Below are 72,089 nucleotides of genomic sequence, written 5' to 3'. Positions count from 1 at the left end.
GAATCACAAGTATAAAGATTAATTTTAGTTTTTATAAGGTCGCTGTGCAGTTGTCAAAACAGCCTGAGGAGTAAATTACACATTTGTCTGAAAATATTTGTACCTGTTTATTTGGGATCGACTCAAAATAAAACTACAACGCTGCAGTTGTCTGTTTTTAAACAAACACCAGTTAACGTGCACTATTTCAGTCCTTGCAAAAATACACAAAAAGTGCAGTAGTGAGTATTTGCGGCAGCAGGACGGGGGGGTGGTGGTGGGGGGGGGGGGGGGGGGGAATTAGAGATATTTAAGGAACATGTCACAGTGACTAATTTTAGTGTTTTAGTTGTTTTTGTGGAATCGGCTCATAACTGTTTATCTTTAATTTGCTGACAACAGGGAAATTGTAGGATGTTTCCAGCTCGACAATCGCTAGTTGTCGGCACCTCTCTATCCGTCTTCTCTACACAACTCCTGTCTCTATCCTTCTCTCTGTCCGTCTCTCCATCTCGCCGTCCACCGTCCACCCCTCCATCTCTCGGCTCGGTGAAACCCATATGGGAGCGCTGCCGGCTGGGACGCCTGCTCGAGCGCCCAACCACGGTGCCCTCACCCTCCCGCCATCTGTCGGTGCCCCTCCAGTCGGCTGCCGCTTTGCCAACAGGACAATTCAGATGGTCAGCGGTCTCCTGCCACCGCGGCCACCCACCCTGGCTCTACCTCTGAAGGACAACGGGAAAGTCTCTGTGACCTCTGGTTCTCTACTGTACAAACGCATCGCTCCTCCATCTTGGATTTTTTTAAGAGATAACTGGTAATTCACCACCTGATCTGTGAATCCAGCTGCTGGGTTCACTGGTGGATCACAAGCTGGAGAAAAGCGAATCAAAGATAAATGAAAGGAAACAATGAGCTGCTGCAAATAGGATCTAGTTTAATTTGGACAACCTGATTCAGGATCTGTAATCTGGCTCACGCCGGGTTTACAGGGTGTGTGATCTACTTCGGTGCCAGATCCAACCCCGCTCACCCAATTACCGTCTGTGACCTTTAGAAGTTTACAGTCCACGCTGACACTAAGGTGACCTTGTCGTTTTGTTCCAGAGAAGAATCCTTCCTCAACTCTTGTTTCCAGGTTAAAGGGCGGGGGGGCTGGGGGGGCTGGGGGTGGGGGGGGGGCAGAGGGAAGACGCAGGCTGTGGACACACAGATCTGTGTCTTTTCTCACAGTTTCATGGGCGTTTTGGCTCATCAGAAAGACATGTGCTTGCTCCGGGTCCCACTGAGCTCCACTCAATCCATTTCTGTCCCCGTCTTGGCACCGCGTCCTCCAGAAGTGGACGGTGCCAAGTCACCAGCCACCGTGTGCAGCCACCGTGCACGACCAGGTGAAGTGCAGCTAACTGCCTCATCACTGCAAGAGCGAATTTAATCAAAGCTCGAGGAGTGAATTTGATCTTTTAGCAGGAAAAAAATAAGAGAATATGAGAAATAGCTTCTTCTCCTGATGTAAAATCCCCAGTGAAGGTTGGGCCGTGCACGAGGAGGCCAACAAACCTGCAGCTGAAAAGGATAAATGTGGTAATAGCTAATATTACGCTGCCAGATTTAGAAAATCTAACCACACTCGAGGGTTTTGCACAAACAGCACTTTGAGGAGAGGTCGTGCAGGAGTGGTTTTTTTTAAATATTTTATTTTAAAAAATTCAAAACCGCCATCGATTGACAGCAGTTTCTCCAACCTGGAGTTAAAAATATCACTTCAACCCCCCTGAACAACATCAACCACAATATTTTGATGTTTTCTCTATGCAAATAAGTCACAGTGCGATAATCTCTCCGTGGTGTGAAGAGGTGCACGGGCGACAGAAGGGAGGGAGAGACAAACACAACGAGAGAGAGAGAGTGAGAGAGAGAGAGAGAGAGAGAGAGAGAGAGAGAGAGAGAGATAACCCCCTGCCCATGCACCTGTCGGCAAAACCTGCAAGACTGCTGCAGCTCTCCAGAGAGCACTTGTGTAAGCAAAAGGTGAGGGCACGGAAAAACACACAGCTCCACGTGCACTCCCCCCCACACAACACAAACACACCAGTCGAGATGATAAGTGAAAGAAAAGAAAAAAAAATCCACAAACACACACACACACACACACACACACACACAACAGAGAGGAAATCAACGTGGTCTCTTACTCACAGTTTTCAGTCTGGAAGTCTGGAACGAACTGCTCGTCATTGTCGGGAACTTGAGCTGCAAACAGGAGCAGAGAAGAAGAAAGAGTGTGATTGTTTGTGATGTTGATGGACAACGCAGCATTGATCACAGCTCCCCCCCCCCCCCCCCCCGGTCCAACAGCCTCCTCTGACAAACAGGCTCCTGGGACGCGAGCTCGGCCTATCCCAGCACCGCCTGCTGCCGCGGCCGCGGGGAAATAGAGTTCAGAGGAAACCAGGCCGAGGATCCGTTTGGTTTCTCTTTGGTGCCCGCGCTTTTATTTTTATTTCAATGTGCAACAAAATGCAAAATCCTTTAACTGTCTCAATTTTTCTGTATTTTAATATCTACAATTAAGTCATATTTAAAAAACAATGTGAAAAAATATCAGGATTATTTAATAAAAAATAGAAATCTCACAACAGAGTCCATTTAGTTGTAATTCTGGAGCTTTTCAGACATATCACACTAAATTACCTCTTCTCCATGTTGATCTAAAATTTAACTAAATAAAATAAAATCTAAATATTGTTTTCATCCATTCTTTTGCCTTCTTCTCTTTTTTTTACTAGTCATTTTATAGTTAAATTAATTTACCAAGTAAAGAAGATTTAACACTTATTTTAATACAATTTGACCTTTGAGAATAAAATCTGGCTCATGAGCAAACAGCGCTACACTCATCAAACAACCTTGAAAAGCTTTGAGCAATATGTTTTCAATGATTAACTAATTAACGAGGAATTAGGAAGGCCGGGGCAGCGAGGGACATGATGTTTTTTTTTTGCTTTAGGTCTCTGACTTCCTCCTAATTCCACTTCCTGCGGTCGCCTCGTCGAGCTAGAGCGCCGCGGCCCGGCTCTCGCTCCTCGCCAGCAGCCAAGCACCCATTGTTACCAGTGTCTAATTGGCTTCCTCCCTACTGGTGAATCCACCTGTACCTACCGAGTCGGGTCTGTTCCAAACCGCCCAACGCTTCACCTGCACTGCAAACGCCCCTGCACTCGGGCTAATGCTAAAATAATGAAGCCCGCCCGGCTCCGGCTCCAATTAGGACACGTCCGCGTTCATGTGGCACGTATTTTACACTCAGCGACATTTCCCTTCGTGTCCCTCAAGTTTGACACTTTGCCGGCGAAAGGCAAAAGGAGATTTAAATGTGTCATTAGCACGTCTATTTATACACACAATGAGGTGGATCCTCATTATCACAGGAGCAGCAACATGTCTCCACATGTCTGGAGATCTTCAGAGAGAAAAAAGAGAAATTACAGATTTCCCATCTCTGCCGCTCGTGATGTGACCGGGGATGTTTTTTTTTTTTTCTATCTCGGCAGAAGGTGTGAATTGAGGAGAGTAAACAATCAACAGATCAAGAGGAGACAATTGCTCCATGTTCTCAGGCGGGTGAAGAGAGCAGCGAGTGAGTCTCTCTAGAATCTGCTCTAATTAAACCTATTCAAACACTATTGTGGGCAAGTCTTTTACATGCAGTTTGGGTTTTATCCTGGTTGATTTACTGGTGAAGGATCTGGGACTGGTTTGCTGCTTCTCCCCAAAGTGCTGCAGGCTTTTTTTTTTAAAGGGTAACGACATGAGACTTTAAAGAAAAAGTAAAAAAGATATAAAGGACAGTCTTTCATACTCAAACCCTCTAAAACCCTCGTCCCTCTGAGTCTAATCACCCCCCCCCCCACACACACACTTCCCGTTAGTGGTGAAAACCCTCAGCAGCCAGATCTGAGTCCAAACTGAGGGACAGGACGGATGCGTCAGCGGCCTCGCTCTGTGAATGAGACACAGCTGATCCCTGCAACTATAACTCCTGGGGAGAAACCGGCCGAGCTGGAAGTCTGCCGCCATTCACAAAACAAAACAGATCCAGAGAGGAGGAGAAAAGAGGAGTGAGGGTGAAAAGAGAGAGGAGTTGTAAAGGCTGTGAACAAGAGGCCCGAGTCGGTCCGAGGCGTTTACCTTAAAAAACCTGCACCAACGGGTTTTAACCTGATTTCACATTAAACTAAAAGAGCAGGATTTTTTTTAAAGTGAGAATTTGGAGATTGAAACGATTTCCCCGGGATTGAATCAGACACTTAGATGAGTGGAGGAGCCTGAGTGGAGGAGGAGGGTCACTGTGGTGCAGGGTGGGGGTGGGGGGGGGGTCGAGCAGACGCCTGTCAGCTGCCGAGCTCCTCTAACCTCTTTGCAGTCTGGTAATTCAGTCCGTCTCTCATAATTCCTCCTCTTGTTCCAATTACCTGAACTAATAAATCTTACAAATGGGAAGGTATTCCTTTTCATCTTAATGGACAGGAAGTCATTCATTAGATCCACAATCTGCGAGCGTTCATCATCACATTGATCCACGACAGGCAGAACTGTAATCCTTAACAGTAATACCTCTTATCGCCCGCCCGCCCTCTCTCCCCTCACTTTGGATACTGAAATATTAAAATCCTGTCTTATTCTTTTTTTACACGCTGGGGGGGGGGGGGGGGGGGCCGCCACCTCACAGTCCGACTGCTGCTTCAATATCTGATTCCAGATCGGGTACTTTTCTCTTTTTTTTTTAAAAGCTTTGGTTTTCAAACGTGTTAAAGAATAGATGGAGCCCGTAAATGATGGAGAGTCGTTCCCACCTGTGTGAAGAGTGAGAGCTCGACTGTAGTACAACTCAATTCTTTTTTACTTTAAAGTATCTGCACTTGATTCAGTAATATTTATGACAGGAGAGAAGAAAGAAGAATTACAGCTTTTCAACCTGAGCTCTGATATGTTCAAATGTAAATTTGTCTTTTTTTGTATTTGATGCTTTAATTAAAACATAAAAATAAAATTGCCCCAAAAATCTGAAAAACATTGTAATTGACTTAAATAAATAAAACATATATTCGGTAAAAACATATTTAAAAAATGTGGATGTTTGTATTTTATTTAAATCACTCTCGTAGTTTCTGTATTTAACTTTCAGGAAAGGGACTAAACAGAAATTTAACGCTTTCAAATTAAGAAGATTTTTAAATTCTATACTTTTTACTTGAATGTAAAGCTTAACGCGAACGTTTTGTGCTAAATATTTAGTTTTTCTTTTCATATTTTAACACAGCAGTATTACTATTGTACTAATGTGTCTCAGAAACGTAATTTTACTTAAATGATTTAGCAAATTTGCAGAGAAAATACAAAAACTTTGGTTGACGTCAGATATAAATTCAAATCTCCTAACTACTCATCATGAGCTTTACACTTCTGTCTTTTCACAATAACGTCACAATTCTTTTCAGATTTTCACAGCAAATCTTCCAAAAGTCAGATTCAAACACTAAAGTGAAGCCAACAGTGAAACATTCACACGAAACAACAACAGACGAGCAATATTCACCACGAACCAAAACTTCGGTGCTGCAGACACGGGAACAGGACACTCGTACTTAAATCCTGAAGCATCACGTCTCAGTGGGACCACAAGGAGCAAGTCTTTCCATGAGATGAAAAAGATTTATGAATAAAAAAAATTTAAGAAAAGGACGACTATGTTAAAAAAAAAGAATCTCTCTCTAAGAGACCAGGGCTGGTGATTTGAAAGTCTGCGATAAAAAAAGAGATAAATCCATTCTCTCTCTTTTCTGTTTCTTTTTTTAAAGGGGGCGCCAAGAAATGAAATTGAAGAAGACAAGGTGATGGTACAGCTGGAGAAGATAGAGAGGTGTGCTGAGAGGAAGCAGAGGGAGAGAGAGAGAGAGCAGGAGAGAGAGAGAGGGAGGGAGGGAGAGAGAGGCTGGAGTACAGCAGAGCTCTGGTGGAGGTGGAGGTGGCGGCTGCTGGCGTGCGGCGCGTTAGCTCCTGCCAAGAGCAGAAGAGACAGTGAGCGTCGGAGAGCCTTCTCCTGGTAATTTGTGATGACACTCTCTGGGTAGAGCCTCCTCTGTCTCCCTCAAGACCCCTCGCTCACAGTCTCTAATGTATGCATGACACACAAGGTGCCTCTTCCACACAGGCTTTTAATTGGACTGCGACGCGAGGCATGTAACTCCAGGCAGCTTCTTTCTTTTCTTTTCTTTTTTTTTTTCACCCCTCACAACCTCTCAGTTTTTTTTTTACCCATCTCCCCTCGTTCTCTTTTTTTTACTTGGGAGGTTTAAAACACTCACCTTCTGCCAGCCAGGTCTCCTGCAGCTGACTGAGGTCCTGGAAGAGCTCTGCAGGAGGAGGAGAGGGGGGGGAGAGAGAGAGAGAGAGTCAGGAGAAGGAGTCAGATCCCAGGAGAAGAATCAGAAACCACTGAGTCCACTGTGGCGCTGCTGATGTGCCATCAGTGCCACTGGAGCATTGTGGGCAAGTGTGCAGCTAATAACAAGTCAATTTGTGTGTCTGACCTCCGACAGAGGCTCGAGAGAATCATCACAGGCCGCCGTGTTGTAATTGAGATTCTGTAGTTAGCAGTGCAGGTGGACACAGACCAATTGAATTTTGCTAAATGTTTAGGAGCCGTGAAATTAGCTTCTCCCTCTCTGCCCTGCGCCTACCTTCAGTGTCCTGAGCCAGGTCGGACTTAATGAATTTTCTCTTTCTGTCATTCGCTGGCCTCTCGCTGCTCCTCGTCTTCTCCTGCAGCCGCTGGAAAGAAGAAAGAGAGAGAGAGAGAGAGAGAGAGAGAGACACACGAATCAATTGTTTTCTGTTCCTCACTGGAGCAGAGAGTGTGTTTTCTTGGCTGCACGTTCAGCGTTTAAATGAGAGAACGACTGGAGGAGCCTCAGTGAGCCACTCATTGATGCCGCACGCACACACACACACACACACACACACACACACACACACACACACACACACACACACACACACACACACTTCTAAAGTCTGGCACATGCACAGGGACCTGTGCTGCACTCATCAGACATAGCCTAATTAACAAGTGGTAACATGGTGCACAACCAGTACTACTGTGTAAAGTGGTGGGGACCTTGTTTGGCTGCTTATCTCTGATGGTGTGATGGAACTGAAACGGTCCCTGAGGGGGAATGAGTCCTGGCAGCAGGAGGAAGACGAGAGATGAAGAGTCACAGGAGAGAATAGAGTTTAGATGAGGAGGGAGAGGATCTTGTCTTAGATTCAGAGTGAGAGACGATGAAGAGTAGCTGGGGTTTGAACTTTCTTTAGACTCACAGTGGAGTTACAGTGAGGCACTTGCTGGTCGTGAAATCCATCCATGTTGATCCAGTGTGGCTCCAAATGACGATGCGTCTCAGGCGTAACACTCTGTAAGAGAGAGAGAGAGGGAGAGAGGGAGAAAGAGAGAGAGAAGAGGTGGATGAGAGGAAATCATTCAAACACAGATCAGAAAGCCTCCAAGAGCAGAATAACCGACAGTCAGTTGCAAAGTTACGTGGAACCGTCTGTAAAATCCGTGCGTAAAGCTGGAGCGCGTCGAGCCAAAACAGCAACAAAAAGCGCACGGAAATGTGTGCGTGTTATTTTTTTGCGCAAAGAGGAAAGAGTTGATGGAAGGAATGAAAACCTGGAGCTCTTACCGGGCGACCCCGCGCCGCTTTCCCCCGCACGAACAGGCACCGTGAGGCGGCTGCAGGATCTCCACGGTCCCGGTGCTGCCTGCGCTTCTCCCCCCGCTCACTGAGTCGCCTCCGAGCGGCTTGGCACCTTCTCCCGGGGCCTCCCCTCGGAAACAAGCCGCGCTCCGCTTCCTATTGGTCCTCGGTGTCTTTCACTGGATCACTTCGCTGGCAGTCGATCGCGCACGGCTGCGGGCGGCGAGCTGCGAGCGCGGGAGAAGGTCGGACTCGGAGGCAACGTGCGCGTAATGTGGTTTCTTTCTTTTAAATGGTTTTGAATTTGCACCGAGCTTCAGTTTGTTTTATCAAGTTTTTTAGAAGTTGGACTCACACTCATATGCAAAGTGCACTGAGCCTACACCCCTCACACACACACACATGCCTCTATGTACACACACACACACACGCACACACACGCTCGCACTCCTCTCCTGGTGGAGCGTGTGTCCATGGAGACGGTGTTTTGGAAGCTCTGTCCTCTCCGGTGAGGGACACGTTTGTTGAGTCCTGCGCAAACACACCGACCTGGAAGTAGAGCTCAGGTCAACTGAGGTCAAAACCGAGGAGAGCGTCCGAAAGGGCCCGAACACTGCGTCTGAACCCAGGGCTGAAAGGTTGAGAGGGTGGAGGGGTCCAATTCATCCAATTCTGCAGATTCCTGCTCTGAAATAATAAACACATGAAAACCAATGAATTTTTACAATCAGCTCTAAAATAGAATTTGTGAACTTTTTGTGAACCACTTTTTAGCCGATACAGACGCTTTTGTGATTAATACGCTCGTTTTAAAATGATCCGTCAACAATTTGCTCTTTCGTTATCATGTAAATATTGAAAGAGACGAGTCAAGGTGTGAGTCAAAGGCTCCAAACACACAAACACAACACTGTTTGTTTGCAGGGATTTGGTTTCTCTCGACATGTTGAAGCACACAAACACACTGAGGACAGAACAACTTCACAGCTCGGGAGGTGGGATCTTCCAAAGAGTGAACACACAGTCAAGTCTCAGAGGTGTAATTATATTCTCTATTAATCATTAAACGCCAAATTAATATCTGCTCCTGATCAGTCTTGTAAATTTTAAGCATTTTTATCATTTAACAAGAATTTTAACACATCTAACGATTAGATTTAGAGCAAATATTCTCTAAATTGATTAAAAGTAACTTCATAATCAATTTTTTGTGATATTCTGTTTGGTAGTTTTTGTTCAAATCATATCTCAACATCACAACAATCAAAGTTTCCTGCTCTCACACAGAAGATCGAGCCCGAACCCCAGAAACAGAAACTTGTACCAGTGCATTAAACACCTGACTGAGAGACGGACGGATCGGAAGTCAGTGGTGGTCACACTGATGCCATCTTGGATCCAGGCAGGGGTCCATTACCAGGCCGGTGAGGTGGATGTGAAGTGAAGTACCGTGTCACTCCTGCTGAATCGCCCCCCCCCCCCCTCAAGGACGGAGAAAGGCAGGTCAAGTGCAGGCGTCCACCCATTGGACACCGAGACACGCAGTAAGTGTCTCCTCCGGGTTCCAGGAGAGGGACATTCTCTGGTTTTCCAGAAAAGGATCTGAAGATTCCCCAGTTTAATCAGGTGCAAAAGTAAATGTTTCTACCACATTAATGTTCTCTACACACATCTATGTAAAGATAAACAACACTAGTGCCCCCACAAAAGTGAGGCCAAAACATCTTGATCGCCCCCTGGTGGCCGGCTGCAGTATAGGTCATACACCTCATTTCCTCCATGTTAGTATATGGAACAAACTAAACAGTTAGACATTGTTTATTTTATATTATGTTCATTTTCCAGTAAATTTGGTTTTAATTACTTATGTATTATACAAACGGGACAAGATGTCATGATTGACAGCTGAGACTGAGCCGTGATTGGTCGAGGGCTTGTTTTGTTAGAGTCTCGATAACGTGGCTCCGTCCCCGGACACAGACTCTGGCTCCAAAAGGTGTCTTCGGCAAGATGGCCGCCTTGGTAGCCAGGAAATGTTGGCTTCACTTCTGGTTAATGAGAGGAATTGGAGACGTGTCCTCCATCTTTACATCCAGATACTTTAGAAACATTATATTTAGGAGACAGCGTTTAGCACCAATATCTACACCACATATATGGGCTGGTTGAAAAATGTATTGTGAAGTTTATAAGTTGAAGCTTAACCATGTTTTTGCCACAAATATGTCATAAACAGTTTTATTCTCTTTTGCAAACTGGAAAAACTTTTAGTATCTTTGAAAGCATCGTTTCAAAGATACTCAAATATATCAATATACAAACAAAACCAGAACACAATGTCAAACAACAAAATCTTTTTTTTTATTATTACCATGATCACATTTCTCAGTCGACACTGGCAGGCATAATTTTTCTTTTAGGCAGAACAACATGGTGTGAGTTCCAGAGTGAAGCGTTAAGCAGAAAAATAAATAAAACTGTGTACAAAAATACAACCTCACTGTACAAAGCAAACGAGACGAGCGGTCGGTCTCCACAGGTGTTTGGCACTTTTAAAAACTGAAAACAGTCGAGTCTTAAAACATGCAGATGTGTGTGTCTGTCTGTGTGTGTGTGTGTGTGAGAAATCAGCAAAAATCTGAAGTGGTGTGTGACTGAGTGAGATAAACATCCAGTGTACTACGAAATACTTAACAGCTGGTATGTGCACACGTGTGCAGCTGTAAAATACCACTTGAAAACTCGAATCACTGGATGGGATAGATTTTCAGTCGAGTTTTAAATCTTATAAATATGTCAGTGGTGATTTTGCATTGAGACTTTAATCGGTAGATGTAGGCTTGTGTGTGCAGTCGACTATAAACATCCAACAGACATCAGAACAGATCAATGACCAGAGGAGGTCAAACGGCTTCTTGGCAACGTCCAACTATACAGTCAAAGAACCAACTGAGTAAAACACTGGACTCTTTTCTTTTTTTTATGTGTTTTTCTATTTTAAAAGTACCTGAATATCGGCTCAGAAAACACAAACAATCTCAGAACACTGCAGCCTTCTCTTGGATAAAGTATGATATGATTAAAAAACGATCAATTTCCACAAGTGTCAAAACAGATCTCGGTCCCTCATGCAGGAGAAAGTGTGACCACGATCGGTAAAACTGTCCGGAAATCACCCGGTGCCACGTTTAAAAAAAAAAAAACCACAACAAAGAGTGTCATGCATTTTTTATGAGCGATCAATAATAATTTCCTAATCGTCCCACTCACGGAGCAGCAACACGGCAGATCCACACGTGACAGAGACGACTGGCAGGCGCCGGTAAAAAGAAACAAAGCATCAAAAATAAAATAAGAGAAATTCTGAAACGCCGAAGAAATGCCGAGCAAAAGAAAAACTTCACTTCTCACTAAACACTCCAGATATGTCAGATCCAACAAGGGCAGGACGACTCGCTCACTGTCCATCATGCAGCGGGGGGAATGCTAATCCACCCACGGGAAAAAAAACAGTTTAAAAAACATCAATAGCAGCCAAATATGAATAAATAAGATTTCATCATGAAACAAAAAACACATTCAGCTGTGGACTGATCCCACTTGGCACAGATCACAACAGAAAAACAGATAAAAAAACAGGCTTTTTAGAAAAAACTGGTAGAAGTGGACCCACAGAAATAGCCTCGGTATTTTCGGAGCTAAACTACACAACACACGGTAGATCGAAGCGTCCTAAAGACACCTCGTCCCCCGGATGGAACCAGGACGTCTCACCGAGGTCTCCATGCTGCAGGCAACACACACTGAACCGACAGTCTGCTACTGTACGCTGGGAAATCAAACAGGCATCGACGACCCGTTTCACCAACGGGCCGAGTGGAGGTCCACTTGGTGACCGCTGCTCCGCGTGGAGCTCGGGACGACTCAAAGGTCTCGGACCGCGGCCGGTCAGTCTTTGCTCTCGGCGTGCGTCCTCCTGATGACGGAGGAGAAGAAGCTCCGGCCCTGTGGCGCCCCGATCAGCATGGGGGCCTGGTTCTTGTGGACGATCTCAATCTGGTGTGAGGAGGGATCAGAATGGAGAGTTTAGTTTGGTGCTGACGGACACACGGTGAAGAATAAGGCAGAGTCACACCCGCAGAAAGTACATGAAGAAACCAGGAATGTCCACAAACCAGTTGATGCTCCTGTTAACTATGATTCTAAAAGCATCGCCTGGTTCACGGACAAGTCTTTACTTCTTTATTTTTAGGAAACAGAAGAATTTCCTGAATCTGAGCCACCACCGACCGACTGCTTCACTCCATCAGACCGAGGAGTGGAGCTCTCATCTCCTCTCAGCTGAGGCTCTGTCACACTTTTTGTTAAATTGTATTCACTACTGCAGGACTTGTAAACATGTGTGTTTGGACTGTGTTGATGCCGGTGGTTGAGCTACAGGAAGTGAAGACCGGCTGCAGACCTGCTGAGGCCTCGGGCTCAACTGTAGAACCATCGTGATGATCGCAGGTCGTGTCGCTTAAAATCTGATGCTTGTCTATTTGAAGTGTTATGGTACAGGACCCCCTAAAAGGTAATAGCACTCCAGTGCCGCAATGCCACAAATAGACGAGCATTAAATTCAAGCGATGACTGGTTTTCACAAACAGAAGCTCATGGACTCCTACATCCATGACTTGACTGCACCATGTTGTGGTTGTGGTTGTTGTTTTTCCCATGCGGCTTGTGTAGTTGTGTCTTCTGTTATTGTTCTTGTGTGAGACCTTCAAAATGATCCTCACCAACAAACACGTGAGGTAATTACCAACAAGACTTTAACCTTCCAGCTGTTCCCGGTTCTGTTTCAGATCTGTTTATCAAAGAGACAGTTACGTGTCATATGTGACTTCAAAAAATGCAAATGAGTTGATGGTGTTAAATATGCATGTCGAGGAACCAAGACGCATTTGCATAGTTGTTGTTAATAATTAGTAGGATGACATCCCATTTAATCTCTAGTGTTTTTTTATGAGCATTTACCAGGTCAACTGATTCAGCTGGGTCGTACAGTATGAACATCTCACTGTGGAAATCACTGCCGCTCAGAGACGTGTTGTCAGATCCTAACTTTGCTCGGTGCAGATACAAGAGCACTCGGGCGGCTCCTTGTTTTGTCATGCACTCGGTTTCTTTAGCTTCCGTATGTAAATGTGTGCAGCACTTCATCTGCAGCCGTGTTGTAATTAAAGCTACACACGACGGCAATCAACACAAACCGAGTGAGTTTCATTTGGAAAAACTTGGAGAGAGAGAAAACACTTGTGGAGGTTCACGAGTGAGACGTTGACGTTAAGCAAATTAGAAGAAGTGACGCATGCTTCATTAAGTGTTTGTGGATTATCTGTGGAGGAACAGGTAGAAAGAACAGAACTGTCTTATTTTGAAATCATTCCTTCCAGACCAAAATGAACTCCTTCTCCACCAGCGAGGAGGTTATGTTTCCACCCCTGTGCACGTGTCTGGAAGTAGATTTGACAGCTTACTGTGCAGGGAGTCTGCATCCAGGGCTCCCCATCAATCTGCATCGGGAGAGATTTACTGGTTCTGCAAGTGACGAGAGGAAACATCATGTCAGTGGAAACGTATTAAACCACAATCTGTGTAAGAACCTCACATATGTTGGACAGGAAGTGATGCACACACACTCCTGCACCGACCTGATGGTCACGGAGGAGCACTGGGCCAGACGCCGGCCTGCGCTCTTCAGGCCCGTGTAGATCTGACCCATCTCCATGGCTCCTTCCAGACCCACCACCTCCAGCAACTGGTCAGACAGGTCTGAAAAACACACACACACACACGCACACACACACAATGTATGCGTCTGAAATGTATGCACGTTAAAGACATTAATAACTTCAAAGCAGGGTTTTACACAGATGTTGTGATGATTCAGAAAGAAAAGATGAAATCTGCTGTGTTACGGCTGCAAAGGAGATAATGAACCCAGAGATATAATATCAACACAAGGAAATATTAAAAGAAAACGATATGTTCAAAGTAAACAGAATTTCTACAGCGTAACAGTCTTTCACTCACAGTTTATGAATTGAAATTGCAGGGACAGAAAACGATTACAGGACAGTTGAATTTGTTTAAACATCAGTGAGATATATTGTGATGTGGTTTACTGGGAGCAGAGCTGATGATTAAATATCAAATTAAAGCAACATGTATGTTCATGTATGTTAAAAAGAAAGGACGGGGAAGGAAAGAAGAAAGTGAAGGAGGATAAAAGACGACTTCAGAGACATTTAACATTCGCTGGTTAATAAACGGGAGAAATGGCATCAAGAAAAAAACAAGCTACAAAACAGAACAGTTATTAATTAGATTGCAACCGGCAAACGCAGAGCAATCTTCTGATCATATAATTATTAATTTCTCTTGTTTTGCAGTTATGAGCATTGATTTCGCCCCTGCTGGAAGCCCCGTGTCACGCAGGGCCCATCTGCCTCCGACTCTCCATCGACTCGTCCCTCCACAGATTAAGAAGCTGCTGCCTCGCTGTCGGGGGGGGGGGGGGGGGACTCGCTCTAATTGAAACTCAGACCCAGTTCCAGGCGGCGGGTTGCGTGCGGGCGAGTTAGCTCTCTGTCCCCGGTGCTGCTCAGCCGCTGTCAGGTCTCCTGACCGCGTGTCGTAGCTCATGTTGTCGTGTTGCTGTTGTCGTGATTTGTTGTCGTGATGTGTTGTTGTCGCTGCCAAGCTGTGGTGTCCATCTGTCTCCATGGTGATGGACACGCGTCTGTCCCGATCTGAGAGCTGGACTGTGAGTGCGCTGCTTTCCAGGGTCGGAGTGGAGCGGCGTGTGTACACACACACAGCAGACCTCTTGACACTGGGCTTTAAAGCTGCTCCCCCCCCCCCCCCTCCCCTTTCAGGACTTCTCACGTTAACGCAAACAGCTCACACAGACCCACACTGACACAGATGATGGACGGCGTCACTACTGCGTTAGGGCTGCCTCGTTGCCCCGGGGATACAAAGACACAATATTCCCAGTGCTCAGTGTGGGAACCAGCAGAGAGCTTCATGCTGGAGGAGCCACGAGGTTCTACAGCCTGTGAGATAAATCTAAACACAGCTAAATGTTTCTGTCCTGCAGGTTCTGGGTTTAATTATTAACTTTCAGATGAATCTTCACTCACAATATTTGACTATTTGAACAATCTCACTGTCTCAGATAACATCTACTGGTTCCATGAAATCTGTCCTATCGGCCGGAGCGTTCCTCTTATCAGCTTCACACTCTGTGTGTGTGTTGTTAACGGCTCAGGGAACAGCATTAATGGATTAAGTGCAATTTAGACACACAATAAAGGTTCACGTGTAATAAACAGACGAGCAGCACTCGTTTTACTACGTCCTCGGATAAACTAGAGTAGAGACCAGCAACCTGCAGCATCTCATGATCAGATTATTGTTATTTCACAACATTGGACTGACTGAGACATTAAAAGGGAGACACAACAACATTCAGAGAATCACTTCCTCTTTAGCAAATCGTCTTCTAAGTAAAAGCACAACATTTGATCTTTAGAAGCTGAATTACAGAGCTTTATTTTGAAATAAAGTTTTCTGTTTATAAAAATATCTTTGTTGAAAGCCAGGGTCAATGGTGATCAATTAAATACAAATAATGTTAAAATGATCTAGAATTTCCTAAAGTGCAGACAGATGATTTCAAAACAATTCAGATTTCATTAATTTTCTATTTTTATCTTTTATCACCAGCTATTATTTCTCATATAAGTGGATCAAATGAAACACCAGGAACAATAAAAAAAAACAAAAAAAACAGACTCATCCAAATATAGAATCCCAGTGTTTACCGTCCCAACATAAACTGGGATAGAACCCGAGTCACCTGACTGTTTACACCAGGAGGAGGTTGAATTATTAACACACAAGATAAGCAGCTGGCGGCCAAACACACAAAACACCCGACGCTTAACAATCACACTCATCTGCCTCGCCCGAGCGATGACAGCCATAAACACACACACACACACACACACACACACAAGACGCCGTGACGTGTCGTCCATATGGGACTCTAACCCACGAGGCCCTGTGGCTCTCCCGTCACAGGGCGGGACGAGAGCGGAGGAGTAAAAGGAGAGAGAGAGAGAGAGAGAGAGAGAGAGAGAGAGAGAGAGAGAGAGAGAGAGCGAGAGGGAGCAGATCAGCTGAAAGTTAAACTAAAGAGGGATTGCCGGAAGATGAAGGCAGGTGTGTGTGTGTGTGTATGTGTGTGTGTGTGTGTGTGTGGAGGCCTGATCGTCCAATGGCAGCTTCACGAGGGGCTTGTCAGGGGGCATCAGTCCCGAGAATCAACCCCCTCCACCCACGTATCACCCCCCCACCCCACCCCCCCACCCTGAAACCTCAGTCCCATTCTAAATAATTCACTCCTCAGCCAGTCCCTTCCACCTGAGGGGCTTGTCTCCTGGCGTCACCAGCGGGACGATTTAACAGCTCCCGAAAGGTCAGGGCTTTTTCTTTTTTTTTTTCTTCCTTCATGTCCCAGCCACCCACTCACCTCCACACACAGACACGCACACACTCCACACACAGACACACACAATTCCTGCCAGCAGTTTGATCCATGCAACGTGCTGCACGGTTCCCCCTCTGGACTAATGCACTCCCGTGTTTACCTCTAAATACGACGTTCTTTTGCTCTGACAAGTTGGGCCGCTCACCTTGGGGGCACCTTCAACAAAGAACGTCCACACACACACACACAGACACACACACATGCACAGACACACACACATGCACTCAGTCACACGTCAATAAACGCACACAGATGGGTACGTACCCACAAGGAGACACAGTGGCACACAAAGACACTTCCCACTAACACTAAGTGCCTTCCCAGGTTCGGACTGTCGCCTATTTTTTTTTTTTTAAACCGTCAACACCAAACTGATTGATTTTTGTTCAGGCATTAATGGAGCTTTGAATTGATCAGTGTCCCGCAGTGCGTCCTCATCTGTCCCACAATGCACCTGGCTGACGGACACATTATCCCATTAGAGAAGTTATAAGCATCTAAATGTGCAGAGGTGTTTGTCAGGACATGTTTTGTTTTTGGATTCCTCAGTTTTTAAAGAGTTAATGCAACAAACTGAATAATATCAGGAAGCAGAAAAAGGAAAAACCCTCGTGGGCAGCTTCCCAGAGACGTGTTTTTTTCCAACCAGTCATGTTCTGACCAGTGAAGTCTCACCGGGGATCGACCGGCACGTCCGAGCATCACTGACTCGTCATGTTTGAATCCCGACACTGATCGTAACATCCACTTCAGCCCCGAGCACAAACACAGCATCGCAGCAGGAAACCTCCAAACAGACGGAACCGTGGAAAAATAAAAGATAAAACACAGAGAAATCTAAAAAACAATAGAAGCAGTCCATTTGGGAGAAGAGAGAAATATATTAAAACACATTTATTTTACACTCGTTTCTCCTGATTTAGATTTTAAACGTCAGATTTATAGTTGTCATCCCGTGTCGTGTATATTGTGTGAATATTGTGTGTCTTATATGCTGAAATCGAGTGATCTTTGACATTTGGACCGACTCAACATATTGAGGCCCATATGCTTAACCCGAGTTCGACATATGGACATGCTGACATGTGCTAATTAGCACTAAACACAGAGCAGCTGAGGCTGACGGGTGTTTTAATCATTTGGTCGTAAACCAAACAAAGGGAAGAATCAAAGATTTTGACCTGCAGCTGGAGTCAGAGGAAAAATCAACAAAGTCTCTAACGTTCCATCTTTTCAGGCACGTGAGATTTTTCCACTGGTTAAAGGAACATATTGAGTTGATGGTGGAGGAAGATGAAAAGTCAGGAGATCATCACAATGATCAGGATTTTATCTCCTGGGTGTAAATCCACAGTTTTCCTGATCCCCCCTTCACGAGGCTCCCACCATTTCACCAGTGGACTCACCCTGCTCCGTTCATTCATGTATTCCCAGTGACGCTCTTCCTTTTGACCTAAATGGATTCAGGGGTTTGCCCGACACCCCCCCTGAAGTCCTCTCCTATTAGCTTAGCCCGTCCACTGCCGCCCCCCCCCCCCACACACACACACACCACTAACACACAGGTGACGGCTCCAAACACTGACGTGTCTCTTCTTTGCAAACAAAAAGCTGCTTCGCGATGAGTCACCTTGTCGTCGGTGAAATATTCATGTGCTCGAGAAAAAAGTTTCGCCCCAAAGTTCAGTCTGTGATGATGTGTCTCATAGGAGCAAGGACACACACAGGGCTTTAGAGAGAGAGAGAGAGGGACGCCCACTGTCAGACCTGCTTAATCCAATTTATTAATCCAGTCCAACTGCACAAACCACCATCAAACACATCCAGAGCCTGGAAAGTGCTGCTATTTCACAGTGGGTCAGGATTTTAGACTTTTGGAAAAGAGGCTTTTAACAGCTCTAAATACTTCATATTAACATGGGGGGGGGGGGGGGGGGTCCTCTCTGTACAGCCTGTGATTCTTGATTACCTTGAACTGCAAACATGAGCTCTTTGGGGTCGACCAGCGGCGTCCTCTTGTCCTGGCCCTTCTTCGCGCCCCTTCGGTGTCCCCGTCTCTTCTTGCTCTCGCCCCACAGGTTGGACCCGCCGTGCATGCTGGGAATGTTGAGAATGGCGATGCCTTCCAGGGAGATGCTGGTGAGGTCCAGAGTTACACCGTCACACTGTGAGAGAAGAAACAAAGTTCAAAGATAGAAGTTTGGTGGAGAAGATGCAGAATACAACAATTCAGGTCATTTAATGAAGCCTGGATCTAGATCTGAACCTGAGTCTGTCTCTGTAGCTGTTGTCACACACGACTCAGGTGTGCACGTTGCCCTTTCACACCTGCAGCACACACCCACAGATCCGCTTGTTGTTCTCAGCTTCTGAAAATACTCTTGTGTATGCCGGTGGTTTGGAGTCTGCTGAAGGTTTGTTCCGACTGATTTGGACATTTGTGTTTCAGCTCATCCTGGGTCGTGTTTAAAAGTGTGAAGACTTCCTCTGTGCAGGTTTCATCAGGTAATTTAACACCCGTTCATGTTGTCTCAGCTGAAGAGAGTCCAGCAGAACCACCCAGCCTTATGATACAAGGATAATATTTAAACTAGTGGCTTTTAAACCCGCCTGGATCTGTCCTCACCTCGGCTCCGGCTCCAACACTAATTAATAAAGAGCTGTACAGTGTGTGGACGGCTCTGAGAAGGGGGAAGATGAATTGTATAGACACCATCTTCATTATCACTCAATATCACACGCAGCGGGGTCATGTAGGGCTAATTACCTGTGTGTTGAACTGAGGTTCAGTGAGAAGCGGGTGGGGAGAAGCACAGATAGCCTTCACCCATCAACACTTTGTCTGGGTGAATTGGAAACTAGTATAAATTTTGGGCTATTTATGGAACAATGGTTGACCAGAATAATTTCCAGAAGCACCATTATTCCTCTCGGGGCTTTTCACATTCACTCGAATCCTCGTTATAAAACAAAGAATGCTTCTCTGCGTTGGATTCCCGTGATGATAATAATAATAATAATAATAATAATAAAACGATACAAACACAAGCAGGGACTTGTTCTTTGTTCTGTTCCCGTGTCCACAAACATAAAAAACACACAAACGGTTTGATTTACCTCCACCTCCAGAAAGTCGTGGAGCTTCTTACACGTGGCCGAGAAGGTCTCCGAAGTGCCGAACTCAAAGTACCACAGCTTGTTCTTTGTTCTGAAAAAGACAAGACAGCAGGAACTGCAATGGGACCGAGAAGAGAGCAAACACGGGCGTTTCTTTGTTCCCCCCCCCCCCCCCCACATCAAAATCTCAAAGTCTCCTCTTAGTGCTGAGTGAGAGGAAAAATGAAAGAAGCAGCAGCAGACTCTTCTGTACAAGGTGTATTTATGTTTGAGAAGAAAAAACACAGGAAATACACCTCTAACGTCTAATGTCATTAATCTCCACAGAATATAATGTGCTTCATTAATCACATATTGAAGCCTGATGATGAATCTAGCGCCGGTGGAGGAGGGAACTGAGGGTGGTCACCGGGTACCGATGCCCGACATTAGGGCCCTGCGAGGGGGGTAAGAGGGTCGTCTAGCTGCCCCTGCAATTAACAGAGGACTGGGGTGCTGCTCCCCGGGCCTCCTCCAGCACACGCTCCCATTACCGAGGCCGGTGATGGACGACCTTGCAGGGGCGAGTCACCATCTGTCCGAGTCCTGCTCACGTCCTCTCACGGCTGAGAGATTCAAACACACGTTGCTTTTTTCTTGGTCTAATATTGTTTTTATTTGTATTAGTAAGTGCAGCAGTTTGGTGTCTGAGGTCGTGCTAATCATGCAAAACAGACATAATGTGGAATATATAGCATTTCACACATTAAATATATTAATTAATTATTAATTTTACAGTCACGATTGACTTTTGCTCTTTCAAAGTGAAGGAACACGTCCTATAACGTCATCAAGGAGTTTTCTCATTACATTTCCAAATTACTCCTTAAGCAAGTTTTTTTTATTATCTCAAAAAAGCACAGATCTTGGCTACTTTCTATAAAAGACAGTCACCAGTATGGTTCTTCAAGTGGGACGCTGGTTTTTCCTTACACAACCACAACTCTTCAACTCACTAAAGCCAGGTTTCCACTGGATGAACTTTGTGAGATTTGACCACAGGGACCAGGGTCTAAGCTGAGAAATAGTTTTAACTTAAAAACGTCCCTGCTCAGGAGATAGAACTTAACTTCAGGAACCTTTGGGTTCTACAGCAATGAACCTGCCTGATTGGTTGAGTAGTCCAGTGTTTAATTGCAGCGTCACTCTCCAACACAGTTTGTGCATATGTCAGATTTTTTACGATAAGGATTCATTAATTAATTTCAGGGAAATCTGTGAATAAACACCTGATCCTGCAACGTTAAAGAGAAAAACTAAATTCCTGCATCAGCTCCTGGATCAGTTCCTTCACATCCTCCGTCCCATCATTCATAGCTTTTGTATAATCCGGCTGATAAACAACCCAAATAACCAACAACCAAACAAAGGGGACAGGAGGTAAAAAACAATCTTCTTATGCTGACTGTTCTCTCCTTTAAATCTATCACTCATATCTGTTTCTCATAAGAGAGAAGAGTGCAGGTTAATTCTATACAGAAGCACAGGTCCCAGATGGATTTCTATCTTTCCAACAAGCAACAGACGATTTATCTCAAAGCTTCAAGGGCTAGAAAAAAAAAAAAACTGAGAACAGCAACAACAGTGCTGACATGCAGAAGTGAAAAGGGTAAAAAATGTCCCTCTGTTAGCTGGAATCAAAGCACTACAAGGAGGACGTATTAGTATAAGCAGAGTAACAATCACTGAATTATTGATTTCCTCATTAGGACTTTTGTCAGGACCATTTAGCCACTTTATAAATGAGCTTTCATTAGGGTACTTGCAAGGTAGCTCAACTCACAGTTGATTTATAATGTGCAACCTGGTCAATAGCAGAGGGAGGTGGGAAGAGGCAGGAGGGCGACAGGGCCGTGCAGCCGAGGAGGCTTCTTCTTCACAACAACACGTCCTCACGTCTCCGCAGTCGGGACAAACCCAGGAGGACGAGCACAGGAGGACAGGAGGACAGGAGGACAGGAGGACAGGAGGACAGGAGGTCAGGGGCATTTTGCAAACAGGCAAATGAAGGCGGCTACTTTGAAAAGCGCATTCAAAACCCGTGGCTGGGGACTGATGGAGAGAGCGAAGCCGCATATTATGAAAAGTATTTGGATCCTCGCACTCTTTGTTGTTTTAGGTGCATACAAAATAAATGGAAAGACATGAGTACACGGTGAAAAAGGGTTGAGTTGGTTCATGGGGGAAATGAACTGAAGCAAAGTTCTGCACGAATTAAACTGTTAAAATACCGGAGATTTGTGCTTCAGACTTCAGAAACCTCTGATTCTCATAAAGTTTACAAGCTGACCTCTTTCTAGGAGATCTCCGGTTTTACAGTACAGCAAAGGAAACTGCACTCGGGTCAACCGGAGCCAAAAGCAGGAAAAGTGAAGCACCTTAAAAGAACCGATCGAGATGAAGAGACAACATCTGACCGTCCTGTCGATTCCCACCACTTAACCTAACAAGCGCTCCATGGCAACAAATCACCTCCTGTCCCTGTTCATTAGGTAATTAGGAGCATCTCATTGGCTGGATCGGATTCTCGTCTGTTATCTGCCGACTGATGCTGAACTCTGGGCTCATCCCACAGGCCGACCGCGAGCAGGGTCTTCAGCAGCGGCCCGGCCCGCCCCAGGATTGATAGGGAGTCCATTTGAGTAACATGATACTTTAAAGGTGGATCAGGAGGAACCTTACTTTATGGTAAGTGCAATAAAAGTGAACATAAAGTGTCAATTTCCCTAAAATGTTGGCCGACGTCAAGCTTCCTTCCAGGAGCGTCTCAGAACTTTCATTCATTAAATCTCCAGTAAGCGATTTTGAGTTTTCATGAATAAAAGCTGCTTCTCTCACTAAAGTTCCCCAAGTGGCCACACGGCCTCGGTTGTGATTGTAGCTGCAGTGTATCGATGCAAAGTGCACTGCAATAATAACTATAGCGGTGTGCTGTGCATGTGAGATCGGCTGGAGAAGTGGCAGCTGCCGGGGGAAAAGAACAACACTGGCTCGGGTTTCCAGAGCCACTGAGGAGTCATTTACTGGATTTGCACAAACAAATGATGATATGACACCGAGAGAAGAGCGTGGACACAAAGTGTGTGGCTAACAGGCAAAAAACACACAACGAGGTTAATAAAACCATCACAAACCAAAAGACCTCGACTTCGACTTCATATAAAAAGGATGTGAAGCGAATGAGGGAGTGCCTGAAACCTGTATTCTCTCAATTGACCACCAGAGGGCGACTACATTTCTATACCTAATCTTACGTAAAGATGGACAAGACTACTGCCAAGAACTGAAGCTAAAGCCTGTTGATCGCCACCTGGTGGCTGCCTGCTGTATAGGTCATAAATCCCACCTCCTCCATGTTAATGGATGGGAGAAGGACCAAACTAAAGACAAAGAATATATGATATAAAATTGAGGTGAAAGGTTATTATTGAAAGATGAGACTGACTCCCTATTGTTCAAGCATGTGTATCAATGGGACCTCGATACTGTGGCTCCACCCCACTATAGAGCGAATGGGTCGGGGGGGCCTTGCTACCTCCAGCTCCATCCCCCGATCACTGCTGCACAGACTCTGACTGTAATAGATAATGTCTCTATCTGGGATACTTTAGCTTCATTTCTGTTTTTCTTTACTCTCTCAAGCTTTAGTTTCAGGTTTTAGAAGATGAGAGTCAACTAAACCATAAAGCACTGGAGGCATTGGAGCCTGGACGCCGTGTGATTGAAACACCATCCAATGGGTGCAGGTCTCAGGTGGGAGTGCTCTCAGGCAGGCTCCACGGTTACTGCTGGCGTTTGACAAAATGCCGAACTCACGGCTGGAGAACAGCAGCTCACAAGCCACTGGGTGATGTCACAGTTACCACTTGGCTGGACATCAGGAAGACAGATGTGTCTCAAACAGTGAGACACTGAACCATGTTCATCGAGCCTGCGCTGTCCGGTCAGCGTATTAAAAGGACGTCAGAGACAATAAGCTCCAGTGTAGCGTCACTGTCCTGAGGCCACAGCACCTTCAGCTGCTCCGTCCACTGGACAAACCGAGCGCCCGGCACAGCACCATTGATTTTTTTTTTCTTCTCCCCACTGACACTTAATCTAACCCACGATGATCTACGACCTTATTTTCACACTAATTCCTTCTTGATCAGAGGTGATAAATATCACATTGACATAACCAACTCTGTGCATTGCATCAACGCACTGTTTTGTTTAACATGACACCGCCTGGAGCGCGCCGACTCCGCCTGGCAGTTTGAGGAATGAGCCCGGTCGCGTCGTCTTGCCTTCAGAGACGCAGCGAGCAGGTTTGAAAAATGTATTTCTCTTTTTTCCTGTAGTGTTTTTTTTGTAGCTACCGATGCGAGAAATAAAACCTCCAACATCTTTAGGAAGAAATCAAACGACTGAAGAACTGGTTCGATTTCTGCCCGTTACAAAGACACGAGAACAGAACAAACCTGAAGATATGTGAAGTAAACAACAAAACCAGAGCATCATAAAGTCGAAATGATAATTATTTCTCACACTGTACCATATATCGATTCCAACTTTCACTTTAGGGATTTGTTTGACACCTGACATGATGTTATCTAAGCTACGGTGATAATTAACGATTTTGTTATTGTTTACGTGAGCTGAGAGGTGTTTAAGCGACGTGTTTATCTGAGGTCTGACACCTCCAGCAGCTCATCAGCGAGAAGTTTCTTTAGCTTCGACAGTGAGACTCAGTCGGTGGTGGCTCTTCACAGCCTTCTCAAGAGTTCTCAGGCGCTAGCGCTCTTTAGCGGGTCCCACACGTCATCTGTTACAAAAACACTGTTAAATCTTATTGTGAAGGCGCCCCCCAGTGGTCACAGTTTGTATGACGGAAGCAAAGGTGCAAGTCGGAGATGAGGTGGATGTAGAGGACGACAAGAGTCACATTCAGAGGAGTTTGTTGTGCTTACAGTAAAAGTTAAAGATGACAATTGGACAAGGTCATTAATACACAATATCTAAAACATTAATATTGCAGCAAACTAATTGGACATGACAACTTTCTTTGCTTTTCTTTTCGGAGGACACAAAGTTTACTTCTGATGTGTGACTTCTTTTCTTATATTCATGGATTTGCTGCATGGATACAAAATGTGGATGTGCTGTATAATTGAATAAGACTTAAGCTGTAGGCGTCACTTTGTTGAGAACACAAAGGCAGATGATTAAAGATTTAACTCATAATCTTTAATCATGTGTTTGTCATTGTCAGAACTGATTTGAACCAAAACCAAGATCTTTATCTTTACCTAAGCAATTCGATTTTGTCTCTATAAGCAGACATGCAGCTGTTAAAACAACCTTAACAGTGTGTGTAAAGACAAACAACGTATGTGGTTGTTCAGGTTTGACGGCATTTTGTGCTTTTTGCAAACACAATTCTGCTCATTTTCTAAACGTATTCATATTTCTTCCATTAGCTTTTGCTCAGGGCAAATATCATGATCTCTACATACATATTGTAAATTAAATCTAAAAATGTTTATATTATATCATTGACATTGTTTTCTTTTTCCGCTGAGCCCTACTACTGAACGTGCAGAGTCCTGTGTGTAGATGAGATTGTGTGTGTGTGTGTGTGTGTGTGTGTGTGTGTGTGTGTGTTCCCACTGAGCAGGGGACAGGGCCACAGGTGAGATCCCTCTAAATTACACACAAGTGATCATTAATTATAGATGACACTTTGGTCACATAAACGATTTCATCTTTAAATGAGGTCTGAGGGCGGCCGCTGCTGAGGTCCACCATGCCCGTGTGTGTGTGTGTGTGTGTGTGTGTGTGTGTGTGTGTGTGTGTGTGTGTGTGTAAATGAGTGCGAGTGCATGTGTAATTTAGAACCACATCACCTGTGGCCCCGTTGCCAGCTCGGCAGGGAAACACACACACACACACACACACACGTGTACATGCGAGCGCACACATTAGCCCGGTTGTGTTGATGGGTGCGCGTGTGTTGGTGAATCTGGCGGCCCCATCGCAGAGCTTTGATGAACACACTCATTATGCTAAAGAGTTGCTCCATGCCTGGGCTTCCCTGTGCCTTCAGGAAAGGTTAACTCGGGCTGGTTACACAGCACAGCGAGAGGCTGTGGGCGCACGGGGGCAGAGCGGCTCTGAAGGAGCGCGCTCACGGTGTTAGATGTCTCAAGACCCAAAATAGATCTGGGTATGCAGAGCAAATATCATGGGAACATCAAGGTGCCACCACTGATGCGGCAGAATGAAAACATCGCACACGAGGCCACGGCAGCTTCTAATGTCCTAACACAGACGTCTCCCCACAGATGTTATCTAATGTGCGTGGAAACTCTGAATTCAGTTTATCTGGTGAGGAATCATCTTTTATTTCACTGTAACACTTGTTTTGTGTTAAAATATATATATAACTTGATTTCAAAGCTTTCCTCTTCCTCTAATCACGTAATAACACATTTTAATTGTGATTCATCGACCAATTACCAGACAAGAATGACACCGTTAATTAACCACCAGACCTGAATCATGGACGTTTCCAATGTGCCGAAGGGGGCAGGGCTTCCTCCACGAGTGGTGTCACTGCTCCATGACATTAATTAACTGTGTGCTCACTCGCCGGCTCTCAGGGTCGACTGAGCCGCGACTGTACAAGCTGCTCAACCAGTCACTGATGTTCTACAGGCACGGTTCACAACGTAAATGTTAATATTTTAAACAAATGCCTTGATTGAAACATTTTTAATTTCACTTTTGAACTTTGGAGATTGTCCAACATGTTTGTTTACAACAGCGTTAGGAGTTGTTTGTATTTTGCCTCTGCACCAGCGACATCTAGTGGCCGGAGGTATTATGTTTTCAGGTTTTTTCCGTCTGTCACATTCTTGTGAACACGATATCTCAAAAACGCCGGAGGGGAATTTTCTCGAAGTTTGGTACAAATGTTCAGTCAGACGCAAAGATGAACCGATTCCATTTTGGTGGTTGAAGGTCAAAGTTCAAGGACATTGTGAGGTCACTGTGCAAAAGGAATGAAACTAAACTGTAAATGTGTTTTGAAGATTCAATAACAAATTTTCGGTGTTTTACCAATTAGGACCTGAATCGAAAGTGAAACAAGGATCAGAAAACGTCCCTCTCCAGTTTAATTTCCGTATATATAAACAATAGGAATATTTCAGATAACTCATCTGATCTGGAACATAAATCCAGCCTGGTGTCTGAAGTCTTTGTGAGAGGGAGTTTCTTTTCATCCTGGATGATTCTACACCTCACCATTTATGTTCAGTGCCAACATTCACTGCCAATGCAGGAAGTAATGTGTCCTATATCTAGTGAGGTGGAAAGCAAGGTTGTGGAGAGTGGGTGTGCGACACACAGACACACACAAACACACACACAAACTGAAAACTGGTTATCGGGATCACAGAGAAGTCGTGTGTGGCTCATGATTTAACAATCCGAAGGTCAAAGAAACAGAGATAAAGTAATACAAATATAAACGGAATACAACAAAAACAAACTTCTTAATTTTCCCATCCCTCCGTCTTTCTATTCCTCTCCTTCCTCCCCCCCCCCCCAGGTCAGAGATTAGTGTGTAATTACATGAGAGCTCAGCAAAAAACACATAGTGTATTTTAACAAGGCGACCGAGGAGGAGTGGCGACGGGGGAGGAGGTGGCGCTCCCCTCGTCACGGGCCGACTGATTGTCTGCTTTTAATCCTCGACCTCATTATCACCTCCAGGTCCGGCAGTGGCAGTAAATGAATCTATCTGCCGAGTGTCAAATCTTCACACCTTCAGCCTGGTAATCACCCCAAGGTGCAAATACAGAAGACGGATAGAAAGAAGGGAGACGGGAGACAGAGAGCGTGGCCGCTGCATTTCATCAGCAAAATCCTCTGCTCCCATAATTAACAAAAGCTACACGATGTTGTTTGGTTGGTAATTAAAGCTGATTAAATATTCAGTTTCTTTTAAGGTCAAACTGTGACAAAATGTAAAGATTTGGTTCATGTGAGACGTTACTGCTGCCAGATTCAAATCTAATCGTTCAATATTTGACATTTGTCCTTTTGCGATTGTGTCTTTTATGATAATTTGTAGATTTATTCTATTTAACGCATAATGTCTGAATATTTGATACAATATTTGATTATTTACCGACACTGCATTTCCTATTTTTTACGTTTTATATATCTATTGGGGATCAAATGAGATAAAATAAAACTCTATTGATCCCAAACTGAGGAAATTCACTTACTACAGCAGCAGATATTCAAAATAAGGTAAACAAGAGAATAAACAATAAAACAAAAGATTAAGAGATAAGAATGAAATAAAACTACAGATGATATGAACATCATACACGATCATAATCGATTGTACTTGAGTAACGTGCAGCGGAAAAGAATGATTGTAAGTTGTAAAATAGATTTGTGCGTTAGTATTGAAATACACATAGGTATAAATGTATATTAGATTGTAAGGCATGAAAATATATATGTGTGTATAAATCCACCATAGTATACTAAATAACAGTATATTATACATGTGTAACCATCTCAAGATGTAAGTATATATTTATATACACTTTAATTTTCACAATAAGAGGTTAACATTTCGAATAAAACTATTCTATAACTAAGGCCAAGGATGTAGTCAGCTGTGTATCTAAAGATGTTGAGAAGTAAAATACAGAATTATGATTTATAATGACTGAGTCTAAGAATCAGTACATTACTTATCCATTAATTTAAGTATCGAAAACCAAAATATACAGTAATTCCAGTGCATTGCTGTAGTAAATGAGTTTTATGCAGTTTTTTAACTAATCAACAATTTCCAGTTGTCGTTAATCTCCTCATTCATTCCAGTGACAAAGACCTTTCGACCTGTTACTGTTGAAATATAAAATATTCTCCCTGAGACGAGCGGCACTTTGCTTCCAGTGTCACCAGAGTTCCTGAGAGAGAAGCTTCCGGCTGCAGGAAAATGACTCGGTGATAAGTTGCGATAGAGACGACTTCCAATGGACACGAGCCCCTCGGACAAATCCAACAAAATCTGTGCTACCTTGAAAAACTATAATCATGCATTATTGAATTGGCAAGGAGAGTGTGTAATAGAGAGATCCTAAACCCATTCCCCCTCCTGAATTATTAACGGGATTCAAATAACAGACAGAATAATTTTCTTAAAATATCTCAATCATTTTTCACAGAGGCTTAAAAAACGGGGGTAAAACAACAGAGTGTGTGTCCGGAGTGACCGGATCTGAGCCGAGAGGGAAAAGTGTCCATCAGCACCGAGTGGGAAAGTGCCGCCATGTTGGAATAACTCAACTCTCTCTTTGTTGACTGTGTATATATATGTATAAATATATGGTTGAGGATTTAATTGGTTATTTGGTGATATAAAAACGTGATGAAACTTCGAGATTGACCTCAAAGACCAACTGGTGTTTGAAATCCAAACCGTGGCTCCAAACCACGACCACTCCTCCTCTGGTCCCAAATATTGACAAAAGCACAAAATGGCGGCCCCCATGTGAGTTTCTCTGGCTTCATTTTGGCACAGCAGGCGGTAGTGTAGTATATAAACACTACATGGAGGGATTGAGAAACTCATTTTCTGTATCTCGTGCTCTTTGGCGTCTTGTAACCATCATATCACACGTTCGTCCCCGTCTCGTCACTTCGGACCGTCTCTCTGGTGCACACGCGTGTTCAAGCCGTGAGCAGCAGGAGGACAGTTGGCTAAACGCTGCACTGAGGCCGGGGTAAAATATGATAATGAGTACAAATGGGATCATGAGGACGCCGTGTGTGTGTCATCACTCTGACTGATCCACGATGTCAAACTAGCCAAGCAAATTCAATTAGGCTCGCAATTACTCCCCGGCGCTAGTGGAGACATATCGGAGACGTTAAATATTGATGGAAACATAGATGCCACATTTGCTCTTCTCCAAAGGTGAACACATCTCCTCGAGGTAATCACCGATGCTAAATGTGACGCTCGTCAATTGGTCCTGCTGAGCTGCAGCTAGCTGTCCACAGCAGCGTGTCCTGAGGACGCTGAGGTCCAGCACATGCAGGGAAGGTTTGTTCAGAATGATTTCAATTTCTTTAAATCTTTATTTGTTATTATTCTCCATTTATTCCCACCATTGGTTTAAAAACAAGTTTGAAATTACAGCAAAAAATTGGGGGATCAAATTCCTAGATTTTCGATTCTGAAGAAGTTTTTCAGGGATAAATTAAAAATATCTAGATTTGTGCAAATACTTGGTTCATATATTATCATTTGTATATTAATGAAAAAGAAGCCGACACACAAACGTACCTGCTGTTGAACTTCTCGGGATGTTTCTCCCTCATGACGTGGAAGCGATGTGCAATGGAGGCATCCTGAAAGACAAAAGCTGATATTTATTAAAAAGGGACAATAACAACGCAAATATTCAAACATTAGTTTCTCTCATATGAGGTAATCGTGACCTTTGACCCCTCAAATCTGAGCAGTTCATTTCCAAGAGGCCTTAAGCAAGTTTCTCGAGGTCACAGTGACCTTGACCTTTGACCACCCAATTCTAAATCAATCAATCTATGAATCTAAGGGAACATTTTGATCAAGTTTTAACAGATTCTGTCGTTTTGTTTTTAAGACACTGCGTTCAAAAAGCAAAAGATTCTCCTGGAGGTTTTCCTGAGATGTTGTGTTCACAATGAACAACTGAGCGACCCTGTTGTTTGATCACCAAAATCAAATCACATCAAGGAAAAGTTCAACCTGGCGTTTGAAGAAGATATGAAGAAATTCCTTCAAGGCGTTCTTGAGATATCTTGTTCATAACTATAGGATGGACAACCCGACAAAAATAAAGCCTCCAAAGCCAGTATGACCATTTTTATGATGTGCTATTCAGTTATAAATATGTTCTTTCCACAACTATAGTGTTTCCCATCCAGGTGGAGCTCTTTCTTATCGACTCCCCCCCCCCCGTGTGTCCCCCTGAGAGTCTTTCTGTGAGATTGAGAGATCCGTGTGGAGGAGGTGGCAGCAGGTTGATCCCGGGCTGGAGAGGTATCGACAGAAAAGCCTGATGAACAGCACGCCGCCTCCACACGGGCTAATTAATTAAACGCACTGCGAGTAATCACAGCTCCCGACTCACCTACAGGATGCTGCAGACGCCAAGGCAACCAAGTTGTTTTCTCCCTCCCTCCCTCCCTCTCTTTCCCTATATGTCACTCGACCTCTCTCTCACCCTGCCTCTCTCTGTGCGGGACCCGGGGCAGAGCGTGCAGCCACGTCGGAGTCGTGGTGTTAAGACGATGCAGCTCATGTTAGGTGCGTTAGCGTGGTGTGACTGACGGAGACGCCGCACCAGTGTATCAACACCATCTCAGGCTGGGAAGACTGTGATGGAGTACTCGAGCGTGAACTCGTAGCATCAGGTGTATTTATAGTGATGTACAGACGCCGCACGGCTCCACTTAAACAGAACCAGGACTTGGACAGTGTTGTGTGATGAGGGAAATTAGATCAAGAATTCGAGTTCAGAGAGAAACTGCTGAAATGCTCACAGCAAACAAAACCAGTTTTAATCTTAACATATGGTCTTTGAATAATGTTTAAGGACACAGCAGAAAATTCTTAAATCGTTCCTGGATGAGTTTAGAAAAGAATCTTATCCTGAATCTAAATAAATCATTCAATAACAAATTGGATTATATTAAAATACAATTGTCAAAGAATATAAGAATAATAGAAGGTCGGCTGTGGCTGAGGGTAGAGTGGTCGTCCTCCAACCTGAAGGTCGGCGGTTCGATCCCCAGTCTGAACCATCTGCATGCCGAAGTGTCCTTGGGCAAGATGCTGAACCCTGAATGGCCCCCCATAGAATAACACAAGTGCTGCAAGTAGATGCAGTGTATGAATGTGTGTGTGAATGGGTGAATGTGAAACTGTAATGTAAAGAGCTTTGAGTGGTCCACTATACCAATATACCAATATAAATCTCTACAGTAAAATCAGATCAGTAGTTCTTGTGCAATCCTGAAGACAAATGGAAAAAAAAAGCGATGAAGTAAGATTATCAATACCAGGAGTAAACGTCCGTGATCGTATATCATCAGTTTATATATTGATTCAGATTACATGACCCCAGGTGGAGCGTTAATCATCAAGTACTAATGATGCGTCTGTACGATTGGATTTAAAGTATTTAGATATGAATCTAATTCTCTGCAAAACAAGGCAGTTTTTGTTTCTAATAAACAATAACTTTAGGAACACAGCATGCGTAGATCTACATAAACTGTAGATCAGCTTTGTCATAAAGATTCACCGGATTTTTGTCAACAGATTTTCTCAAGGGGCAAAAGTGACGCTAAGATTTCCTTTAATTTCCACTTCTAAGTCGTTTCCAACAGGAAAACGTCGACAGGCTCTTTGTGGAAAAAAGACAAACACATGAAAGTTGTGCAGCTCAAGAAAGAGTTGGGGGAAGTTGATCCAAACTTTTCCTTTTGGTGGTGGTGGTGGGGGGGGGGGGGGGGCTTGTTCCTCTCCTCCCTCCACTGAAGCAATCTGTTTTGACCCGCTCCGGTTTGAGTGGCACCGTTGAAACAGCACCTACAGGGAGGACCCCCTGCTAGCTCTCTGTACAGAAATTTAGCAGAAGCCAAAAAGAGGAAAATCAATGGCGCTCCTCTTGATGTCTCTTCAAGACGCTGTAAGCAGAAGACCAAAAGAATCCTCCACGATCCCCGCAGACCCGCCTCACGCCTCCACTACGAGCCGGAGAGGTGAGATGATGGATGCATCTGAGAGGCGGCATCTTGATTTTTCTAACAAACAGGACAATAGCTGCAAACAAGAGAGCAGGAGCGAGGGAAGGTTGTCTCCCCTTTGGTTTGGGCTCTATTATCTGAGATCTGTACAAGTGCAGCTGCAGCTTTGCAACAGTAAACAGTGATTTCAAGCAACTCAGAGTGGATCCAGCAGCGTGTTGTTCTGCAGTGATGCTGCGCTGCAAAGATTCAAGCTGCAGAGATTCAAGCTGCAGAGATTCAAGCTGCAGAGATTCAAGCTGCAGAGACGCCCAAACGCTGCCTTCAGGTGGAAATCAACATTAAAAATATGTGATATGTAAAACTGATGAATCTGTGTTGAGATATAAAACACAAACTATCACTTATTATCTTCGTTTATAACCATAAAAAAATTGAAATCATTAATTTAAGCAAGTGCTTTATGAGATATGATCCTTTAAAAAACTAAATGCGTATAATCAATCTGTGATTTACACAGTTTAATACAACAATAACAAGGCAAGTGGATTTTTAAGAGATTACTGAAAGTTTTATCAGAAAGTATTTATTGCCAGATAGGTTTACACCTACAAGGAATTTGCCCTGGTTATTGGTGCATACAATGAACATAGAAACATAAAAACACAATAAATACAACACACATAAGAAAAGCAATAAAAAGAAACAATATATATTTACCTCTTATTTACTCCCTTTTTCTAATATTTATACAAAGAAACATTTATTTAGACATAAACATATCTAAATAAAATATATATAATAGATAAAAGATATAAACAGTGAACAGTGTCAGATTGCAATATGCAATGTAATGCAGTATAATATAATATAATGTGTTAATTTAACCCACCCTTGAGGTTTTGGGGCGGAATAAAAGTCAGAGTCAGGTGGGGGTCCCGGGCCTTGTTGATAAGGCAAACGTGTGTTAAAAAGAATTCTGTAACAACATTAACACTCTCTTGTTGTTTTGGTTTTAATGACTGAATTTCCTTTAAAATCCTGGAGTAGTTTGGTTCCTCTCTCGGATTAAATGAGCAAACTTTGCCACTCGAGCTTGTTTACAGCGTCTGAACTGAAAATCCCCCAGTGAGGAGATGTTACCTCGTTTCAGCTCGAGAGGTTGTTGCTCGAGTCGAGCTCAAGAGTTCAGTTTTCAACATCTGCAAATACATTTTAATGAGATTTCGGGAAAATGTGAATTCTGCTGTTTCTCAACACATGATAGACAAAATAACAGAGCCTGGTCTGGATCTTTCAACTGCATCACATGATCTTCTTCATCGGCAGATTGAGTTTGTCCAGATGTCAGAGTTACAGATGTTTGAATCCCAATCTTTCCTGAAAAGTGGATGTACATGTTTGTTTTGGAGAGAAACTCCATCGAGTGTGAGCGAAAGCCTGAGAACAGCTGCTTAAAGGACCTCGTGGTCACTGTCAGTTTTAAAGTGAGAATATTATAACCTTTAAAACATCTGGAGCCTGGTTGTGTAATATTAAAAAACAAAACCATGAAACCTGAACGTTCAGCGACACCAACACACGTCTTCCAGCCTTGACCTCCTCGCGGCACCGGGACGTCTTCATCTCTCTCTCTCTCTCTCTCCCTCTCTCCCCCTAGCTGGCCTCAAATAATTACCAATGTAAAAATCTGGCACCCAAATTAATACAGGACATGTGTAATGTCCTCTCATAGCTCAAAGTTTAGTCCAATTATGAGTGGGCCCCAGCGGTTTGATGTGCCTTTCACCACAGGGGAGAGTAATGGCTTTGACAGGAGGGCCAGGGTCGTTAGGGCGACTGACTGCATTATGGTAGTGGAGCGTGCTCAGTGATTAGTTCTGTCTCTCACCCTGGGCCCTGATTGAGATCATTACACTTCACGTCACTTCCACATCCTCCCAAAGGGATGGCGCCATTAATTCTCCGTCCGAAACGGGGCCGTGGCAGATGCTGAGGTTAGAATCGCCCCTTTTTTGGATGGGGGGGGGGAGAATCACTTGATCTGTGGGATTTGAATCAATTAGAAATTTTAGGTTTTACTGTAAATATTTCAGATTGTCAGCGAGGATTTGAGTCTGGTATCAGAGGAGTGAGACACAGATTGAAACTTGACTTCAGACTCGACTCTGCTGATCTTTCGCTTTCTCCGACGGCGTCATTACAGAAACAATCTGCTGCACATCTGCATAATCTCTGAGGTAATTATTAGCTTGACTTGTCGCATAATCTTTATTGTAATTTTTTTTTTTTTTACACAGAATTCGATGCCAACAAAATATTATATCACACTTAAATCCATAGAGAGATCAAAGTCTCCTTAATCCCCAACAAACAACTTCATTTGTCATCATCACGCCGGCTGGGCACTAATCCCTCACACAGCAAACAGGGGATGTAACGACTTCCTCAGCCCCACGGGACAAAGAGGTTTTATCTTCATATAAAAACACAAGTTTGGCTCAGCAACAAGGAATCAACTGGTCTCTTTAAAGGAAAGGTCGTAACCCGAAGGTCTAAGGTTCAAACACTGCATATCTGTTTTCTTTTTAATTCAATAATGTTATTTTTCCTTGAGGCCCAATAACTGTGCTTCAGATTTGCTTCCTCAATATAAAGTCTGTTAGTTTTAAATATACCAGTGCAGTGTCTGTTCTGAACCTGCCAGTTTGGAATGGGTTGTTTTCTTGGCCTGTGCTGGTTGAAACTGTGAAAGTTCAGTGAAGCTCGACTGGTCACAACATTATTGAAACGTGTAATACGTCCCAATTGCACCATAATCAACACTGAACTTCCTTGAGCTGGGAACAATAAACATATAAAGTATGAAGTTGTTTAGAAGAAAGGTTCTTAAGATATAAGAGACACATACAGACAGTTTCCATCAATCACAAAAACTCCACAGCACTCCTAGTGGTCAGAAAACATCTTCGGGAAACCTGGATTTATAATAGTTCTACCGTGATTAACTAAATTCATTTCTCCAGCTAATTAAGTTTGGGAGAGGGTTCAGCCAAAGGTCAAGGTGAATAAAGAGATCATCAGAATAACACATTTTAGAATATCTATCTATCTATAGTCAATGTATATATGAATTTTAAGTTTTTCCATATTTTGTCTATTTTCTCACAGTTATAAGTATTGTATGTTTACTTTTTATTACCTATAATATTATAATACTAATAGTGATTATATTTCTGACTGCCCCCTTGCTGCTGTAACATTTCCTTGTTGGGGAACTAAGATGATCTGATCCTATCTGATCTGATCTGGATCCGATCACAACAACTACACTTGATCCTCTAGATCAGGGGTGTCCAAACTACGGTCCGCGGGACATCTACAGCCCGCCATCCATTTTAAAATTGGGCCGCCTCAAAAAAAAAAAAATTATTAAAAAAAGACAAATTTAAATTTAAAAAAAAAAAATTGGGGGGGAAACCAACAATTTATTAGCACTTAAATGGCACTTAATTATAGAACTTTGTAGTTTTGCTCCATTTTTGAAGAAATTGTACTTTCTTGATTCTTTTTGTTCTGGGTTTGTACCCTTGAATGCAATAAAAGCATCAGCTAAATGAAATGTAATGTGATGGACTATGGCCCACTGTGTTGCACCTGTCCCTCAGACCGCCGCCACGCCCCCCCCCCCCCCCCCCCCCACTGTCAATAGTCCGCTCCAGGGCAGGGGGGGGGCGTGGCGGCTTGAGTGGCCCAGACCTTCGTATTTTTTTCTACATGTGGCCCTCGGGATAAAAAGTTTGGACACCCCTGCTCTAGATCCTCATTCAACCTGTTGTTTGAATTAAACCATGAAGTTACTGGTAACTTGTGATAACTTCGACGTGAACACTGGTTTCTTCAGTGATTCCACTTCCTCCCGCACACACTCCACAGACTGATCCGCACCATTGTTCTCCTCTATCACAATGTTAACAAGCGCTGTCCTCTAATATCCTCCAACCTCGTCATTAGGGGCCGGGGGGGGGGGGGGGGGGGGGGCTGGACGTGTTATTCAACTAACATTTGTGAGGCCATGCATCACTTATGTCCTCGCCACAGTCCGTACGACTCTCACGTCAACCGAGTGGCTCCCTCCTCTGCCACCTGCAAATGTCAATTACCATATTTCCCCCCTGACATTTATCAGTAATGGCCACCATGAGCCATGTAAAATCAGTGTCATTACGCGGGAGACGGACAGGACCACGCACAACAAGTCTCGTTTATTGATCAGACGCTTGAGGCTTGAGCACATCTCAATAAAGGCCTAACCAGAATGTGATCACAACAAATAAATGGAGTCATTACCTCGAGCTGCAGCTGCTACACACTGCTTTATTCTGGTTTTTTTTAATTCCACCTTAAACAACCGGTGCAGGAATTATTCACAGAGAGAATGTAATTTTCAGAATCGTTCTTCTGTTCTGCTTTGATTCTCTGTCACTGAATCAACTTCTCTCTGGTGTGAAGGGTTTGAAAAGGCGTCATGTGCGTTTCCTTCCCTGCTACTGGGAAACTACAGTGTTGTGTAGTTCCCATTGTGTTGAGGGCAGTGTGGTTATCATAGTACTTATTATAATGTTTATATATCTGATACCAGCCTGTTTTATACAGCTCAGAGGTCTTAAATAAATCTGGAATTAGATTTGATCCACTTAGAAATGACAAAAGAATTTTTATGAAATAATAGAATTTAAAGAAATGCAGATATATTCTAGCTGAACCTTTTTGTTCCCCGATGGTTCAACAATATATAAGATTATGACCTAAAGTCAATAATAATCTTTGTGCTTTTAATACTCACTTTATATTGACATTTACTAGGGAAAAAACTGGTGTATTTTATCTGGTGAATTATTGTGAATTTAAAACACAATATCAGAAGTACAAATCTTTTACTGTACTCAAACAAATGTAAACTAATGTACAGTGTATATTTACAAATAATGTAATCCCAACTACTTAAAACAAATCTATGCCAGTACTTATTTTTTATTAATAATTAAATACAATTATATACTGTTTTTAGGCCAATCGATGTTTTAAATGTGAGGCTTTTAAAACAACGATTGGCTTAAAAACAGTATATAGTGCAACATTCTCGCATCAACTGCAACAAAGTTAAGTTATTTAAATATAACTTGAGTTTTTCAGTTTTGTGCTTTGAATTCATAAAGAAAAAAACTGTTCAGGAGCAGAAAGTGAATCGTTTTTCTTGTACTTTGGAATTTGTCCCATTCAAAGTGAGAATCAGCAGAATCTCAGCTGCACTGAGGTCAGTTTGAAGACGTGTGTTGGTTTCACAACAAGACAAAATGCTGTCAAATGCTTGTGTGCAGGAAAAACGACTTCAAATCAAACACGTTCACTCAATTTGTGAGTATTGTACTAATTTACGTTGACTCGTCTCTTTCCTGCAAGTTTGCATTTGTTAAAAGCCTCGACTATGGAGAGTGGAGTTAAGAACCGAACTCTCTCTACGTTAATCCACCCACTGCTCATTCCCTCCCTGTCTGCTCCGTGCACACAGACCTGATTCACACGTGGGACTCACCACTCCGATGGAGAAGTAGTTGTTGATGATGCTGTAAGGCACCAGGTCCCCTCGCTCCTCTTTGTCCGTGGGCGTGACGTCGATCTTCCAGCGGTCCAGCCTCAGCTCCGTGCTGCTCTCGATGTCCCGCAGGATCTTCAGGAGGCTCTCGCCCTCGTACCCTCGAGGAGAAGAGACACCACGAGCAGGTTGGACATTTAGATGAGGACACAGTGTGGCTGAAGCCTTCGAGTGACTATAATCAAGAACTCCTACAATTTAAATAAATGATGCTTTAAGTTAGAATTGGTCTTTGTTGAGATAAGACATCCTTTTTTACTTTAATGACCGTTTCCTTCGGATTATCAACTCCTTTAAATCTAAAATGTGCTTTAGATGTGGTTCTCATAATGAATATGTCCTAGTGTCTGATTTTAAAATGATGGTTTGATTCTCCTATAGATGAGAGAGAGAGAATAACATTTACAATTTCTGACATGAAAATCATTGTATTTAGAGGATAAATACAAATATGGGCCCTTCAATCTCCTGAGGTTGTGCAGCAAATGATTTATTTTTGATATCTTTAAATCTTAAACCTTAGTGGTTTAGTTCAGTGCACCGCGAAAAAATTGTAATTGACTTATTCAATAAGCAATTTTGATAATGATGTTTATAAGAAAAACTAGTTGAAATATCAAAATTCGGCCGCTTTTCTATTTTCAAGAAATCTATTTCTTTGGGTTTAAAGATAAACGTAGAAACACCTCACTAGATAAAATGAGTGATGTGCAGCTCTATCTAGAGCAAACACTTCCAGAGCTTCCTTCAAAGGGTTTCAATTACTTGGCTTCAGAGCAGATCAGAGATACAGACCTATATATATATATATAACCATAAAAGCGATGAGGTTAATTGAGGACAATGTGTTTTCACTGTAAAGCTTCTATGTTCTGTCGGTACCTCCTCCCCAGCGCAGACATCTTGCCAGATCGTTGCCGGTGCCAAGAGGAAGTATACACACGGGGGGGTTCCTGTCCAGGTTGGCCTTATCTGGAGCAGAGGGACAAATATCACAAAGCCAGAAAGAACAAAGTCGCTGCAAAGACTCGCGCAGGAAGCATCAAATCCATTTTGCGGCTCCACTTAGAAACACGACAAGTCAATATGAGCGTCCAGTCGCACAGTCTATTTCAAGAGACGCATTTTGCCTGATGGTTATTACCTCTCTTGTTCTGATTGATAAAAAATTGAGGCAATTTATGAGAAGCCAAACAAGTAACACGTCTTCAAGACCAGAGAGGACGCTGGGTGATACTTATTTTTTTCCTCTTCCCTCAAATGACGGCTAATATGTTGTTTTCCAACGCACGTAATCGTCCCATTTCACCTCCCGTGCACACGCAGGCTCCGACGTAATGAAAGTGTTTATACACAAACCATAAAGTACGCTTTACCATTTCAGGCTGAACAACAAGAGTGCAGTCGGCTTGGAAATATAATAAAAAACAAACAATTTTTTCACCAAAACAAAAAGGAAATGGAGTATTTAACTTGGAGCATGTTGTACATTATCAGAATCTGGGGGGGGCCGGTAGGATACATGTACTGTGGCACAGTGGGAGGTTTGAGGAGTTTGATATTCTTTTGTAAAATAACCACAAACAGTACAAGTATTGTGATATATGTTCTGTACCGATGAAGTCCAGGATCCAGCCGACGGTGCCGTCCCCCCCGCAGGCCAACACCCGGAAATCAGGAACGTCTCTGAAGAAGTTCAACCTGGAAGAAAACACACAGAGAGGCTGGGTTTTACTTTACTTTCTACTTTTTGAGCAGTATTTTTACTTACTCCATTGCTTTGGTGAACATGTTTAATGAATAACTGTTTAACTTTTAATAAAAACAAGTTTGTTTCTATAGCACAAAGAAGGACAACACATAAAATAACAGATATATTGAGACATTTTGCGACGCCCATTGAAAATTCCTCCAGAATACTTAAATTTTCACCACTTTCTAACTTTCTGCAAATTTTGGTAAGAATTTGAGCATGTTAAAGCCCTCAAAAAGCCAAATCATTTGCCTGAATAATAATAATAATAATAATAAAAAATAATCGTTACAATTTCAATAGGGCCTCCCACTGTCAGTGCTCGGGCCCTAATAACGTATTTAAAGAAACTTTAAGTTTTCCCATAAACATATGTTTAAAGGATGAAAAACATGAATCAACATGTCTGTTAATGTGTCATTTGCAACTGCAGTGAATTATTTGAAACATTACGATGCTAAATTAATAATATGATTGTGTTTAAAAGAAAGAAATACAGATTAAAGACACAACCTCACAAGAGCCCAAACAGAACATGAGGGTTAAGACGAACTTAGACCAAGTTAAAGAGCTAAAATAAGTAAACTAACTCCTTTAAACTCACTGTTGTCACATTATTACTTCAATACTCTATATATTAATACTTTGTTAACAGTAAAGTATGTTATTATCTTCACTGTCTGGAGTCTCCACTGCCTTTTAATATCAAATCCCTCGAGGTACGTTTACTTTTCTTCTCATTCCGAGACAGTTTAAAAACCAGTTGCTCCGGTGAATCACGTTTAATTAGAACATCTCAGCCTACTTGTTGTTCACAGACGCAGAGAACACATCACGAGCAGATTTCAAAAACCCCCGTGAAACATCCACAACTCTCTCTGATCCCACAAAGTAACACACGTGGCATCGACAATCCCTCATCCCGGGGCCGCGCTGCCTGTTGGAGGGTTAATCGGATCATCACGGGCAATGTTCAGTCCAACTTCTTCCGTTCCTTCACAATAACAAAGCGCTAACTGGATGAGCCGGCCTCCCAGCCTCGTATGGCCGGCTAAATGATTCGCTCAATTACTCTGCGACTGGGACCGCAAACCACGTTAGCCTCAAAACAGACAGCCGCTGACATGAAAGGCAACTTTGGGGATATTTAAATACCAAGAAACAAACACTTCATTTGCAGTGATTGCGTTAGCGAGGCAGCTAATTGACAGCAGAGAGCAGGCGGCCCTCATCCGACGGTGACCGCTCACCTCGCGCTCCACTGAATATTAACAAGGTTACCAGCGGGGGTGAGGTCACAGGGAGGAGCTCCGGCCTCCAGCAGGTGATGTTTCCGTCCACGTGCACGGAGGCCGAACCAAAACAGAGGTCACAAGGTAATTTCCCCCTAAAAACTTGTAGCTCGTGGAGGATTTTCTGTTTCCTTCCTTCCTTCTTTCCTTCCTACCCTTTATCCCTCCTTCCTTCCTCCTTTGTAAAGTCTTGTTTGTGCAGTGCATGGATACAAATTCTAAATCTAAAACTAAAACTCACTGCACTTGGAACGTTTCTAGGTTTATTGATAAACCTTTTTTTTTAAATTAAACATTTACGTTTGTGATTAAAAACAGCAAATGCATATTAGGGCCGAGTATTTATCAGCCTTCTAAGAATTATACTTAAAAATGCTCTAAACAGCATTAAAAAGACTCCTCACTGTCCACTGAATATTAACAAGGTCACAAGAGGGGGGGGGGGGGGGGGGTCACAGGGAGGAGCTCCGGCCTCCAGCAGGTGATGTTTCCGGCCACGTGCACGGAGGCCGAAACAAAACAGAGGTCACAAGGTCATTTCCCCCAAAAAACTTGTATCTCTTGGAGGATTTTTCTGTTTCCTGCGTGTGCCGCTGTGTATTTATTTTTTATAAAGGCAGAAAGATTCTGTTTCTCAGGTCTAATCAAAGCCAAACAAGGAGGCAGCACGGCGGCGAGGCATTCCTGTGCATTGGCAAAGTGAAGGAGCCTTATGCATGTAAATGATCCATTCATCTGCTTAATCCCAGATGTGAACCATAGGAAACCAGACGCCGGCTGTAGGTGCGTCCGGCAGAGAGCTGCTCGTCTGTATGCGTGGTCACATGTGGTATAGCAGGAGGTTCACCCCTCATGGGCGGCGGCGGCGCCTCCTTCACGTTCAGACTCGTGCATGAGGAGAACTCGGCTCATTTGTGTGTTTGTGGAGGTCGAGGGAACGCAGAGGAGGCTTTAATACCGAGGGCCTCCTCTCCTGCATGAGATGCTGCTTGTTAAACTGAGCAGCAGAAAAACAGCCGCGTGTTTGTAAACACATCATTAGTCAGTATGGTTTGTTAAATATAAGGAAGAATCAAGACCGTCTGTCTTCTTTACTTCTTTTGTTCCCTTGTTCCTTCCTTCTTTCCTTCCTACCCTTTATCCTTCTTTCCTTCCTCCTTTGTTAAGTCTTGTTTTTGCAGTATATGGATACAAAATTTAAACTCAGTGCACTTTGAACATTTCTAAGTTTACTGAGAAAACGTTTTATTTGAAATTAAACATTTCTGTTTGTGATAAAAATAGCAAATACACATTAGGGCAGAGTATTCATCTTAAAAATGCTCTAAACAGCAATAAACAGACTCAAGGTTTTACTCTAAAGCTTCCATATTGTTTATTATTTCAAAATATATATTATTTCTTCTATGTTAACGTGTTATTTGGATTTTTTACTTTAATATTTCACTTCAATTCAAAGCTTTACCATCAGCAGTTTATTAAAAATGGTGAATATGTAAAACACTTGTGTCCAGTGAGCTACGCACCCCGGCATGGGTCCGTTCTTCGCCAGGTTGTAAACTTGTCTCGGGTTCAGAAGATACTGGAACTTTCTGTAAATCCTTCAGGACAGAAGATGCAAAGAGATCAACATGAGAAACACATCAGAGAAATACACAACAACAACAACAAAAGCATGTGACTGAAAAAACGTGGATTTAGTGTCAGAGGTGTCAGCGACAGGCGTCGTCCAATCAGAGCGTGACGCCGCGGTGGACTGGGCAGCGGGGAGGGGGCATCGCCCGAAGTCCCCTCGAGGAGAAACCATTAGAAAGACTAATTCATTTTAATTTCAATTTCATTATATCAACTGGCTGAAGTCATATTTTGATCTCATAATTTAAACGAATGAGGGCCGGCGTAATAAGAAGTGAATGAATATGTTTCAGTAATAACCCAATTAGCCCTGGGTTAAAGAAGGGGGACCAGCCAGGGCCGTGACAGTGAGGGGTGTGTGTGTCTCTGTGTGTGTCTGTGGGTGTGTGTGTGTGTGTGTGAGAAGGTGGAGGTGGACAGCGTTAGGTAAATGTTATTGTGTTTTTATTTGACTGAGAGCCTGAAGCGGGCCGTGTGGCGGTGGTGGTGGAGGATCCGGGCTGGAGAGGCCTCTCGCTGCGTGTTGAGACAGATCGTGTGCGCTCACCTCTCTCCCTGCTTCCCCCCGCTCTTCGGATTGACAAACACCAGCAGAGGATGAGTGCCCTCTATTGTTGTGATCTGAATGGGAGATGTCAAAACAAACCGTCGGTGCTGGGAGACCTGCAGGATGCTTCACAGGAATTCACTTTCAAAGCCGTGTCCCCTCAGACGGCGTTATCGAGCAACACGCGTTTCGTGAAACCGAGGGTTTCCTGGTACCTGCTCGTGGAGGTGAGGGGGGGGGGGGGGGGGGCTGCACCTTTCAGAACCAGTTTAATCTACTGGTAATCCTGAGATCTAATCACAGGAAGTGAATTCTTAACAACTACATCAATGTTCCTCTTCTGCTGTGGGTTTATTTCAGATTTATGCTCGTTATGCTTGTTTTCCACTGGTCAGAAAACCCAATAACAGCTTCTCTAACATCTGGTTTGTGTCTGAATCAGGAATCATCACAATCACACTTCACTCTCAGGTCCAAGGATTCTGCAGGAGACAGGTTTCTAATCAGGTGAAAGTGCAAAAACCTGCGAGTCGAGAGAGCGTCTTTACGTTGTCGTGTGTTTGTGACGTAGAACTTGATGAACTGATGGAAAAACTGAAACTTCTCTGCACCGGGAAAAGAAGTTAATCGACTTTTGTTTGTGCGATTAAACAAATGTACGAATATCCACAAAAAAAGTCTGCAGAGCATCAATCTACAGCCGCTTTCAGATTAGTTTATTTAATGTCAATAAAAGAACTACAGAATAAATGTGTCGCACTAAAATAAATAACACATCGATCATCACGAAATTGAGCAGATATTAAAGTTGATGAGGAATATTGATGTTGCTGTAGAAGATGTGAACGATTGCTCAGCAGATGCACTTTCAGTAAACCTCGTCTACCTCGCTCCTCTCAACTGGAAAACTCATGAGTCATGATTTGGTCGTCGGTCTCATTCGTCAGCGCTTCCTAATTGACTGGGGGGGGGGGGGGCAGTTTGTCTCATGTTGTCCCTGTTTCTCCGGTGAAGCCCGGTGGACAGACCGAGGCCCGGCGGTCCCACACAGCACCACGTCAACCAGCCGGCCCCGGTTTGAGTCCTTCCTGCAGTTAGTCTGCAACAACTCGCCCCTCGTTCGCCCCTCACTCGCCCTGACACAGATGAAGCGCTTAACTCCCCCCTGTCTGCTATCCCAGCAGGCCGAGGGTGAATTAATGAGCTCCCTGTCCAGTCTGGAGTGATCCATTACTTCCTGTAATTATAAATAATAATCTTGATTATTACGCTGGTTAGCCGGCGAGAGGCAGAGATGGATGTGCCCGGGATATGATTCATCATATTTCTCTCTGAGCCGCGCGCAGACGAGCAGTCGCCACAGAGGACGGCCGGTTTCCATCGCTGACAGATACTAGAGGGCATCAGGCCGGACTCGAACCTACGACTCGGACCACATGACGCAAGGCACAGGCTCAACACGTGACATTCAACCATGAGAAAAGGTTTGATTCACAAAGAGTCCCTTAAATGAAACAATAAAACAATATCAAATCTGTGCTGGCAAATACGAGATGGAGGAAATCACCGTGAGTCTGTTTTTTGACAACCACGAGTTAAAAGATCCACAGTTCAGACATGTGATAAAGTCAAATTCAGTGTTTTCTCGTTTCCATTCATTTAAAAAAGACTGATCAAACATTTATTACATAATTTACTTTAGTTTACTGTATTTCCTCGTACCTGCAGCCCTTGTCCGTCCACTGTGACCGAGTTCGCTCTCTGCATCTTCCCTCGACTCGACTGACTGCACCTGGAGTCTTTCCTCAGCGTGGTCTGTCGCTCCTGGGGTCAAAGGTCAAGCAGTGATGTTGACGTTACATTTCAAAACACTGATGAATTAATAAATCATTAGTACTTTTAGAAAAGAAACGAGTTCTGATCTTTAAAAGACAATTTTTCCTTTTCATTCACTTGGATCATTTAGGAAAATACCTTTGTTTGTGTCGTATTGCAAAGCAAGTTTATTTCTGGATATTTCTGCTGTAAACAGGCTTAGATTTATGAAACTGTAGTTTCACTACAATTCATTAATCTAGAAAGTGACCTACTGGAGCTTGTTCTAATTATAGGGACGGTTCTGAAAAGCTATTTCAGTTGAGAATATTTGGATTTGCAGAGTAACTCCTTTAGAGGAACTGCTTTTTATTAACCATGGAGAAATGTATGTTATTTAATGGACAAATAAATCAAACAAATAAAGGGTTTAAATTACCAGTGTGTATGATTCAGTTATATCTCTAAAATCAAATACATAATATGCATCTTTATTTTCTATGAATCATCATATTTTTGTATTAACCCCTTAAATTCTTGAGTCTTTTCTCAGACAAACCAAATCAGTCCTGTTTTCTTTTACATTACCTGAAGGAGGGTGAAGCTAAGTATATTAAATTCGCTGCAATATGCAACTTCACCACTAGATTTGACTAAACCCTGCACACTGAACCTTTAAAAGATTAAACGCATCAATAATTCATATTTCAACGAGCAGTTTATTCCGTCTTTTCTTCTGAACTTTGCTCATGTTATTTTGGAAATAATCTCTAGGGATGAGAACAATAACTGTGATTTCTGCTTCCTCTCTCTCTCTCTATCTCTCTCTCTCTTCCACTTGTGAATTTCCCCCGAGCCGATCGATGAAGCCTCATCACGTCCTCTCAGATCGACGCGGTGTCAAACCGGGTCGGCCACGTGCCGGCGGCTCTGACCGGAGGAGGAGCGAGCTCTTACCAGAACCACGGGGCAGATGGAGCTGGGGGGCAGGATGTGATCCTTCAGGGGGCCGCAGTCACACTCAGGCTTCACGTGGGAGGCACACTTGTTATGGAGCTGCAGGGAAAACTCGTGTTATTAACCAGAAAAGGTTTTATATACACGTTCAGGAGTTTGTTTGCGTTTCATGTGTCAACTTTCAGCCACAGACACGTGTTCCCTGGGTGTAAATTGGTGAGATGACTTCCAGAAAAACAAGATAAACAACAATAAGAAGTGGGAGTATAATGAGGAGGTGGCTGCCTCTCACCGAGATTTGACACCACACACAGTGGAGCCCAGTCAGGCCCTGGTAACACTTAATGGTTTTGTGACACTTGTCGCACTTGGTGGGGCAGTTCCCCTCCACCCAGAAATGATGCATCACCTGCAGAGAGACACAGAGACAACACACGGGAGAGAAGTGAGAAGAGAAACGTGCTGCAGGGAAAAACAAGAAGTACACACAATGCACAGAGAGAGGGAGAGGGAGGGGGAGAGAGAGAGAGATGGAGAGAGGGAGAGATGGAGAGAGAGAGGGAGAGAGAGTGAGAGACAACACACGGGAGAGAAGTGAGAAGAGAAACGTGCTGCAGGCAAAAACAAGAAGTACACACAATGCACAGAGAGAAAGAGAGAGAGAGAGAGAGAGAGAGATGGAGAGAGAGAGGGAGAGAGAGTGAGTGAGAGAGAGTGAGAGAGAGAGAGAGAGAGAAAGACAACACACGGGAGAGAAGTGAGAAGAGAAACGTGCTGCAGGCAAAAACAAGAAGAACACACAATGCACAGAGAGAAAGAGAGAGAGAGAGAGAGAGAGGGAGAGAGAGGGAGAGATGGAGAGAGAGAGGGAGAGATGGAGAGAGAGAGGTAGAGAGAGTGAGAGACAACACACGGGAGAGAAGTGAGAAGAGAAACCTGCTGCAGGGAAAAACAAGAAGTACACACAACCAGAGAGCGAGAGAGAGAGAGAGAGAGGGAGTGAGAGAGTGAGAGAGAGAGGGGGCGAGGGGGAGAGAGAGAGAGACAACACATGGGAGAGAAGTGAGAAGAGAAATGTGCTGCAGGAAAAAACAAGAAGTACACACAAGCAGAGGGAGAGAGAGAGAGAGGGAGAGAGAGAGAGCGAGAGGTGAGCTGCAGGAAAAAACAAGAAGTACACAAAATGCACAGAGAGAGAGGGAGACAGAGAGAGAGAGGGATAGATGGAGAGAGACAGAGATGGAGAGACAACACACAACAGACAGAGACAAAGATAGAGAGATAGAGTGGGAGAAAGAAATAAGAGATAGATAGAGAGAGAGACACAGAAAGATGGATACACAGATATAGAGAATGAGAAATAGATTTACAGATAGAGGTATAGATAAAGAGAGATGGACACTTTGATCCCAGTGGAAATTCAGGCGAAGGAGAGAAGGAAAGAAGAGAGAAAGAGAGAAGCGTTGCTCTCTGTGTCTTCAACTCGCTCTCAGTCACTGTTTTAATTCCATCAGAGGAAGAGAAACTCTCGAGCTGATCCACGCGTGCCACCTGCCAAACACTCCAATCAACACACCTCCGTGTTCTTCTTGGACTTGACGTAGGTCTTGATGCAGGAGGGCGGAGCTCGAGCCACGCAGCGCTCGTGAACCGTGTACTTGCAGACTGGGAAAGAACGAGAGAAGAGTTTTTAAACACTCACAGAGGAGAGAGAGAGAAACAGACTTTTCACAGAGTTATAAGGGACATAAACAAAAGTTTGTGTGTCTGCAGCTGAAGAGGCTGAATCTGTCGAACCCTTCAGAGTTAAGCTACTTTCAGAATCTGACAAAGACAGACTCCAGAGAACCCAACCCGGTTAACCCTAACCAGTTCTGGGGACATCCTCCAGAGTTCGGCTGTGGAAACCAGCAGCAGTGAATCACTCACAGGAGCAGCAGAGTCCCTGCTTCCCCAGGCCGATCAGCATGTTGAGACACAGGTTGCAGTACGCTGGTTTGTTGAAATGCTTCAGTCTCCACACGTGTTGACCGTCGTCTTTGACGTTCTGCAGCAAGAGGAACAGATGATCTGTTAATTAACTGAATCCATATCAATTATCTGACTCTGTTAATCTTCTCATGGTCTCTGAGGATCATCAGCTTTTCTTTTCACTGATTTATTTGTCAATAAGCTTGTTGATCATCTCCTGATGAGGATTTTTATATTACGAATTATTCTTTTCTATCATATTGTACTTTTTAAACAAAGGTGCAGCACAGACAGAGTTCAGGTCATAGCAGAGACACTCATTCATAAAATATGAGCTCTGGTGGGGATTTCTGTTGGAGGTGGTCAAATGCTGCCATCTAGTGGTTAAATAATGAACTGGAGACAGAACTGATGATGGTTTGAGGGAGTAGACCAGCAGGGATCCTGGATATTATCAAAATGATCCAGCATAGATGAGAAAAAAACCTCTCAAAGCCATTAGAGGTGTTTGAGTGACCAACCAGGTCTTTATCTTGCAGGATGTGAGGATGTGATGTGTGGACTCACCGTCTCCAGGCCCAGCAGCACCAGCAGAGGGATGGTGGTCATCCCGCCCTGGATCCACTCCTCCAGTGACACGGTGCCGTCGTGGTCGTAGTCGATCTCCTGCATCATCTCCTGGAGGATCTGGAGACAGAAGCTATCGTGATGAACGATGTCACCACAAGGCAAATCACAGGATTATATTCTTTGTGTAGAAGTTTTATCAGAATTTTTCATAATTTCCCTTATTTCTTCAGGAAGTAATGTTTGGATCTGGTTTAAAACACGATCAGAGATATATTTAAGGTGTGGATATTTATGAGTTTGTACAATTTACTGATTCACATTAGGATCCAGATCAGGTGGAAGGACGTGTTTGGCCTGTGCAGAGTTATGAACTCACTTTAATAAGAACCCATGACCGACCAAAATAAAACAAAAAACAAAAACAGACACATTATAGAGACACACACCAGAGCGCTGAGCAGTCAAAATAGAGGAGATACATAAATAGATAAAGCAAACAGCCAAGACAAAAACAAATAAGATTAAACTGCACAGGGATGGTCTCTGTCTGAAAAAATATAAATAAATAAAAGCTTTAAATAAGATTGAATAGCGAGCTGGAGTTTTTGTGCGTGTTAATTGGCGGGCTGTGTTTTCTTACTGGTTTCAGCTCGGTCACGTCCCACTCCAGGTACTCTGCCACGTGCATCATCTGGGAGATAATGTGCTCCAGCTCCTGTGGCGAGACCACAGACGCTCATTAGAGACACACAAACACTGTGTTTACCTTTCCGTATATTGCAGCCTTACAAACCCGTGTCACTAAACGTCTGCGGCCTGAATAGCCTGATCCGCAGTGTGTAATAACAGGGGGGGGACGTCACACAGACGAGCTGCACGCAGGAAAACAAAGAGCAGCGTGGGAAGAGCTGCGGAGCTGAGCGGCTAATTACAGTGGTTGGGTTTCTTGTGGGGGGGGGGTGACATTATTATCTGGAGGCAAGTGAGTCCATGTGGTGCTGAGGATCAGTCAGAGTGGATCAAGAGGTCACACGTTTAAAAAAATTTAACCACGTACTTCAGTGTTTGCACCAAAGTCCTAAAAATATGTCACTGGATTAAAAAACATGTTATAATAATAATATGTTTATTTGTACTGCAGTTTTCTAAACAAGGTGTACTTTATTCCTCCATCAGGAAGTAATGGTGGGACGTGACTAATAACTGGATACATTACAAACCCTCCACCCACCACACCCCCCTGACCCCGATATTCCACTCACTCCCTCCTTTACACTTTCTATACATCTACATATCCACACATGTAAACACTGATGCTCTCATTAATAAATATAATGTTACACCTCCACTACTTTCATCCATTCGATATAGAGATGGAATGATGAAGAGATATAAAGAGAGAGCGAGACAAGATAATAAGACAGAAAGAGAAATAAAGGGATGGGTAGGGATAGAGAGATGGACAGAGATGGGCGGACAGAGAGAGGAATGATTGAGAGAGAGAAAAGAGGTAATTAAGTTGAGAAAGAGAGAGAGAGATGGAGTGATGGAGAAAGATAGAGAAACAGACAGCGAAAGAAAGATATATCTGTTTAAAAAATCATTTACTAATTTCAATGATCGTTAGTTAATCTCCCAATATCTCGTGTCTCCCTTTGAATTGGTGTTGAATGTTCTTATTTCAACTTTGGGCGTTTTGTCGAAACAATGTCTGACACATTTGTGAACAGGATCAGTTAAAATCAAAATGAAAAGATAGATTTGAAGAGGAGAGATATTTACCGAGCTGTCTAAGGACCCGTTTCCATCGGTGTCGTAGAGACGGAACATGACTGAGGAGACAGAAGCAACAGAAACAATCAGGTCACAGCATCAACACCCTGGACCCCCTCCTCTTCCTCTTCCTCACCCTCACAGGGGAAGTAAACTGGAGAAACCACAAGACCCGGTGCTCCATCTCACCTTGTTCACCCAATACTAGAAAAAAACCTGCGACCCCTGCAACTTCAAGTGTTACACCATGGAAACCAGTCACATCCAGTATCCCAGCTGTGACTAGATGGTCTCTCTCCCCCCCCCCCCCCCCCACACACACACACACCCTGTAAAGTCTAAACGCAGCCGAGTTGTAATAACAACAACACAACCTGTGTGTTGATCGTTTTCTTCAGTGAATGTTAAATATAGAATTAACTGCTGACTCAACGAGGAGTGGACGTCACATGGCGGCTGGTCAGGGCCACTAACGAGGAGATAATTGGCAGCTTCCTGTGAGACGGAGACTTTTTGAGGCACAGGGAGTAGAGTGTGTGTGTGTGTGTGTGGGGGGGGGGGTTGGTGGTGTAACAAGAAGGCAACTGTGGTGACGCAAAGACACACCAGGCGGCAACAGAGTGCAAAACATGGTCATGATGATTGTTGTTGACTTCTGTGTCAAGTCCAAATGAGAAAAACACTAGAACTATATTTATGAATGCTCCTCCAGCTGGGATTTGACATAAATACAGTTCTATGAATTCAAACGAGATGTGTTTTGTGTTGAGTTCCTGTATTTGACTCATTTTATACTCACAAAATATTGTTATGTAATTAAAATGTATTAATAAACGACAGATGAATGTATTGAGAGTCAGTCAAAGTCTCCACTGGATTTTGAGTTGTTGGAGTTAAAGTTTTAAAGAAGCTTCCAAGTCAAACTCTATTTATTATTTACATTTAATAACTTGATATCAAACAATAGATTTGTTGTTTTTCTGTGACCTTTTTGTTTTAATCTCTATAGAAAATTAAAGTCACTAATAAGTCATGGTGACTTATTGTGTTTTAGCTGTTTTTTTTATTCTTTAACGTTTTTACCTTAAATACTGACTTTATTTGCTTTTAATCTTTTTTACTTTAATCTCATCTCCTTAAAATATCTTTATAACGTCTTTGTGTTTTCAGTGTGTTGAGCTCTCTCGGCCTCCGTACTCATTTCTTCATTTCCTAACACTGTTAAGAAAAGTGGAGTATAAATGAAGTTGGCGCATTTCTCAAACAAACCAGTAGAGGGACCCCTCCACTACAGAGTGTGGACCACCGAGAAGGAGGGAGGGAGCGGGGGATGAAAGAGAGGGAGGGAGTTCATGTTGGAAGAGACTTTATCCACAGTTAAATCCGTGATGTGCTCACACACATGCAGCTGAATAATTTAGTCTCTCCTGCTCTTAATGAACTCTGCTCAATAATTCAGCAGCTGGATGAGAATTACAGCAACACGGAGAAAAAAAAAAAAGGAATCGCACTGATGTCCTATTACGCAGCGTAACCCTGTGAATAAATGATGTGATGAACACAATTAGGAGACGTGGGAGTTTGTGACTGTAAACTGCAAAGATCTCTTCATCGAATCAGAGCTGCAGAGAGGATTCCAGGAGAAAGAAGATCCGGTGGAAAGAGAAGAAACTGAGTAACCTGGATTTCAACTGTAAATAAATAAAGAGGACGAGCTCCAGAGCAGAAAATATGAAAACACGAGGAATAGGAACCTTGATCGTGAGCTACTTATTTGAATTATGGGAAAACAAGAAAGAAAAAGTTGGATTAGATGTGCTTGTTAATCAGAGAATGGAAAAAGAGAAAAGTGTCTCACTCTGATGAAAAGTATTTCCTGTACTGGAGCTTGTTTAGGTTCATGTCATCATGTTGTGTTAACCTCACAGAGAGGGTTTTGTTGTTGAACACAAACAATAAGACAAAAGTGTTTTAAAAATTTTTAGGGAAATTGTTTAATGGACTTCAAGACAAAACTAAACTACTTTCTTGTCCATCAGACGACTTTCTGATTATAAGACTCAGGATTTCCATCCACCTGTTTTTATATCTGCTGCTCTCGGGAACTTGATGCTGCGTTTTTCCACCGAGCAGCAGAGGAAGAATTTGTGGCATTAGCTCCGTCCTCACTCGCCCTTTGCCTTTTTCTCTAAGCTTCACTCTGACCTCACCTCGTCTTTCCATCCGCTGAGGTTTGACTCAACCAGTCACATTACATCTGCTCCCTTTAACTCAAGCGTCTGGCTTTTGCACTTCACCTTTTTTATTTGGGTTTTCTCTGAGATCCAGGAATCGAGCGGTAGCACCGTGGTCACACCGCTGCGCCTCTGCTGCTCGCTGTATAATAACAGGATAATAAAAACCCAGTTGTGTGACACTCACACTCCAGCTTGTCCTCGGGACGTCCTCCCTCCAGCAACGACAGGTAACACACGATGTCCTTGAGCTGCACCGCCTCCAGAGGCTGCGGCAGAGCGGCCATCTTCAGGGGGGTGGAGCTCCCTTTGATCAGCTTCAACCCTGCAGGGGGGGAGACAAAAGGTCAAAGCATCCTCCGCATGGCGGCTAATGTTAGCCCAACAACCTGCTGCGCTAGGAAGCCTGGCATTACTCAACCGATCAATCGTGTCCAGTTCAACCAAAGGTCAGAGTCCGGTTGTGATTTGCTTTGTATTTGGATGCAGGGATGTTTTCTCACTGTGGATTTGTTTGAATTCTATAATAGAACGTCTCCATCTTATCTCACTGACTTTAACAGTCAACGATGCTACATTAAATATTTAGTTTGCTAACCTTTGACCTTTGCTCCCGAGCTTTGGGTAGTGACCAAAGTTAGAAAATATGGACACAAGCGTTCTCTATGAGTTCAGGTTTGGAGAACCTCTCCTTGGCTGAGAAGCAGCAGCCAGTCGAAGAGGCTCAGGCAGCTGATCGAGAGGCTTCTCCAGAGCTTCCCTGTGGAGGTGAACACGAGTGCGTGAGCCCGAGAGGGAGGAGACGCTTGGCTGACCCAGAACAGAAGCTGGAGGGATTATATATCCAACCTGGCTGAGACGCACCTCCAGGTCCCTGAAGAGGGGGAAGACGTGGCTAAGGAGAAGTCCTTCATTCTTGTATAAGCAGTGGAGAGTGGATGGATGGTGGACGACGTGACAGCTCCAAAACGCAAAGCCAAAAAGTGTCGATTACATAAAGAGAGAAAGAGCCAAAGGTGAATCTGCTCTCAGTGGATCTGCTGCTTGTAAGAGGAAAGAGATTTGACAAGCGAAGGAAACGTGTCGACAGGAGCGAAGGTGCTGCAACAACTTCCAAGACACAACTCAGCCTGAATCAGAAGGACAAGGAGGCCGTAGCCCATCAGGTCTGAGCCACTGGGAATGGAGCATGTGTGTTTTTAATCACAGGTGAGGTCCGATTCACTGGTTTGCATAAAAGAACCAGTGCAGGACTCTGCCCTTCCCCTCACCCTCCCACTCTAAGCATTGATGAGGCTTCTACGGTGGCCTGCAGCTCACAATGACACAAAAGCATTGTTAAAGTTGAATATAATGGAATTGCACATAGAAAACACTCCTGTTCTGCCAATAGACCCTTGTAAATCATACACACTTTAACCTTTAACTTAACTTTGAAGACTCATTGTTTGAATTCACATCACAAACTGACGTGTGGGAGGTTGGTGGGACTTTGCAGTTTCATTAAACTTTACACAAGCCGTCAGTGAACAGCTGTATTTCAGACAGGATTCCTCCTGATTGTCCTGTTCCGTGCATCGGTTAGTCATCACCACATAAGAATGAGACATTAAGTGTAAAATCTTGTAAACAAATAAAACTCTTGCCAAGACCATTGGCAGCGTCTCCACTATGATTTACATTGTTCTCCATCCGCCTGGACTTGGCAGCCGCTCTATTAGTCTGAAGGCTCGAAACAGAAAGAGGCTATTTTACATCTCAATGAGGTAAAGCTCAGTTTTCAGTGTTATTTTAAAAAACTCTGTTAAAATGCTGCGAGGACAGAGAATAACCGACACACTGGCGCTGGAACAGAATTCAAATATCAATAACAGACACAGAGACAGTGTCGTGTTTACACTCCGAGCGTTCGTTGGGAGTAAATATTTCATCTGTACACTTACCAGGGACTTTGGGTTTGTCAGAACATGAGGGAGTGGGTCTGGTTCCCTTGTTGCTAAACGACATGAAGAGGTGTTGACAGAAGTCCTCGGGCAGCTCGCTCTCCAGGAACGTCTGCATGAAGACCTTAAAACCCTCAAAGTCGATCTCCTGCAAAACGGGAAGAGAAGAGGCCGGGTGTCATGTTGAGCTGCAGAGAAAATACACAGAGGGTTTCAGGACGTGCTGCAGAAGCAAAGCTGCAGCCGGAGAAAGTGGTGAGATCCGTCTGAAAGGAGTTCACTTGTTTCTGGAGCTCATTCCTTTGCTTACTATGCATGTAATGTGTTTTTATTTGTCCGACAGCTTCATCCGTCCTGTTGATTGCTTGCAAACTTGGAAACTGATTTATTACCAGACTGTTCAGGTGAGTAATATCTGCCTACAAGCGGTTGCACCCCCCTCCCCCCTCCCCGATATATATATATATATTTTTGTATTGCTCAATTGCAGCTTGATAGTTGAGTTACTCAGCGAGGAACTTTATGAACATTTAGCTAAAACACAGCAACAACAGAGAGGAGGAGGAGACTTCAGTTACCTGACAGAGGATTTCCTGCTTCTGGAGCATTGAAGAGGGAAAGAAACCCAACAAGTTCACGGATGCATCGTGCAAATATTGCATTTTAAAAAGAGTCACAATAAAATGCCACTAAATCATGGATGTTTTAACTATCATGCAGCGATTATGAATGTATAAATTGGATTAAAAGTTGTGTACTGGATTAGAGTGAGGCTGCAGTTTATCTCTGCACCCAAGAAGAGAGAGATTCCGTGAGGTATTCACGCTCTATATTATTTGTATTCATTTAGATATGCAGAAAAGTTAAAAAATAAAGTTTTATTCTCCACACCTCATTATTCTCGCACAAAGTAGTAAATTCCAGCCTTGAAATGCTTTTATTATGGAGACATCCCTGGATAAACCATTCAGCTGCAGGGTCGTAAACCCAATTATTTTACCTGCCAGCCGGCAGCTTACAGCTCAGACTGGGTGTCACAATATTTTCCAGAAAATGAGAATATGCAGAGGAACCAATCGTCTAAAAAATTCATACTTCTAAATCATTGTGTTTAATTATCTGTGGGAAAAGCAACAAGTGCATGTGAAGAAACAGCCTCTGTTGTGTGTGTATATGACGGCGATCGGCACATCTGGATTGAATAGAGCGATAAGCATCTGTTGTGTAATGTAAACGGAACATACCTCCTCTGGATTGTATTTAGCCAACACACCATCTCCATGGAACTCCTGCAGCACATCCTTCAGCTTCTTGGTCGAGTCTGAGCGAACACATCCAGCACAAGTTAGTGCATTTGTGTTCTTCTGTTAATCTTCAACACACAAACACACTGGAAAAAGGTGTGTGTGTGTGTGTGGGGGTGGGGGGGGTCATGAAGTCTGAGCAACAAATGAAGCTTGTTACTGCAAAAGACTTTCTACTTTAAAATGTGCAGCATCTCTAGGGAGACACGCACATCCCCTGTTTGTGAGTCGGAGGTTGTGAATAAGCAGCCAGACAGTCGAGGTCATGTCAGTACACAAAGTGTGAGTGAGATCTACACTATCCTGCACACAAACCTGTAAACTCTTTGTGTTCTTACTGGTGTCAGCAGTTATTGGAGCTTCTGAAAGTGGTGTAACTCAAATTAATGCAGCTACAACCACATCTTTTTGCTGAACAATAAATGTACAAAAGGTAAATTCAAGGCAAAAACATTTATAAAAGAAGAAAGAGGATCATTGGTGGTCAGGAAACGAGACAGGGTTCAGTTAGGAAGGGGAAAGAGTTAAAACATGACAGCTATGACATGAAAAAGACAAAAGTGAAGCCAAAACATCTTGATCACCCCCTAGTGGCGGGAAAATGTGGTCACCAGAGAAGGATGTCAGCGTCTGTATTTGTAAAATCTTGGATTGGAGGATTTGAAAATGCGTAATCCACGTTTAGTGTATGGTTTCATAATATTGTGACTTTTTGAAAATAGAAACCAAAACCATGTTTTAGAATATATATTGTTTGTGATCAGGTGAAATGAATGAGATATGGTTGGTTGGCATATATTAGTCACCGTGAGATCTTACATTTCAAATCGTCTAACACTTGAATTCTGATGATTAGAATCTCTTAAATCTGTCATAATATTTGTTGTCTCCGATGTTTTAAAAAAAAAAAAGAGTTTAAATTTAAACATTTAACAGATTTGTTTAGCACAGGCTGATGTGTCCCCACTCGTGTGAAGCTCAGAGCGACTCGGCTACAGGCGGGAATAACTTGAGCAGAGTCGCTGTGATAATTAACCGCGTGCTGCCGAGCGTTTATGAGCCCTCCTGCTAAATCAATTCCCCGCGCCACAGACACCAGCTTCTAATGTTACTGGAGTTAATAAGAAGGAGCATCGTGTCACAGGCACAGGACGGCCTGGTTCATCTCCAGGAACGAGCCGATCCCTGCTCACAGCAACTTTACACTAACGGTGTTTGTTTAAGTTCTTTAACGAGCAGGAGACCGCCCAGCGTGTCACTGATGGATAATCAGCAGGTGAGTTCAGCAGGTAACGGTTATTTCTCTCGTCAATAACTGAAAGTGGGTTTGTTATGACCGTTACAGTAAAAGTCCTCACACATGCAGAGAATAGGGAAGTTTAATAATTCATGAGCTTTTGTTTTTCCATTAGATTTCAAGCTTATAAAGAACCAGGCTCTTATAGAACAGATTATTTGCTGTTTTGAAATCCCAGCAAATCCTGGTTTTAATGGTGGATCGATGCCGACCGGCTACACGATGAATCACGAGCATAAAACATTTTATTCCGAGTAAATAAATATTGGAAAATGGGAAAAAAAGGCAAAGGCACCGGATGACGGACATGATTTATAGAGAGTGGAGGAACTACACTTCCCATAAACCATTTCAAATGATCGCTTCTTGAATTAAACCTTGTTTTACAGATTTTCAGCCGTTTGAGTTAATTTTTCTCAAATCTTAAAAACTCATCCGTCCATCCCATCATAGCAGATATGAATTTCATGGTAGTGGTCAACATTTCCATGGAAACAACAAGCTTGACCAATCAGAGACATCACTATAACCGCAAAGGATTGTGGGTAGTGTAGTCCTACTCTGCGTTTTTCCAAAAAATCTGTTGATATCATGGATATGTGGCTTGTGGCTTTTGTATAACATTTTTTTTACAATCCCAAAGGTTAAAATATTATGGCAGATATTGAAAGTAATGGGGTTTGTGCCTCTGGAGCAACACTGTTAATCTGTGAGTTACAGTAACACTTTGTTTACATTCTGTAGATGCTGTGGATTAAATGTGAGAGAGAAACCTCCGTCTACTAAGATGCTTTTCAGTTTCTCTTTCTCGCTCTAATGGATTCGTCTCTTTTCTTTTCTCGGGGTGAATTTCACCATCAGTGTCGAGATCTTAACGAGCGGCGTGTCATCATTATTGACCATCTTTTATTAGCACGCCATCTCCACACACACGGCCATTACCGCGCACAGTGATTATGTGTCCGCTGATTGCCTGTCACATTCACCAGCGCTGATGGTTTCACTGGTGTGTGGCTCCGAGTCGTTGCATCATAAACACACTGAAGATGTTTTTCAACCTTGAAAGAGTAGAAATCTGCTAAGTGTCTCTCTGCTGCACTTTGCACACGAGACAAATACATCACATAAAGAGAAACTCCTAATTGTTGTGAGTCAGATCTTAAGGTGCGAGACTGGGCGCACAGCTATTAAAATGTTATGAAACTGTGCACGGCTCACTTTAATGAGAGAGACAGCAGGAGGGGGTGGTTGGGTGGGGGGGGGGTGCAGGGAGAGAGGAGGAGGTGAGGTGATGTGATGTCTATTGTTGCTGCTCAGACAACGGGATATTTTATGACCTGTAGCAGGGCAGCGCACAAAGAGACGCCCGGAGCTCGTTGAAACATGATTATCCAAATCTGTCTCGCATGCACACAATGCCTGCACGCACAAACACACACACAGACACACACACACTCAGACACTTCAGTTCTCTCTTGATGCTTTGTGATCCTCCTCCCTCTGCTCTTTGCTTATTATCCCCACATAATTTGTTCATAACGAAGGTACATTATGAAGCCTGGCGTCTATGAAACGTTCATTCAACCGACTCCTGAGCCTCCCACAAAACAAATATTATACTAAACACAGAGACAGAGAGAGAGAGAGAGAGAGAGAGAGAGAGAGAGAGAGAGAGCTACCTTACCCCCTTAGTGTCATATTGTCACCGGGGACGGAGCGATTAAAAGGAGAAAAATGTCTTTATCAATTAAAAGAGATCCTGCGTGAAGAGCATTAATTATTAAGAATCTCTTAAGAGCAGATACAACACACAATGTTTGACACGGCTTGAGGACGTTGTGTTAAAAATAGCTGAGATGTTGTTGAACCACTAACACAACGAGCTGACAGAGAAGCACTCAGCATCGAAGAACGTTTGACGTCCAAAGACTCTCGGCCGTCGTTTGTCTTCCCACAAACGATTTACTGTGACCGACGTTGTTGTGTGTTTTTTTTTGTTGCACTTTTCAAAGCCGCCCCGACACCTCGGCATGCGTGGGGGGGGCGGTGCACAACATCCTGCGGTGAGCCTGCCAGGTGGCGTCATACTTTCCATCCCTGGTACCATTTCAAATGATGAAATGTGTCAACATCTCGGAGCGTAACATAAACTCCAGGCATCCAGAGCTCAGTCTGCTGAGCCGGGGCAGCCATTGGTCGGGGGGGGGGGAGGATGAATCATTCAGAGCTCTAACGGCACCATGCGGATTAAATGCCCGAGCAGCTCGAGCGTCAGCGAGAGGAACACGGGGCCGACGATTAAAACATCAAAAATTCATCATTAGATGTTGGAGATTACATCACCACAGTGAATAGAGTTGAGGCTGTAGCAGTGTTAACACGTCTGTGGAGGAGGAACACTGACGGTTTAGAGGCTTAAAATCTTTTCTCATGATAAAGTGAAAATTTACCTCATGTCATAACAATGGCGACTTTCTTGAACGGGAAGAAACGGACCAGACGCAAAACAGTCACGAAGAAAGATGAGGAAGATTTCACGTCGTCTTGTTTTCTTACCAGGATTCACTTCACGTTCTTTAGAGACTCTGGTTCAAGACATTAGCTTAGCACAAACAGCTAAACCTCACCAAGAGAGGTAAGAATACACCTTCAAAACAAGATGGCTGCTAAAATCCAAACATTTAAAACAGGTGGTAACTTCAGGTTCTCATCAAAAGAACCACACAAAGAATCCATGTAAAAAAGATAAATGTAAAATTCCCTCATATTCCCTTTGCAAAATTATCTTTGCTGGTTTAAAAGTTAAAAGTTATAAATGTCTTCCTTCCTCATCCGACACACAAAGATGGCGACCAAAACAGATGCAGCAAAATATCAGAGGAACGTCCCCATGCAGATTTAGATTTCAATATCGAAAAAGCAATCTGCAACTATTTTCTTCCATTATCAAGAATAAGCATAAACAGACTCAAATTGTAAAACCTTAAATATCAGTTGTTAGAAATCAACAACCAAACATTTCAAATCCAGTAAAACCTGCAGAGAGACATGACCACGGCTGGGTCGTTGTCAGAGATGAATTAAAGTGTGATCACATTTAATGAGAATTTTCCTCAAAACTCTACTGAATCCAGAGTATAATAAATAAGCCGGAGACATTTCTAACTTGGGATTCTTCAGATTCCTGATGTCAAGTGTTTTTCCCCCCGTGGAAAAATGTGAGCTGACACATGATTTCTATTTGTACCTTGAGAAACTAGAATGTGTGATGAAGTCTGTTGAATCACTCGTTAGTGGAACTGATGACCCAGGATTGGTTTAGGGAACAACTGGCTGCTATTGGCTGAGTTTCTTAATCAGCTGTAGTTTAATTTAGCTTCACCTGTCAGACGTGTATTTATCAGGTCTGATGAGAACAGTGGGTGTGAATCAAAACCATAAACGGGCCGTAAAAAACAAAACCTGTTAAAAAGACACTTCAGGTTTGTCACTGCAGGAAAAAATGTTCCTCTCCCAGTCTCACACATCCCTGAAGCTTGTATCTGAAAGTGACAAAGTGACTTGGAAAATAACTTTTCACACAGAGAAAGCAACGACAGCATCTCCTCGACATCACACACACACACACACACACACAGAGTAGCTCTACTCACACTGAGTGTATTCTTGTAGCAAGGCAAACTCAGCCGGGGTCAGTGTGACCCACTTGTCCTGGCAGCTCATGGTGTTCAGGCCTCGTCTCCTCGTGCACCGGGCATCGGGCGCAGCGGGGCGTCGGGCTGGGGAACAGGAGCACACATCAGATCCCCTGTCCCATTAACACACGTCAGATCACCTGTCCCATTAACACACATCAGATCCCCTGTCCCATTAACACACATCAGATCCCCTGTCCCATTAACACACATCAGATCCCCTGTCCCATTAACACACGTCAGATCACCTGTCCCATTAACACACATCAGATCCCCTGTCCCATTAACACACGTCAGATCACCTGTCCCATTAACACACATCAGATCCCCTGTCCCATTAACACACATCAGATCCCCTGTCCCATTAACACACATCAGATCACCTGTCACATTAACACACATCAGATCACCTGTCCCATTAACACACATCAGATCCCCTGTCCCATTAACACACATCAGATCACCTGTCACATTAACACACCTCAGATCCCCTGTCCCATTAACACACATCAGATCACCTGTCCCATCAACACACATCAGATCACCTGTCCCATCAACACACATCAGATCACCTGTCCCATTAACACACATCAGATCACCTGTCCCATTAACACACATCAGATCACCTGTCCCATTAACACACATCAGATCACCTGTCCCATTAACACACATCAGATCACCAGTCCCATTAACACACATCAGATCACCAGTCCCATTAACAGCTCCTCACTTAATGACAGAGAAAACGACAAAAGAGGGTCAACGTGGAGGAACTGACACAGAACGGGAGAGGGAATGAGAACATGGAGCATTTAGAAGGAATCAATTTAGATATTGATATATCAAAGAATAACATTGGTGCAGCTGTGCATCATGCTGATACTCATCCTATTTCTTTATGTCTAGATATTTGTCCAACTTTCTAAATTGGTACTTGAAAATTTCCTTTTTTAACTGAAAAGCTCACAGATTGATCCAATAAACCTTATTACCAATTAGCAACATCTGGACTGCAGAATGCACATCTGGACTGCAGAATGCACAAGGACGTTTCTGACCAATAAGAAATATCACAGGAAACTGCAGCGACACAAAAACCCTTCTAACTTCAACCCAACTCATGATTTTGTGCTAATTTGGGTAGAACACGCTTCAGGAGCTGGTTGTGGAAACGACCTTGCATCAGCTCGGCCGGTTGCTCTGATGATGATGATGACAACATGATGGAGATCAGGCTGAAATGGGCTTTCACAGGCTGGTGCTCAGATTCTGGAACCTAGTCCAGAATCCAGTGAGAGTTTTCACCAAAAGCCTTTCACACGATGTGTCGAGCGTTATGTCAGATACAGTAAGTCCAGGTTTCCAGCTGCTTGAAGGGAGAACGATGCTCAACACAGAGAAGCAATCACAGAAATCAATTAAACGTGCAGAGAGTCGATTGATTTTGAGGTTAAGCAGGTTTGTGCTCGGAGGCTGAGATCCTCCATCATGTCAGCGTGTGGATCACTTCCCTCGTGAATATTCACCAAGTCACCGAAGCAAAGTGTCGAGCTGATATTTGTGCGTGAAGCAGCTGATTTATCAGTTTGACACACATCAGTCCCGGTTCGCTGTATTGATCAGAACAACATCACGGCTCCGCTGGCGAGTCGGACATGACCTCGCTTCCCCTCTGGTTTGTGTAATGAGCGTGCATGTTAGTGTGGGTGTCACTCAGGCGTCTGTGTGGGTCTGCGGATGTACATTTGTACAATCGTGTGTGTGTGTGTGTGTGTGTGTGTGTGTGTGTGTGTGTGTATCATTCCTCTAGCTCCTTATGATGAGCTCAACAAGTGGACGTGTTCATTCATGTGAAGGATGTGTTTCTGTGTGCATGTGTGTAGCTAACAAACACCACAGTGCTTTTAATTAGGCATCAATGTTGTGAGGACTGTTATGCAAGTGTTTGTGTGTGTGTTTGTGTGTGTGTGTGTGTGTGCATGGGCAGAAAATGTTTACCATCTACAACCCCTGCAGGAAAGGGCTGTGACATAAACATAAGCTGTATAAATTATGAGCAGAGCATCGTTATGACTATGTAGATACACAAAGCAGGAGTCAGAACAGTGACAATCCACCGGAGTTGTGCGTTAACACACTGGGTGCGTGGGATTCTTCCTCCCTCGCATAAACTTTGATCTGCCCCCGGAGCTCAGGCGAGAAAACGATCTGCAGCGTCTTCATTTCATGTTTCTGCTCCTGACGGCACAAAAAGGAGCTGATGGAGAATCTTCTCATCCATCTCCTCCGTCTCCTGCGAGTCTTTAATTCCAGCAGCTTCATGCACTGTAGTAGCGGTGTGTGCAGTGTGTGCTCCTGCTGTTGCAGTGCACACCTCACAACACACAGGGCTGCCACCCTCTGACTCCAGCTCCATCACATCAGCTGCTCTGTGCTGCAGTGCTGCAGTGAGGAGGCTCCATGTGCAGCGATGCTCTAAGATCTGAGCTGATGACAGGAGATGTAGAGCAGCCGTGGCCACACTGCGACACAGAGCAGCACAGAGAGGAGAGAGAGGAGAGATCAACACGCTGCTCACCTGCTGCAGAGAGGAGGAGGAGGAGAAGGAGGAGGAGGAGGAGAGGGAGGCGTCCTCCGGTCCAGCCAGATGTTTTCAGATGAAGCTCCTCATCGCCTCCTCTGGCTCTTCTCTCTCTCCGCTGCGAGGCTGAAGTGGGTGAGCGTAAAAAGACGGGGGGAGGACGGAGGAGATGGAGCAGCAGCAGCAGCAGCTCCTCTCTGGTGCATGCGAGCGGGAGGAGGACGGGGGGGTGTTTGTTTTTCTCCGGCAGCGTCTGGTCTGTGGTCAGAGCAGCATCACTGTGGATGTGAGGGAGAGAGAGAGGAGGAGAGAGAGAGAGAGAGAGGAGAGAGAGCACAGTTACCCAACGCTGCTCTGCCTGCAATGATCAGTTTCCATACTCCCGCTCCCTCGCGTCACATCCCTCTGTCACCCCCCCCCCCCCCCCCTCCACTGAAACACCCTGAGGTCCAATGCTCTCCTGTTATTTTTCTCCCTCCCTCTCCCCTCTCTCTCTCTCTCTCTCTCTCTCTTCTTTCTACTCCCCACCTCTCTGCTTCTTTCAGTCCATCTCTCCGCTCCGGTCACCGTGGCTCACATCAGTCATCCGACCACATTACAGCTTCCAGCACGACGGGCGGTAAATGCAGCAACTGGTGGGATCTCTCCTCCAGAGGACTGAGGAGAAAGAAGAGAGAAAGAGAGATGGGGGGGGGAGCATACAAAGAGATGAAAAGATGAAAAATGAGGACAAATAGAGGGAGAGAAGACAGAGAGAGAGAGGGAGAGAGAGAGAAGATGAAGATGAGGCAGGAGGAGGAGGAGGAGGGTGGATTCTTTGACCAATTTGTTTCCTAAAAAGGAGATTTGAAAGCTCTCATCCAGGAATTCATTTTAGAATTGAAAAAAAATACATTTCAAGCAGAAACTAAATGTGGAGATAAAATAAATAAATGAAAAACATTATATTTGCCATTTAGAGCAAATAAAAAAAAATAATTCTGAAAGAAATGTGGATTTTATTCTGAAGTCATAAATTCAGATTGGACACAGTCCCACAGTGTTGGTGGAAAACCATTAAGCTCCAACGTCAGTGGCTAAAAACCACTAAGAAAGAAGACAAAATAATAAATTAGATCAAAGATATGATCGAGTATTATCTTGTTACATCTTCAATATAAACACGTAAGAGAAGCATATGTAACTTGTTTTGCTCTGGATAACAAGCATCATCATAATAATGGAATAATAGAATAATAACCACTACGACCCCGACCTCCACACCTCTGTTGTCTTCACACACATAAAAGAATGAAAGACATGAATCATCAATAGTCTGAGGTCCGTACAAAAGGTTGATAGAAAAAAAAATAGACAAAAAGGTTACGTCACATCTCAGAGAGTTAAATAACCTGTTTTTCAGATCATTTTATTCATAAGTGAAGATTCTGCAGCTTCGTGTTTATGCATCATAAATATTTAGAGGCGTTTAGTCGACTCACTCGTCCAGAGAGATGCACGACGGAATGAACTCCGTGTCTTCACTGGAAGCGATCGATAGCAATGAGCCCCGGGGGTCGGAGCCGCGTCAATAACACATACAATGTAAGAAAGTCTTCAAGTCGGCACAGAAAGGAGACACACACACACACACAAACACACAAACACAAACACACACTGCTAGAAGAAAGAACATGGGGGGGGGGGGGGGGACTCATAATATCTCTCTGTCAGCACGGCTCACATTAACAAGAGGTCGATCAATGAACACAAAACAAATCAATAGAAACAATAAATATTTATTACAGGATAACCATTTAAATCCACATTGTTCATGTTTACGGCTTCTATAACTCTAAATATAACAAATTGACCCCGAAGAGAAAAAGGTCAGTCAACCTAATAATAACAGTAAGTAAATCTTAGAGGATTTACCAGATATTTATACAAGATAAATATATAGGATTCAAAAATTAAAATCCTTGATCTGCCCCCGATATCTACAGCTATATAAATTTGTTTCTTCCTCGAGCGATAGAACATCTACCTCCGTGATGGAGGTAATGAGATAACAAATGCAGTGGGCCAAGTATTGAGCCATGTGGCACTCCTAACATCACAGCAGGATTGTTTGACTATTAATATCATTTGGTTTGTGGATTATTCTTATATCAATTTTAAGTGTTGGCTACTTTTATCATCCGCTGTGGTTTGATAGGAGCTTCGGTGACCTTCTCCTTTATATGGAGACGAATCATTTGAAGAATACGACAAAAAAACACTCATATTTTTCAACACATTCTCCTTTTCTCTACGACCTGACTCTTCTCTGACGGGGGGGGGGGGGTCACATTCCAGTTCCCCCTCATACGTCTAGTTTGGTTGTAAAGCGTCTTGAGGCAAAGGTGTGAAACCAACTCTTCGGCAGCGATTTTCTAAAAGACCAGAAGATCACGGGCCAGACGTTTACCCTCCAGCTCCTCCAGGGGAACCGCTGTGGAACAAATCTCCACCTTTATGGAGACGGAAAACCTTTGGGCAGGAGGCACAGAGGTTACTCCACAGTAGCTTCTGCCCCCGTCGCTCTGAGGAGAAAAGACTTGAGCTGCTTCCTGGAACAAACCTGAAGAAGTAAAACATTTCATTCATCAGCTCAGCGACGACCTTTAAGTCCCTCGCTCATGTAGCCTCCCACCTGCAGGAGCCACCGACCCACCGGCGTCAGCCTGGATCGACTTTCCTCAAAGATCGCGGAACAATGACCCAGATATGGGCGGTGTGTGGGTGGATGTGTGTGTGTGTGTCTGTTTGTGTGTGTTTGTGTGTGTGTGGCTGAGCAGTGAGCCAATAACATTTGTGTTTCAGCGCTGCCTCCAGGCCGTCTGTGTAGGTCATGTGGGTGTTTACGTTTGTGTCAGAGGCAGAAGCTGCTGAAGTATCGACACGTCCTTCACATGTGACGCTCAGTGGGACACAGGACATCTGCTCCTCAGGGACATTTAGTCTGCTGCACGGTATTTAGATTATAAGTCTTTAAAGTTAATATTGTAGTGCCGGTACATAAAGGAGGTAGTTGGTTGCTCACTTTATTGCACAGTAACTTTCACTCGTACCTCAGCTCTGACACACGGGGACCAGCAGGTAAACGGAACAGCCAGAGACGACTTCCTCCTGGCTGCCTCACCCTGACCAATCAGCAGCCTGCATATGCTGATTCTGCAGGTTAAGTTTAGTGGTGGTAGTAACAGTGAAAGTCGTAATATTTTACAACCAGGATCCTACACTGAGAATAAATCTGCATCTTAATTCCTCAACAGAAGTTCCTGATGATAACATCAGCTAATAAAGATAAAAAAAATATGATATACAACTAAAATAAAGCAGCCACTGAGACAGGGGGTAGAGCGGGTCGTCCTCTAAACAGAAGGTTGTTGGTTCAATCTCTTCACCTTCTACATGCCGAAGTGTCCTTTGGCAACGTGTGAGTGTGTGTGAATGGTAAAAACTGTCTAGCCATAAATATACCATTTACCAATTGAACCACATAAACTTCCAAAAATGTATTCCTTCTGATTTTCTCAGAAGACATTTTATTCTCTGCAGTTAAATTCAACCTAATTTTATTCTAGGCCGCTGCTGGACTCTGATTCACCGACCCCCTGTGTCAGTGGTCTACATTTAGGCAATAAGAGATGATCTGATGTCACAGACGTCCTTCTGTATGTCTAACAGTTGTGTTGTAGATGAATCTAGTTCTTGACATGCACCTGCCTGAGCGTCATCACACTAACCTCCTCCTCCCTCTGTGATGCTTCCCTCTTTGCACAGGATGTGTTTAACATGCAGATGATGCACGTCAGACGAGGCCCGTCAGCACTGACAGCATCGAACCTGCATCATCGAGGGGATCTCATGAAGTCATCGAACATGTGGGTCACCCGCCCCGGCAGCTGACTGCGTCCCACTCCGGATCAATGATAATTATAAAGTAATCCCTTTGTCTCCGTGGGGGAAGTGAGTGTGACGAGTTATCGTCTCCGTGGACAGAAACACACGTAAACTCTGAGACTCAGTGAAACCAGTTCAGCATAAATTTGCTTTGTGACTCAGCAGCGTTGGACGCACGCACAGAAACAAACAGTGAGGAAGAAGAGAACGTTAAATCCATAAAGCTTTGCATACGCACTCTGCTGATATGATGACATCAGTACACAGAATAGAGTCTCTCCTACTTCCTTTCTTGTTATATTAAAATTATTAACCTGCGTAAGAAGTCGTCCCTCACTTCTTAAACAGGATTTTTATCAGAGTAAACCAGTGACTAGATTAACTAGTGGTTAAGTAGCTTGTCTGAGTCTTTCCCAAAGTTCAGAAATATACCAAACAACAAATCTCTTACATTAACTTGTACACGAAAATCTACTGTATAAAAATGTGTTGTGTATCTTTCTGTCTCTGGCTTTTCAGACATTATTACTTGTGTTTTCATATTTTTTGTTTAGAGCTTTTTGCTCTTTTTTAATTGTTTATTTTTGGCTTCTTTCACAGCAGTGGAGTCCAAAGTCTGGAATTATATTTTGAAATTAAAAGAATTTTTCTACATCGAGAGGAACAGATTATTTCCTTAGAATTTGACAGAAATGTAGAAAAGATATTGCAGCATGTTGCTTTAAGACGGTGTCTGTAACTTTAAGTCGTTATAATCACTGATGTTCAAAAATGTGGGTTTGTTTTACACAAAAAGGCTCAATGATCGAGGGGTGGAGCAAGCGTATCTAGGTCCCAACAATAAATGTGCTCGACCAATCGCTAGTCAGTCTCAGCTGTCAATCATGACCTCCCATCTACAAACATGGAGGAGGCTGTGTCTTGAAAATCGAAATATTTGTCTTCATCTTTGATAAACTGTCATATCATCTATTTTTCTATAGTTTGGATAAAGTCTACGGGGTAAACAATGTGGCTTGTCTTTTATTTTCTTGGCAAAAATAAAAATCAAACAATATTAATGTATAATTTGGTGGTTTTTCTTTCTGTGTTCTGCTTCTATTAAAAAAAACGGTTCATGCCAAATGACCAAACAAAGACCAGGAACAAGAACAGTAGATCTAGAAGCTTTAGATCCCCGGTGATGAGGCGAGTCCCTCGTGCAGAAGATGTGAGTCTCTGGTTATGTCGCCTCTATTATGACACACGGTTATAAACTGATGATTATCACACATTCCTGAACATCACATATTGTATCTTGATCCATCTGCTGCGAGCATATTGCTCTTGGAATAAACATCACATTCCCACTTCAACGTTACAACATCGCACAGCCAATCAAATCGTCACGTTACCGAGACGAGGGGGGGGGGGGGGGAGCATCACCGCCCATGCCTGTGACAGCAGCACGTACAGTTTATCAATTCCACCCCCCACTTCTGTCCCTGTGCGCTATAAATAGCCCGAGCGTCTGGTTGCGGAACACCATGTATCATAATGGGACCATTACATAAGAGCCTGTCTTGAGCGAGCACACAGGCCGACCCCGGGTCCTTCTTCCCAGGAGGCCGAGGCCAAATGGCTTGTGGCTGGGTGACAGACAGCTGGGTCTCCCTCGCTGAGTGAACGTCCCCGGGCGCGAGTGCAGGAGCATTAGGAGCTGGGAGAGAGTGACGTTAATGTATGAACACTTAATATGAGCCCGGAGGCGTCTGCCATTTCCAGCTAATCTCCCAGTATGTGAGAGGAGCACTGGTCATTAGTGGAAGAGTTTCATTCGAGGCCGCGTGTGCACAACATGTTGTGTGTCCGCGTGGCGTCGGGACTCAGACAGTCGAGTGGCTGACGTCATCTATGAAGGGAGGAGGAGACTGTTTATGTTGTAAATGATAAATATTAATTGGGATTTCTTGTGAACGATTAATGGATAAACACAAACTGATTCTCACTATAACTCCTCACTCATCACTTAAATTAACTGGATTTTGCATCAAGCTCTAAATCGTAGCTTTTAATGTCAACACTTGCAAACTATGTTGATTTCTAAAAAGCACCTAACTTTACACTTTTTAGCTTGTAGAGATTAATTTGAAAACATTTTAAATATATGTATCAGCCTGTCAGAGCTCATTCTTTTTCATTTTCTATTAATCATCTTTCAGTGTCTCACATTACTGGAAAGAGGCATCATTGTGTTGTTTAAACGCTGCAGACACACAAATACAACGTGTGTTGTTTACAGCCTCCATGTTTTTCCACATTGTGACTTGAAAACGCGCTGACGAGAGAAGATGGAGAAGATTCGGTCTCACATGAATGAGGACGATCAAAATAAAAAGCTTCAGGTACAATAGAAACTTTTCAGTCTAATATCAAACAGGAGGAAACAGAGCAGCAGCAGTGAGGTCACAGAGGTCATAATTATGATGTAAATAAATAAGCAACAACACTATAAAAAGATGTGATACACAGAGAAATAGTCGTAAGTTAAAGTCATAAAAAAGAAATGAATTGTCATGTTTCATGTTTGCAGTTGAACAGGGAAGCAGATCCAGAACCTGCTGGATTTGATGAATTAAAACTCACGGTTCAGTCAGCAGGTGGAAGGTGAATCTTCTAAATGTCCAAACAACTGGGAGAAGAACTGAAACACCAGGGAATCCAACATGTGACAGAACCAGTGGAACCAAACTGGGAGGAAAAAGATGGGACGTTCCCAGCAGAGCAGAGGAAGAGGCAGGTTAATTAAACTCAGGTGTGTGTGACACATGACATGAGGTGGAAACAGGAACAGGAAACTCACAGGAAGGGAAGCAGGAAGAGGAAGAAAGCTTCAAAATAAAACAGGAACTAACTGAAAGGTCACTGAGAGAACACATTCCTTCACCAAATGAGGTTTAATAAAGTCCTTTAGGAAACCACATTTAAATTCATGAAAATGAAACTTACTCATCAAGTATGATTTCTCTGGGAAATCCGACTTTCCTGGGGATCAAACTTTATTTAAACTGGTTTAACAGGAAACAACGGTTCCTGGTTCCAAAAACATAGAACACATTTAAATACTGAGTGAGGATAGAACATCACACAGATCTGATTCCATGTAAGTGACGTGTGTTTGCATGTGCCCACATTTGTGCATTCATGCATGTGTATGTAGTATGACAGACACACACACACACACACACACACACACACACACACACACACACACTTGTGCAGACAGTTGGTGATGTTATCGTAGAATGACTCACTGGAGGAATCTGTGTGGCTGAGGGAGAACTTCACATTTGCTCAGTTTTTTCCATCAACAGACGAATATGATGTGTTGATATGATTGTTCATACAAAGATAAAACTTGTATTTGTAGAATAAACATAGATTTAAAGTTATAGAGTAAAGTTTGACTGATGATCTTTGTGTTGTCCTCTTTGTTGCTTAGATCTCACTCATTCTGTACTTTTCAGAAAGTCAGATTTTCTGCAGGTTCCTCTGAACGCTGCTGATGCGAGTTTGTCCTCGACCCAGTGAACACAACAAATTCTTACGAGAGCCCAGGAGCTGTGATGATATGGAACTGGCATGTGATCATATTCATTCAGCTTCGTTCTTCACCCAGTGGCCCCGTGAAGAGGAAGAGGAAGAGGAAGAGGAAGAGGAAGAGGAAGAGGAAGAGGAAGAGTGAATATTTATGTTCCCACCGTTTATCTTTCTGTCTTTTTGGTTTTTCAGACATTATTACTTGTGTTTTCATATTTTGTGTTTAGAGCTTGTTGCTCTTTTTTAATTGTTTATTTTAAAAGAATTTCTCTGCATCAAGAACCACTGAATATTTCCTTAGAATTTATCATAAATGTAGAAACATTTTTGCAGCATATGTCTCTAGGACGGTGTCTGTAACTTTAAGTCGTTCTTATCACACAGATGTTCGAGTCTTCATGTTCCTGATGACTTTGGTTTCAGTTTTTTTGATGAGATAAAACCAGGTGAAACATCATGATTGACAGCTGAGACTGACCCATGATTGGTTGAGCGGGACCTTGCTACCGTGGCTCCACCCCTTCCATCGCTGCAGCGCAGATTCAAAATGGCAGCTTTTGTATCTGGAACATTTTTGCATTATATTCCTGGAGAGTGGGAGAAAGTAGAAACACGACGTCCATCTTTGTTTTGGGTTTGTGGTCGTAACATGTGTTCAGTGCTTTGTGCATAACGATGCAGAAAAATAAAAAAAGCAATAAATACAGACAGACTCACATTCAGAGGATAAATATGCACTAAGATATTGAAATGTATTAGAACCACAGCAGCACAGGATTCTGTTTAAGCCGATCAGCTGATATTTATAACTTCATTAAACGGGTCTGGGAATCTACTGGCGTCAGTTTGGTTATTCAGAGGTTGGTTTTTAAAACGCTGCCGTTAACCTGCCGAGGACAAGAGGCCTGCCGGTTTGCTCCTGCTCCCTTTTTTCCCTTCTTCTTCTAAATTACAACCAGATCCAATTGTTATCGACGGCGCCATCGATCGTCCATCTTCCTCGTTTCCATTAAGCGAGACCCCGGACGGCGTTCTCCCACCACTTAATAGAAGGATTTCATGTACAGGTAAAGGCCACTTCCTTCTCCTCCGCGATCAATACGTCAGATTCTCATCTCGTTACGTCGGTGGGAAACTTCAATAACACAACAGATCATTAAAGCTGCAGAGGAGCCGAGGGAGCCGATGCTTGATGAAGAACATTCTCAGACTTTAACAGGGTCACGGTTATATTCATCATCTCCTTG

The 72,089-nt window shown here is 43.5% G+C and overlaps 2 protein-coding genes across 7 annotated transcripts in view; both read right to left on the bottom strand.

The window, feature by feature from the left end:
• The window catches only part of etv1 (ETS variant transcription factor 1), an 18,563-nt gene extending 11,156 nt beyond the window's left edge, over positions 1 to 7,407 (bottom strand). For 2 of the 4 annotated variants that reach the window (XM_053432971.1, XM_053432973.1), the window contains exons 1-2: positions 5,586 to 5,643; positions 2,179 to 2,232 (exon numbers count right to left, since the gene is read on the bottom strand). In XM_053432971.1, coding sequence (XP_053288946.1) covers positions 2,179 to 2,232; positions 5,586 to 5,643 — 112 coding nt within the window. Of the gene's footprint in view, positions 1 to 2,178; positions 2,233 to 5,585; positions 5,644 to 6,347; positions 6,396 to 6,722; positions 6,814 to 7,362 lie in introns of those variants that run through there. The other 2 variants (XM_053432970.1, XM_053432972.1) reach the window with 2 other exon arrangements.
• A 4,283-nt stretch (positions 7,408 to 11,690) lies between these two features.
• dgkb (diacylglycerol kinase, beta) lies at positions 11,691 to 60,783 on the bottom strand. 3 transcript variants are annotated; one of them, XM_053432792.1, is made up of 24 exons: positions 60,714 to 60,783; positions 55,704 to 55,780; positions 55,038 to 55,058; positions 54,454 to 54,607; positions 52,704 to 52,841; positions 50,292 to 50,341; positions 49,150 to 49,224; positions 48,507 to 48,626; positions 47,898 to 48,015; positions 47,545 to 47,633; positions 46,261 to 46,377; positions 45,969 to 46,067; positions 44,919 to 45,020; positions 43,197 to 43,270; positions 42,541 to 42,615; positions 39,585 to 39,670; positions 38,852 to 38,941; positions 37,910 to 38,070; positions 29,861 to 29,925; positions 19,462 to 19,552; positions 18,314 to 18,509; positions 13,439 to 13,559; positions 13,265 to 13,325; positions 11,691 to 11,798 (listed from the first exon to the last, which is right to left on the bottom strand). In XM_053432792.1, the coding sequence occupies exons 1-24, from the start codon at positions 60,781 to 60,783 to the stop codon at positions 11,691 to 11,693; spliced, it is 2,358 nt and encodes a 785-aa protein (XP_053288767.1). The 3 variants fall into 3 exon arrangements, with proteins under 3 accessions (XP_053288767.1, XP_053288768.1, XP_053288769.1); XM_053432793.1 differs by having other exon boundaries at positions 54,460 to 54,607; XM_053432794.1 differs by lacking the exon at positions 55,038 to 55,058.
• Positions 60,784 to 72,089: the final 11,306 nt, after the last annotated feature.

This window comes from Pleuronectes platessa, chromosome 10 (assembly GCF_947347685.1).
Source record: "Pleuronectes platessa chromosome 10, fPlePla1.1, whole genome shotgun sequence".
Classification (NCBI taxonomy): Eukaryota; Metazoa; Chordata; class Actinopteri; order Pleuronectiformes; family Pleuronectidae; genus Pleuronectes; species Pleuronectes platessa.
The sequence above is the reverse complement of the archived record's forward strand: the minus strand, read 5'-3'. Positions and strand labels throughout refer to the sequence as shown.

Excerpts from the sequence above, each read along its gene's own strand:
- dgkb (XM_053432792.1), bottom strand. The coding sequence starts at position 60,783 with ATGAGCTGCCAGGACAAGTGGGTCACACTGACCCCGGCTGAGTTTGCC. Across the intron at positions 49,225-50,291 it reads ACGGGTCCTTAGACAGCTCG|GAGCTGGAGCACATTATCTC; the intron begins GTAAATATCTCT and ends GTCTCGCCACAG. Across the intron at positions 42,616-43,196 it reads GGGGGGAAGCAGGGAGAGAG|GATTTACAGAAAGTTCCAGT; the intron begins GTGAGCGCACAC and ends TCTGTCCTGAAG.